At 43.9% G+C, this 60,948-nt stretch overlaps 2 protein-coding genes and 1 long non-coding RNA gene across 3 annotated transcripts in view; 2 read left to right on the top strand and 1 right to left on the bottom strand.

The window, feature by feature from the left end:
• The first annotated feature begins 2,472 nt into the window (after nucleotides 1-2,472).
• On the top strand, nucleotides 2,473-30,009 carry ACP7 (acid phosphatase 7, tartrate resistant (putative)). The gene is given in 17 exon segments (XM_030218036.1): nucleotides 2,473-2,512; nucleotides 9,883-10,079; nucleotides 10,302-10,505; nucleotides 10,707-10,745; nucleotides 10,748-10,843; nucleotides 10,846-10,887; nucleotides 13,341-13,366; nucleotides 18,750-18,847; nucleotides 19,057-19,119; nucleotides 19,346-19,403; nucleotides 19,405-19,461; nucleotides 20,079-20,192; nucleotides 20,854-20,911; nucleotides 21,788-21,855; nucleotides 23,186-23,257; nucleotides 23,676-23,813; nucleotides 28,998-30,009. Coding segments are annotated over 16 exon segments (1,296 nt in total). The 5' UTR covers nucleotides 2,473-2,512; nucleotides 9,883-9,982; the 3' UTR covers nucleotides 29,064-30,009.
• An 8,183-nt stretch (nucleotides 30,010-38,192) lies between these two features.
• Nucleotides 38,193-60,948, top strand: part of LOC115479816 (serine/threonine-protein kinase PAK 4-like) — a 309,742-nt gene continuing 286,986 nt past the window's right edge. The window contains exon 1 of the mRNA XM_030218033.1: nucleotides 38,193-38,233. The gene's annotated coding sequence lies outside the window, so the exon portion shown is untranslated. The remainder of the gene's footprint in view (nucleotides 38,234-60,948) is intronic.
• LOC115479819 overlaps nucleotides 54,820-60,948 on the bottom strand; it is a 20,273-nt gene continuing 14,144 nt past the window's right edge. The window contains exons 2-3 of the long non-coding RNA XR_003943760.1: nucleotides 56,907-56,913; nucleotides 54,820-54,829 (exon numbers count right to left, since the gene is read on the bottom strand). This is a non-coding gene — a long non-coding RNA (uncharacterized LOC115479819). The remainder of the gene's footprint in view (nucleotides 54,830-56,906; nucleotides 56,914-60,948) is intronic.

Below are 60,948 nucleotides of genomic sequence, written 5' to 3'. Positions count from 1 at the left end.
GTGCATCGGTCTTACGATACTGATCAGCTCGTGAGAGGTGCTCTGCAATCTTTGATTCGTAGACGGGGACTGCTTGGTTTTTGTGAGAAAAGCGGGACCCCGATGCCTGTTCGGTGATTGACTAACAACGCCCCGGTCTTGCAATACTGGCCAGCTTGTGAGAGGTTCGTTGCAATTACTTGATCCGAGGTATCTGCTTAGGTGTAGGTCAGAAAGTTTGAGGAAAACTTCACACACAAGACTTGAAAAGATCCAATCTACGTTGGACCATTTGAAATAAAAGAACTCACCCATACTGCTGCACGATTAAGTGGTCATACTTGGGTGCATTTATCTGATATAAGAGTGTCAACGATACTGGTACTGAATGATTGAAATGGCACATCTCTGGAGTATCGTTGTGGTACTTTTATGGTTCTGACACGGGTTACAACCAATGAAGTGATGGGAAGTTGGACAATAAAAACCCCACCGTACAACTAGACAACAAGATAAACCACCCGTGGAAAAGCATGTCTAAGAGAGAGTACCATTAGAGAACAGTGTTAATAATAAATAAAGAAAAACACTTATTGTACATTTACTATGTTCCGCTCAGGATTTGAAAGTTTTTCAGAAACCACAAACAATTTGTTTAATAACAAGAATAAGGAGACTATTGAAAGTAATGAGTTCCTGAAAAGGCGAAATGAGAGCTTAATAAATGACTGATGGACATTTACCTTCAGCTATAAATTTCTGAATAGGATAGCACACCCATTGTTAGTAGTGTTATTAGTTAGTATAGTATAGTACTAGTAATATGTTTTCTAACTTGTAGAAAATGGAAAAGGAAAGAAATAAAAATTAATATATGCACAACATGACAAACGTAATGTACAGTAGAGTACAACAAAGGGAAGTGTAGAAAGGAAAGGTAATATGCTTAAAACTTCTAACCACAAATGCAGTAGTAAAGGAAAACTAAGGAAGAATATAAAACACTTGAAAGAAAATGTTCTTTAGCTATGACGGCCTAGGGAAATAGAGTGAAGAGACATACCACATCTAAACCTAGCTCAAACACGCTAATAGAACTATAGTGTTGTGAACACTGTAAAACAGTGTTCAAGGGAGGTTTGTATAGAAAAAGAATGGAAAACTACAGAAGGCTTGTAAAGCGCGGGGTACAAATGTAATAAAAAATATATAAAAAAACAACAAAGCAGTGGAATCAAATGCATTTATTGGAACAATACCCAACATGGCCACGTTTCGCCCTCAAGAACATCAAAGAGGCAACCTCCTCCATGGAAATAATATATTTCTGATAGGAATGCAGATAAAATTGTGTGCACCCTTTATTTTGACCACGTGTCATGTGATATTATTAAAATATTATAGAACATTGGACACTTGTTCAGAATATACCGTGCTTTTCTGAGAAGCAACTGAAGATAGCATTAAGAGAAATAGAAATTGAAAGGATTTTTTAGCACCATCAGCATTACCAGGACCTGTAAGGAAGGATCCAGTATGGGGTCATTTCCCATGTTTGAATTGTTGTTTTGTACAGTAAATTTGAAAGCAAAATTGTTTGAAAATCCAAAGACAGGAGAAAAATTTGAACTAAACAATATTTGAAGTGTAAAACTTCTCAGGTTGTCTTTGCAATTATTTGCCCTTGTGGACTTGTATATATTGGTAAAACAGTACGTACATTCAGTGAACTTTTTCTACTGAAAAAGGTGCTGGTACTCAAATGCTAGGCCACCATTCAGGGGTGGGGGTAATCACTGAGGGACCCTCCCCACAATAGCCAGGCCCCCTGCAACCAGTCACAGAACCTATGACAAGGCAGAATTGGTGTGTAGAGCCTGAGCTCTTTCATTAAAACTTGGGTTCCATGGGTCAAGTTTTGCAGACAATGGAAAAGGTGCCGGTACTCAGTACCCCCAAGTACCCTCTCAAAAAAAGCCCTGCGTACATTCAACAAATGTATTGCTGAACATAAGAGTGCCATTAAAAACAAGATGTTTGAAAAACCACTGGTTGAACATATGCATGATGATTTTATGCACTCCTTTGAAGAATTGAGATTTCTTGTATTATTGAGAATCAAAACACATTGGAGAGAGGTGGAGATGTTAACAAATTGTTGTTAAAGGCAGAACAGAGGCTTATTTTTAAATTTAATACAGTGAAACCATATGGGTTAAACCAAGAGAATGACTACTCGGTTTTTCTATGAAAATGTCTTCTTGAAAGCATTGCTTTTGTACCCATCTGTTTAGATGAGCTTTTACAAAAATTTTTAGCCAATTTAGATCAGTAATTTTTTAGGAACATTTTGCAATTGAGCACGGTTTGTTTTGTGTTCTCAAATATAAAATATTTATCTGGCCCTTTAAGAGAATTGCAATGTGCTTAGAGATGACCCTTAACCTCATGTTGACGCTATATGAGTCATGGGTCTCACAGAAGCCAGTAACCTTAATGCATATCAGTTCAGTTGGAAGTAGGAGATAAGTGGGTAAGTGTTTGTTTTATTTTTGTTCATCTTGCACATCTTGGAATATGTGGGGAGTCTAGCTGTGATTTGATGAAGACGTATTAGATGTTGTTTTTAAGATAGAGTGTTTGCACTGCTTCCTGTCTTTAGGAGTTTCTGTTTTGTTCTAAGAATATCAGTGGAGAAATTAGAATGTGTAGAGACTATTAAAAGTACTAGATGTTGTTTTTCAGATTGAGTGTTTGCACTGCTTCCTGTTTCTAGCAGTAACGTGGACAGGTTATTTATTCCTAAGGAGTTTCTGTTTCGTTCTAAGAATATCAGTGGAGAAACTAGAATGTCTAGAGACTTTAAAAAGTTTTTTTTCTGAGATGTGAGGCTTGCCATTTTGCACGCTATGATTCACGTGATCACTGTTGATTCTAAGCTGTGTGTTGGGAAGATTTTCTACATTTAGCAGACTGTCCCCCTGCCCCTAGTCATAACGCGAACAGATAATTTATTTTAAATGAGTTTATGTGCTCAGTGTAAAAATCAGGATATTCTTGTTTTTTTTTCAGTAGATTAATGTGATGTTCACGTGTTATTAATCACATGTTCATTGCTGATGCTAAGTTTGGATCTCGTAGTGATTTTTTTAAAGATTTTTAATTATGCTTTGTAACTGTTATGGCATGATAGACTGATATATTATAAAAATAAAGAGGTTTGAATGGTATTGAAATCTGACAATATTATGAATTTTCTATACTAGTGGTTTTTGGGATTTTGTATTAAGTAGGTTTATCTGGTAGTCAGTCTAGTATATTTGTGCACACTTAGATATGCATCTTACCTGATGACACTTTTATTTTTGTTTTTGTATCTGTGTAGAACTAGATTTTTGGAATAACGGTTCTCATCCCACTATTAGTGTATATGATATATTTATATACACTTTTGATAGGTATGTTTTATGATTTTAATGATGATTATAAATATTTGTCTTACAGATGATATCATGTATGTCTATACTTTTTTTTTTAGAATTTTTAAATGAGTGTTTTATATATGTTGAATCAGTTTTTAAATAATTGTTTTTTTATTTGTTGAATCATGCTTATGACATTGTTATTATGTATGGCTATATATGTTTTTATACTTGTGTTTTGTTTTCATAGTTTGTACCCCTGACGCAGCCTGAGGGCGAAACGTGGCCACGTCGGGTATTGTTCCAATAAAGGGTATCTTTCTTGTACATTTATAAAACCCTCTCAAACACACTGTTTGGTATTTTATGGTTTGCTTCTTCGATACATTGGGAAGGGAGAGACGGGGTTGGAGGAGTCATGGTGGGCATCAGCACTGTGAGCCATGTACTGAAGAGTGACAGTATGTGCCACAAAATGCCTAGCCACTCTCCTGGGGCTACCCCGTGACCACTTAGAGGGTCTATCCCCAGCACAGCTCAGGTCCATCCGCACCTGTTGCTTGTGCTGTACAATAGCACCCTCCTCCCACCGACTGGGTCCCAGCTGCCTCTGGGTGAGTCTCCCACTCTCAAATTATCCCCAGTGATTTCTAGGTTACTGGGCCACACTCCCAGTGGTCCCATAGTTCCTGGAAAGCACTCACAGACCCACCAAGGATTCTTAGTCAGTCCAAATAAGCAGAGGCAATAAACTACAATTGGTTTATTGTCATGAAAAATATTGAACAGTGAGCCATAAAAAAACAGATGGAACAAAAACAGCACATAATAGCAGGTAACTGCATATGGATCAATTATAAAACTATCTAAACATTTGTTTACTATCTAAATAGTACCGGGGAAGTACAGGAAATGTAGCTGCTCAGAGGTTATGAATATAATTGCTAACAGGTTCTCAGTAAAGAGGTCTTTCTCTCTCTACTTCCCAAGCTGAAACTGGAGAAAAAGCCAGTACATCCAAGCTGTCACAATGTCTTTAGCTACTTGCCAGCGGGGGTGTGGGGTGATTTTTGTTGTTCTATATTATATTTTGTTCTGTTGCCCAATGCTTAAAATTAAATAAAATATATTTAAAAAAAAAGAAATTTAAGGTGTTTGTAGTATCTGAGCTTTGGAATTTTATAGAAACATATACATAGTAACATAGTAAAGTGACAGCAGATAAAGACCTGAACGGTCCATCCAGTCTACCCAACAGTCACATTCATTATCAAATTCAAGATAAATCAAACAATGAACCTATTATATACTTGATTGTGGTCTCTCTTTGGTGTTTCTGGGACATAGACCATAGAAGTCCGCCCGACTCTGTTTCTTATGTTCCAACTACTGGAGTTGCTGTCAAAGCCCATGCCAGGCTATCCAAATCTGTGTTGTCATTTGCAGGAACCCAGACTGTACAAGTCTGCCCAATACTGTCCCTCACATTCCAATTACTGGAGTTTCCGTCAAAGCTCTCTTCAGCCCATCCTAAATTGGATTTCTATATAGTAACATAGTAGATGACGGCAGAAAAAGACCTGCACGGTCCCATCCAGTCAGCCCAACAAGATAAACTCATATGTGCTAGTTTTTGTGTATACCTTACCTTGATTTGTACCTGTCTTTTTTTCAGGGCACAGGACCGTATAAGTCCGCCCAGTACTATCCCCGCCTCCCAACTACCAGCCCGCCTCCCACCACCCGCTCCGGCACAGACCGTATAAGTCTGCCCAGCACTAGCCCCGCCTCCCAAACCACCCGGCTCTGCCACCCATTCTAGGCTAAGCTCCTTAGGATCCCTTCCTTCTGAACAGGATTCCTTTATGTTTATCCCACGCATGTTTGAATTCTGTTATGTTTTCATCTCCACACCTCTTGCGGGAGGGCATTCCAAGCATCCACTACCCTCTCAGTGAAAAAATACTTTCTGATATTTTTCTTGAGTCTGCCCCCCTTCAATCTCATTTCATGCCCTCTTGTTCTACCGCCTTCCCATCTCCGGAAAAGGTTTGTTTGCGGATTAATACCTTTCAAATATTTGAACGTCTGTATCATGTCACCCCTATTTCTCCTTTCCTCCAGGGTATACATGTTCAGGTCAGCAAGTCTCTCCTCATACCATACAAGCCAGCACCCAGCCTTAGTTGATGCAGCCAGAGTTGCAAGCTAAGTGCCACTTGACATGCAAACAAATATGCAACCCTTTAAATTTTATTTATTTATTTATTGTACTTGTATCCCACATTTTCCCACCTATTTGCAGGCTCAATGTGGCTTACAGAGCACTGTCATGGCATAGCCATGTCAGGTTACATCATACAATTGGTGTTACAAGAAGTTAAAGAAGGCAAAAGGATTTGTTCAAGCATTAGTAGGAAAGTATATTCTGAGTAAAGTTGTAAAGGTGTTATATTCTAGTTGGATAGGTGTGTATTATAGCTAGTTAAGAGTTCTCATGGTAGGCTTTGTTAAAGAGGTAAGTCTTCAAGGCTTTGCGGAAGTTAGTTAATTTTGTTTTTTTTATATCATTCATTTTCTAATTAGAAATCCTCTGTGTTCATCCCAGGGCCGCCGAAAGACTGGGCCAGGCCCGGGACAGGGCTGCCCCCGGGCCCCCCCCCCCCGAGGTTGCCGGGTCCCCCTCCACCCGTCACCGGGCCCTCTGCACAGACCTTAAGCGCCTCACCTTCGAAGGCGCAGCGGCAGACCACTCCTTCCTTCCGTGTCCCGCCCTCGCGGGTTACATCAGGCGAGGGCGGGACACGGAAGGAAGGAGTGGTTTGCAGCTGCTTGCTGTGCGTTCGAAGGTGAGGCGCTTAAATTCAATGCCAGGGAGCAACGGAGGGCGGGCAGGCCGAACTGCGGCGGCGGCGGCGCTGGGCCCCCCCCCCCCCGGAGGCCTGGGCCCGGGGAATTTTGTGCCCCCTGTCCCCCCCCTCTCGGCGGCCCTGGTTCATCCCACACATTTGTGAATTCCACCAGTTTTATTCCTTCACCACTTCCCTCGGGAGGGCATTCCAGGCGTCCACCATCTCCATGAAAAAGCATTTTCTGACATTTACTCTTAAATCTATCACCCCACAGCCTCAATTCATGTAAGTGTGAATCTCTGGTTCTAGTACATTTTGACTGTAGATGGAATCAGCAACCAGAACTACAAACTGTTCTAGTGGACTCCATTTCTTACCCTCTACCTGTCACCCTCTTAGGTTCATAAGAACCAGCCTACGCTCTTGAGTTCTTAATAGGGCTGCAAGTTAATTGCCATTAACTCTGCGATTAATGCATTCATTATTAATCATGATCCAAAAAACTTAAAATCACGTTGCAGAATCTCCTCCAGACATCTCTTCTGGTCCCTTCCACTCCTAATCCTTTGCACAATCCAGCATTCTTTCCCCACCCGCCTCCTGCGCTAGTCTACCTTAAAGGTGATTTTCTGTTGGTCTTTGACATCAGCAGCAGCATTGCACTTATGCTGCCTGTGGTCTGGTCCAAAGCTTTCCCTCTAACCTGTCATGCCCATGCAGAAACCTGAAGTGATGTTAGAGGAGGCAGGACACACCAGAGAGAAAGCTTCAGAACAGGCTGCAGGCAGGCTGCCACTGCCAGGGATCAACAGAAGACCACCTTTTAAGGTAGACTGAGGGGGGGGGGGGGGAGAGATTGAGTGGAGGAAGATGCTGAACCCTGAGTGGGGGGAGGGGTGTGAGCCGTAGACCCCCCGTGAACAGAACTGGTGGCCAAGGTTGTGACCTCCAGCAGCCATGAGAAGAGTTTGGTGCTGCTCTCACCAAGTTTGTGTCACTGCTTATGGGAGGAGAGGAGTGGGAGTAGTGCAGGACAATGAGAGGGAAGGGAAGAGAGAGAGAGAATGGACCCCCAGTGTCACGTTTCCTGGCTGTTCTGAGCTGGGCACCGGTGGCCATCTTGGATTCAGGTTTATTCCAGGGTTTGGCGGCCATCTTGGAGAGGGCTGTTAGGCCAGGGCAGCCAACTTGGAGGTGGCAGCTGCAGGAAGGAAGCCCTTATTTGGTCGCAGGGTGTTCCTGATGGGGGCTGCCATCTTGTTTTCAGCTGTGCCTGGTTGAGCCTGATTCCTTCCTATTTAAGGCTTTGCCCTCAGTCTATCAGTGCTTCGGCTTCTACTCGGTTTGCTGACTAGTAGCAGTGCTTTGGATCTACTTCTGACGGATACCTGGTTCTGACCTTTGCCTGTTCCTGGACCCGCTTTTGACCGCTGCCTGGTACTGACCTCTGCCTGTTCCTGGACCTTCTAGTGACCGCTGCCTGGTGTGGACCTGTTGCCTAGCCCTGGTTTGCTGTGACCTGCTGCTTGGTCTAACCCTGTGGACTTTGTGCTGGACTTTGTTCTCTCTCTGTTGCTGGCTGCCCGAACTCAGGGGCTGAACTCCTGGGGAACGGCGGGAGGCACAGAGGGGACTCAGGGTTTTGGCCGACAGCCCGGTGAGGGTTTCCTTCATCGTGTTCAAGGGCTCACCTCTCCGTGGAGATACATTACACCCAGGAAAGAAAGAGAGAGAGTGGATCTGGGGGGAAGAGGAGAGGGAGGGAGGGAAGGAAGGAAGAGAAAGGATGTTTGATCTGGGGGTGGGAGGGAGATTCAGTCCTTTAGAGAAGGTGGATGGGATTTGATATACTACTACTACTACTACTGCTTAACATTTCTAGAGCGCTACTGGGGTTACGCAGTGCTGTACAGATTAACAAAAAAGGACAGTCCCTGCTCCAAGGAGCTTACAATCTAATGGGCGAAATGTCAAGTAGGGGCAGTCCAGATTTCCTGAATAGAGGTATGGTGGTTAGGTGCCGAAGGCGACATTGAAGAGGTGGGCTTCTAGCAAGGCTTTGAAGATGGGCAGGGAGGGGGCCTGGCGTATGGGCTCAGGGAGTTTGTTCCAGGCATGGGGTGAGGTGAGGCAGAAAGGGCGGAGCCTGGAGTTGGCGGTGGTGGAGAAGGGTACCGACAGGAGGGATTTGTCTTGAGAACGGAGGTTACGGGTAGGAACGTAAGGGGAGATGAGGGTAGAGAGGTAGGGAGGGGCTGTAGATCGAGTACATTTGTAGGTTAAAAGGAGAAGCTTAAACTGTATGCGGTAGCTTACTATGGTTACAATCAAGGAGGTTTACATATATACATGTACTTATTTTGTACCTGGGGCAATGGAGGGTTAAGTGGCTTGCCCAGAGTCACAAGGAGTTGCAGTGGGGAAATAAATATATTAAAATAAATTTTAAAAGAAATGAATATCTTTAAATGAGCGATTAATCATGATTACAAATTTTAAGCGAAATACAGTCCTAGTTCCTAAGCTTCCCATTCTAAGAATGAATAAACAAATGTAATTATTTAATTACATTGCTTAAGGCCTCTTTCTTGCTTCTGTTAGTCTGCCTCGTGTTCCAAAATGAATCATGTTGATTTAAAAAGTATTTATATGCAGATGAATAATGATGATGTGACCCTGTATATATGCATTTTGTAAATCTTAATGTAGGTCAGCTATGTCCTATTGAATTTTAATCACAGGGTGGAGGTCAAGAATCTTTTATAACTTGCTAAGCAGCAGTGAAACCTGAGCCCCCCCCCCCCCCCCCCCCCCCCCATCTCTGCCCACAAACACATTTTTGGATGATTTTTCAGGACAAAAAGACTGGGGAGCAGCCCATCATTATTTCCATGTAAAACACAAACTTGGACCACATCCATGGCCCTTGGAGTTTCTGTATTTAATGTACTATCTGGTTTCATTATCTCCAAAACTTGCTGGGCTGGTTTTGTGATAGCTGTAGTGTTATAGCTGTGGTAGTGGACTGTAAAAATTAATAATATTACAAACAAAAACTAGTAAATAAGGGTTATACCTTTTTATTAGACTAACAATATGTAGCCCTGGTCTCACCACGACGTCATCACGTTGTGACGCGGGCGGGGCAGACACTCATGGGGAAACCGGATATCTAGACCGCTTCAAACTTCCGGCTGAGGCTTCATTAGAACGTTGGAGGTGCCTTTTATATAGAGAGATTAGTACATTAGTACATTGCTACTCCTAAGGGCATAATGTGCAAAAGAAGTTGTTAAATTCTGTTTTCAGTAGTTCTCTCAAAATAGCACAGTATAATCACTGTCTGAGTAATACTGCTTTTCTGTATTGTAGTTTGTGAAGTAATGAATTTAATGTGGCAAAGCTGGGGACTTTCATGCTTTGTGATTTGCGTGGGACAAGCATGTGGGATTCCTTAGGAGAAGGAGGAGTTATGGAGGATGGCCAGACTGGATGGGCCATTTGGCCTTTATCAGCTGTCATAGTTCTATGTTTCTAGAGGCATTTAGGTTTCCAGAGTGTTCTTTTCACGGACTCTTGGGTTATAGAAAATGTCCTTTTCTTGCCACTCTCTTCTCTGCTTCTTTCAGTAGCAGTACTGCAGAGGTGCTGAGGAAGGTGGGCTACTCCACACTCTGCTCCTGAGGAAGACGCTGTGATTCAGGATCTGCTTTCTGAACCAAGTACACCATGGTTTGGCTCTTCTGCCTCTTGCTGATGCTTCCTGAGCTGCGCTGTTCTCCTGTTGTTTGGACCCAACCTGAGCAGGTCCACTTGTCTTACACAGGTAAGATCTTGAAAGGGTAACACTTTACTAATAAAGTCTAGAGACTCTGGACCAGTACCTTGATACTGAGCTCCCTGTTTCATGCTAGGGGTTGACTTTGGTATTTCAGTCCCATCTTGGTGCCTGGTACATGGTTGATGCTTTGTCTGTATCAGGGGTTCTGCATTGTCCAGGGCCAGCTCTCTTATTTTTATGAGCCTTATCTTGTAACTTTTTTGATAGGGGATCCCACATCCATGAAGGTGACTTGGACGACCTTCAGCCCTGCCCCCTCTACGGTGGAGTTCCAGAAGGTTCCAGAAGTACAGAATTTCACAGAATGTGCCACAGGACAAGCCACCAAATTTGTGGATGGAGGGTTGCAGCAGAGAACACTGTATATCCATCGGGTAAAGTTGACAGGATTGGTTCCAGGTCAAAGCTATGGTGAGGATTTTACACTGTTTCTGTCCAGTTGTGTCTCTGCTTTCCTCTTGAACTGTCTCTAACCGTACCTCTGCTGGCCATGCTTCTGTGTAGCAGTGTTTCAGTATCGTCTCTGCTCTCCTCTTGAGCTCTCTGTAACTGTGCCTCTACCGGGTATTTGTCTGTGTCGTAGTGTCTCAATAATGTCTGTGCTATATTTAGTTTATCGCTGCGGCAGTAACTTGGGCTGGAGTCCTAAGTTCCATTTGTGTCACTGAGGAATGGCAGTGATTGGAGCCCGCGCTTCAGCGTGTTCGGGGACATGGGCAACGAGAATCCGCAGTCGCTGGGTAGCCTGCAGAAGAGACGCAGCAAGGCATGTACGACGCCATCCTTCATGTCGGTAGGTGTTGGCGTCATAGTTGAGGAGAGAGCCATACTTGCATTCTTCTCTCCTTTTCTCCCTCCCTTCCTGGTAAAAAGAGCACTTAACTCCTTTTGAAAACTGTCCTTTAGGTGCCTAGATTCTTAGGTTAGACCAGGAGTAGGCGACTCCGGTCCTCGAGAGCCGCAGGCAGGTCAGGTTTTCAGGATATCCACAACGAATATGCAGGAGATAGATTTGCAAGCACTGCCTCCATGATTTCAATGGGCAGCATGAATTTCTGCTGAATTTCTCAAAATCTCCGGCCTGGAGCTGGGTAAGTTGGCATCTCTGGCCGGGCAGCAGACTACTTTTCAGTTGGCGTAGCCCAATAAACAAACCTCTGTCCCCATCCACCAAGTTCCCTAGCTGTGAACGCTATTGAATTAAAAAGCTGATCAGAGCCTGGCCTACACCATTTCACTACCTAGGAATGAAAATGTGGGCCTCTCAGCAAATTGAGAGGCAGTACATTTTAGATCACTTTTGGATGTTTTGTCCAACTTTCAGATATGTTTTCAGTTTCCTTCAGAAATTTGATTAATGCATGTGCATTTAATTCAGAAATAGATGCATGTCAAGTCAATTTAGTGTGCATTTTTACATGCATAACATTTTCCAAATTAAAACCCCAAACCCAGTGCACGTCCCTAAAAGCCAGAAAAGGAACATCCTACAAATAAAGAGGTCCTTTTACCAATGAGCAATTAACGCATGTAAATAGGGTACTGTGCAACTATTTTAAGGGGTTTCGCAGTTACTTGCCTGTTTCCACACATTAAACCATATGTTATTGGATTTTTTAGAATTTTTTTGTGAGGGGGTATGGCATGAGTGGAAGCATTAGCCGCTAGCATCTTAATTTACCATGCGCTAACTGGCTAACTCAGTTAATGCGGGAACTATTTTTTCACTCAATGAATAGTTAAGCTCTGGAACTCGTTGCCGGAGGATGCGGTAACAGCGGTTAGCATACCTGGGTTTAAAAACAGGTTTGGACAAGTTCCTGGAGGAAAAGTCAATAGTCTGCTATTGAGATAGACACAGTTTTCCTTGGGATTGGTAGGATGAAATATTGTACTCCTTGGGATTCAGGAATCTTACCACTATTGGGGTTCTGCCAGGTACTTGTGACTCTAGATTGTACACTTGTCTTTAGATTGGTCTCTTGTCTTAGATTGTAAGCTCTTTGAGCAGGGACTGTCCTTCTATGTTTAAATTGTACAGCGCTGCGTAACCCTAGTAGCGCTTTAGAAATGTTAGTTAGTAGTAGTAGTAGTATGTAAATCTATCTCCTGCATATTCATTGTGGATATCCTGAAACCTGACCTGCCTGTGGCTCTCGAGGACCAGAGTTGCCTACCCCTGGGTTTAGACAACTGTTTCACAACATAATTATAGATAGCCCTTGCAAAGTAGGCATTCCCAAGTCCTGTTTTGGTCGGAGAAGAGTGGAGGAGTGGCCTAGTGGTTAGTGTGGTGGACTTGATCCTGGGGACTGGGTTCAATTCCCACTGCAGCTCCTTGTGACTGTGGGCAAGTCACTTAAACCCTCCATTGCCCCAGGTACAAAAATAAGTACTTGTATATACTATGTAAAACACTTTGAATGTAGGTACAGAAAGGCAGTATATCAATTTCCCTTCCCTATTTGAGATTCTACGTGGAATATTGAGATTCTGTTGCTGACTATTGGAGATTCTAGATGGAATGTTGCTACTATTGAGATTCTGTTGCTACTATTTGAGATTCTACATGGAATGTTGCTAGTGGAGGAGTAGCCTAGTGGTTAGTGCAGTGGACTTTGATCCTGGGGAACTGGGTTCAATTCCCACTGCAGCGCCTTGTGACTCTGGGCAAGTCACTTAACCCTCCATTGCCCCAGGTACAAAATAAGTACCTGTATATACTATGTAAACACTTTGAATGTAGTTACAGAAAGGCAGTATATCATTTCCCTTTCCTATTTGAGATTCTACATGGAATGTTTGCTACTATTTGAGATACTATGTAGAATGTTGCTTATTATTGAGATTCTACATAGAACGTTGCTATTGTAGCCTAGTGGTTAGTGCGGGTGGACGTGATCCTGGGGAACTGGGTTCGATTCCCACTGCAGCTCCTTGTGATTGTGGGCAAGTCGCTTAACCCTCCATGCCCCAGGTACAAATAAGTACCTAAAGCCGCATTGAACCTGCTATGAGTGGGAAAACGCGGGGTACAATGTAACAAAAAAACCTTTTTTGAATTTTGACTTCTATGTGGATTGTTTCTGCCCTGGCATTCAAGATGCACAAACAGCAGGTGCAGTTTTTCCTCCTTTAAAATGTGGCGAAAGGTATTTGAATACGGAAACCCATGTGAACTTTTCTGAGCAACCTTCTTGATATTTACCTTCTCCCCCCCAATGACCATGTGATCTCTTTTTCCAGGTGACTTTGCCTATGACATGGACGAGGTAAAAAACCACTTTTCTGTTGAATGTGATTATCATCTTTATTTTCTTCTGTGTTCGTCTTCCTGGCTCTGTGGAATGGCTGTACATCACACAGTCTCACACATGCCCAGTGTTTCTTATTCATGGACATATATGGGGGTGAATTCTATAAATCGTGCCTAAGAAATTGTTGCCGAAACTCACTTTGTTGCCGAAACCCACTTAAGCAATATTCTGTAAGCCGCGCCTAAAGAATGGCGTGGCTTATAGACTATTGCTTAAGTTCCGCTGGGGGTCATGCATAAATTTAGTCGCATCCATTTGCACCAACGAAAACGTGGTGGCGAATGCTCCCACCTAAATTTACACACGGAACCCCCTTATTCTATAATTGTGCGTGTAACCCAAAACCACGCCCTTTTCCAGGATGCGCATAAAATTTAGGTGAGGATCATGCTTCTAACTTCATGCGTGTACATCTTAATCGATTCCAATTAGCGTCACTAATTGCTTGTTAAGCCAATTATTGGCACTGATTGGCTCGTTATTCAATTAAATTGTGTGTGCAGCTTTTGGCGACTTTTATAGAATTAGGGGGTGGGGTAATTCAGTATAGGTTGCCTAAATTTAGGCTCTTAAATTCTATATTGGCAATTTTATTTATTTAAAAATGTGTAGCCTGCACATCTGCTTTTCTCTGTGGAGAACATTTTTCTCCCACACAATATATAGAAATGTGTTAAATAAAAGAACAGATGAATCTTTACGGAAACGATAACAACGATACGTGTAATTGCTGTTTATAAAGTACTAGTGTAGTCGGTACTTACGTGCCCACATTTTGGTTGTAGCTGCTTAAACCATGTCAGTTATGTTGCAGCTGCGCATATAACTGTCCAGTATTCTATAACCTTAGTGTGTAAGTGCTGGACACGCCCCTAACCTGACATCCCCCCCCACACACACATCCATACCCCTCCTCCTTGCAGTTATGTGCTAAAGGATTTTGGCTCCAAGGTTATGGAATTACAAATGTGCAGTTAAGTGTGAACTGAAACTAGTGCTAATTAGCATCAATTAACTCCAGTTATAGTTGGTTAGTGGCAGTTAGGCCTAATATATCAATTAAGTTATGCACATGCAATATTATGGAATGAGGAGGATAGTGGGAGTTTGTTTCAGGTAGTATTGTGTAATACTATCACTGTTCCCTCTAAGCTGAGCTCAAGTCCTCCAACTACATTGCTACCAGTAGGGGGTGGTGCTTCAATACTGTTTCCAATCTCTAGGGACAGGTAGACTCTCTGGAGTCCTGCAGAACTTGCCTGTCCCTGTCTATTGAAAATATGAAACAGCACCCTCCACTGGTGTGTCCCGTCGAAACGTGGCCCCCATGTCAGGTCATATACACAAGTGATGCTGAATAAAGTTTATTATAACTTACTTCTGGCTGCAAGACTGTTTGATCCACCCTACTCTTTGGGGTTTTTTTTCTTGGATTTTACATAAGGTTTTTTAAACTTTACCAGTTGTGTTTGTTTCTATGTGCACTTCTATAATGCCTGCCCTCTTTCCTTTCTTTTATGGAGTTCCTTTCTTCCTCTTTATTCATTTTAGGGGTCTTTTATTAAGCCGCGGTAGTGTTTTAGCTTGTGGCGGTAATGCCGAGATGCCATTATATTCTTACGGTGTCTCGGCAACATACCCCCTTTATGAACTGCTTTGACCTTACCACCCTCATCTCTCCCTACACTCCTTCCCAGGAACTCCGTTCACTAGGCAAATCTCTCCTAATTGTTCCCTTCTCCTTCATCGCTAACTCCAGACTCCGTTCCTTTTATCTCGCCGCACCCTTATGCCTGGAATAGACTTCCTGAGCCATTCCTGAGCTCCTTCCCTGGCTGCCTTCAAAATCGGGCTAAAGGCCTACCTGTTTGATGCTGCTTTCGATTCCTAACTTGTCACCTACTCTTAACCCTTATCTTGTCTTCCTCTCTTCAATAGTCCCTCTTCCCTATGTGTCCTATCTGTCTGTCCTACCCTTTTCCCTTATTTGTCCTGTCTGTTTGTCCTGATTTAGATTGTAAGCTCTTAGAGCAGGACTGTCTTTTCTTCATGTTCAATTGTAAGCGCTGCGTACGTCTGGTAGCGCTGTAGTAGTAGTAGCGATTTGTAGTAGTAGTAGGTGGTATATCAAGTAAAGAAATAACATATATAAACATAACTCGAGAATATTGGATCTTTTGTCAATTTAGGGCAATGTTTAATTTTTGCCAGTCTTAGGTAATAAGTCTTGTATTCATTGGGAAGAAGGGTTTTCTTTATTAGAACATCTGTTAGATGCGGAAGGGAACCTGATTACATATCCGGATTATAATAGTAGGGTTACAATTATGTGGGGTGATCAGTTTGCATTTTTTTCAGATAAAATATTATTTGCTATCTTTGGGTAGTGGTAGTTTACGATTCCATTTAGGTGAGAAGATCCATACCAGATAGAGTGCCTTTTTCGGGGCTCCACAAGGCATTATTCTTAGTTGGTAAGGGAAAGGAGGTGGGAAGGTGACTCACAATGCAGTCTTACGTGAATATTATTTTAGAACTCTGCATACAGCTGGTTTTACACCTCTGCAGATTTATAAAGTGGGGTGTTTAAGCACTAATGTATGTATCAAATGTCTGAAGAACTGATTATTTTCATATCTTTTGGAGTTGCTCGATAATTCAGTCCTTCTGGAGGGCAGTTTGTACCACTATGTCCCAGCTGATTGAGCAAGGGGTTTATTATTCCCCCAAACCCTTACTACTTGATCTCCCTGGCAATGTTCCCTCTAAGCGGAGCGCATGAGCGATGACCCGTACGTTCTAGGAGCGTTGCTCACAGATTTTACATGGTTGCTCACAAAAATGTGTTGGTTTTTTTTTTGTGTGTGCTATATACAGAAATGCATTGCTAATACCGGCACTCAAAAATTGTTGGGTTTTAAAATTTGCTGCTCAAACGAAAAACAATTTGCACACACCAGGCCACTCCTTAGAGGAAACATTTCTCCCTGGTTCTCTTCATACAGGGCTAGATTCTATAAATGGCACCTGAAAAAAACATGCGGAAAAAAATACCCCTAGGCAGATTCTATAAAGTACACCTAAGTTTTCCACATGGTTTATAGAATATGTTGAGCATCCGTCCGCGCGACTGTATATAGTCGTAGGCAGTTACGCCAAGTAAAACTTGATGTAAATCCCGACACTTAAATTAGGCGCAGACTTGTGTAGTCTATAACAACGTGCATAGATTTTAGAAATGCCCATTCCACACCCATTGCCATGCTCCCTTTTCAACTATGTGTCTTGAATTTATGTACATCACATTACAGAATACGTTTAGTCAGTTGTACGCGTAAATTCTAATTAATGCCAATTAGTGTCAACAATTGCTTAAGTGGCAATTATCAATGCTGATTGGCTTATTAACTAATTAAGTTGCACACGCAAATCCAGAATACAACTGGATTTGTACGAGTAACATAAGTAGCGCTATATAGAATCCAGGGGATAGTGGGGAAAGGGCCTAAGCTTTTGGTTAGTAAACTGGGACTTCTTGGGAGGAAGAGTATTTTTCAGGTTTGGACAACCACAGATCCTCCATCAATCTGGAAGTGGCAAGCACAAATACATCAGTGGGTGGAATGGGAGGCAAGGGATGTACGCTTTACCTACAAGCGGAAAAAATGGTTTGTTGATCTGGGACCCATATCTTTAATCACTGCCTCGGAGAGCTCGAAGTTTAATTCTAAACACCCCATGCAGGGAGTTTAAGAGGAACTTTGCAGCAGGAGATGTTGGATTCCCTTGCTCAAATGCGTATTCATCCATTTATTATACTTTCTATACCACCTTTGCTAACTGGCAAACCAAGGCGGTGCAGAATCTAAAAACAGTTTAAAGTGGTTCAAGAGTAATGAAAGAACTACAGTGGTTGAATGGAAAGAAAAAAGTTCAGGCACACATGAACATACTTTACAAGGGAGGGAGAAAAAAAGGGAAGAACTTAGGCAAGGGCAAGATGGTCAGCGGATGTGGAAAAGGGTACAATAAGGTTGATCTAGCAGCTCTAACATACTTCAATTGTCATTGAAAACCTGAGTGGAAAGCCATGACTTTAGAGAGATCTTAAATTGCTTCAAGGGGTTCGGCACAAAGTGACAGAGGCATCGAGTTCCAAAGGGAAGGTGCAACAAAAAAGAAGGCTCGGTGCCTAGTGGATTCTAGACTGGCCTGTTGAGGGCCTAGGTAGGACAACCAAAAAAGGTGATCATTAGGGACGGAAGTGTGCGGGATGGCGAATAAGGAATGGTGAGTGAAGATAGGTAGCTGGAGGAGCCCACCAGATGGCCTTGAAAGCAACTGACAATGTCTTATAAATGAGAGTCGTTGCTCAACTGGAAGCCAATGGTGTTTACGAAGTAGCGGTGAAACGTGATCATATCGATGGGCATGACAAAGGAAGCATATGGTGGTATTCTGAAGAGTTTGTAACTTTCTTAAACATGAACAAGGGCAGCCTAAATAAATGATGTTGCAGTAGTCCATTCTAGAGGTAAGTAGGGAAACAAGGGAGTGAATGGAGTCATGGTCAAAATATCGTCTAATAGAACGTAATTGTCTTAAGATAGTAAAACCAGTTTTGCATACAGCTGAGATTTGTTGAGAGAAAGAAAGTTGTTAATTTGGATGGGGGGGGGGGGGGGGGGGGGACTGGGGTTGGGATAGTAATAGGATTGGAAATTCTAATTTTGGAGGGAGTGGGGAAGTTGTAAGAGTCAAGACCTCTGCTCCTGGAGTTTAGCGACGACAGACTAGGTGCTGGAGAGGTCTTTGGGGGGGGGTGGGGGGGGGGGGGGGGGGGGGGGGAGCAGGGGGGATTTTAAGTTCTAGCCAGGGAGATTGTGCATTTTGTTTAGTTGTTGGCTGTGTAACAGTTTAATGTTTTGTACTTTGGAAAATCTTAATAACAATGTTTATTGATAAACACAATCAGTCATACAGATATCAGTGCACAGTTTGAAGACTTTAATGTATAACCAAGCCTACACATGGTTCCATGTGAATACACTCTACTCATTGCAAGACGGGTGTTAGATATTCTGGGACACAGGCAGAAAACTAGGAGGAGGCTGTAATGTCTGCCAGAAGACTGTGCTTTCTTCTGCTCTGGGCAGATCTAGGCTCCCTCCCCACCCCTCCCCGTGGCATGTGGTCTCAGGGCAACTGCCTTGGTTGCACATCTCTTTCACCCAGTGTTGTCTCTGGTTCACAGCATGCATTAACATCCTCTCACTGTTTCTAGCACTGATACCTCTCCCCTGCTCTCACTGGTGATTCTTTTTTTTGTGTGGTTCAGGACAATGCCCGAATTGGGGACGCTTTCATGCGTCAGATAGAATCTGTGGCTGCATATGTACCATACATGACCTGCCCAGGGAACCATGAAGAGAAATAGTGAGTAGAAATCTCCCCTGGCATATTAGGTGGCTATCTTCTTTCCAATAACTACACGTATCCACATTCAGGGGCTTTAAATCTAAGGGGGTGGGGGTGGGGTAGAGATCCTTGAGGAAAATGGCAGATAGTTTGGGGCTGCTTTACCACGCTGGCTGAATCTTGAGGTAGGGAGATATTTATTCTTCCTTATTGTTTTATTTTCTCAGCAATTTCTCCAATTATCGGAATAGATTCAGTATGCCGGGTAACACAGAGAGTCTCTGGTACAGGTAAGTGCTGTGCTGGGGGCGGGGAAGGGGTCAGGATTAGGAGGTAATACAAAAAGGGGGCAGACATTGCAAAGAGGCTCAATGGAGGTCTAGGAATAGGTACAGGGCATGAGCCAGGTGCACACTTTGGGTAAGGCTGGATCAGCTGGATAGACCTTCATGATTGCATCATTGATAAAGAGATGCATTTAAACCTGTATTAAATTCTTCCCTCTTCTCTCACAAGCTGGGATATTGGACCTGCTCACATTATCTCCTTTTCCACGGAGGTGTATTCTACACTCACACTATGGCCTCAAGCTCGTCAAGGAGCAATACCTGTGGCTGGAGAGGGATTTACAGGTGAGGATAGGAGGGGGACAGTCTGAAAGGTATCTGCTCCTACTGGTGAGCTGTGAAATTGAAGGCTCGGTACCCTCAAAGTTATGTCTTTCACATTTTCTTCTGAGTCTATATCGTCTTACTTCATTAGGTAAATAGTGCTTATCACAAATATCAGTAACTAAACATCAAAGCTCTAGATCACTGCCAAGCTTAGCCATTTACGTCTCACTCAACCCCTCCAACCCCCCACCCATACTCCCCCCCTTGCAAGCAGAATTCCACTGTAGATTAAATTACTACTCCAGGCTATCCGTACTCTCTAGTATTCTACTATTTATCAGGCATTAACAAGCAGACTAACGTCCCCTTGGACTAAGCATTTGCAGGTATGGGTTCCCAAATCTGCAGAAATCGCACTCTACGTTTAGGCGATCGTTTGAATCCCTAGCCTCCCAAGAGGCCAGGAGATGCACCGATTGCGCCAATGCCAGTAAGCTGGGCCCTTCCGATGATACCCAGTATTGCATATGCATTTTCGCGCTACCAAGCTCAGCTTTCTGCATAGCATTATAGCGGGGGCTCCCATGGGGCAAACGCTCTTCTTTTTTTTTTTAATGTTTTTTTTTTTTTTTAAGGAAGCCAGTAAGCCTGAAAATCGTGGGCAGCGCCCATGGCTGATCACAATGGGTCATCGGCCGATGTACTGTTCCAACAATGACCAGGATGACTGCACAGAGTATGAAAGCACTGTGAGTTTGGGAGAGTGAGAGAGGGGGCCACACACTGTGGGAAGAAATGTTCACATAAGTGAATCTTCATGGGGGATAAGGACTCATTTTGTGAGTCTTTTTTGGGGGGGGGGAGGGGAGGGGACATGGAGGTTTCTGGCAGCATATAAATAGTTTACCTAGCTGTCACCCACAATAGATTTACGATGGAGTGAGTTTTAGTGCTCAGGGCAGTGTCTTTCATTCATTCTGTTTCACCCCTACCCAATCTCTCTCATCCAACTGTTTTTTTTTCTTTTTCTCTGTACCCTCATCTCCTCCTTTCTGATTCCCCCCACACTCTCCTTTTCACTCCCTTCCCACTACCCATTCACCCTCCCACACACACACTCTGCCTTGCTCTCCTTTCTCCCCATGTAATTTTTCCTTTCTAGCCACAGCCAACACTACCTCCCATCACAAAAGATGAACCGGCAGCAGCCACCTCTTACAATGCAGTGCAGTGTGATTTATGCTATGAAATGCCGCCTGCACATTTACTGGGTGTTATGTAGGATGTATGACAACATGAAATCATGGCATAAGGTTTAGATATAAACTGCATCATGTGAAGTTTCTCTCTTTTTTGGGTCAGGGCTGTGTTTTCAATTGCTTAATCATTTTCTTCTTTCATTTTTCTCAGGTTCGCTTGGGGCTCCTTGGGCATCTCTTTGGTCTGGAGGATCTGTTCTATAAATACGGTAGCGAAATCAGATTTCTAGTTCCTCTTCCCACAGCTTTCAGCTTCTCTTTTTCTCCCCTGTGCTGTTACTGCGAGATCTAAGTTGCACTTCATAAAGTTTAAGCCCCTTCTAACTCCCTTTCCTTGGCCAATTTTTGGGTGAGCTGGAGCAAAGTAAAAACACCCGTGCAAGTTCAACCACTCCTTCTTTGTACATGAAATACTTTTCTGACCTTGAGAAGGTCATGACTGCAAACTGGCGCCAGATTTGCCTGACAAGAGTTGATCCATTCCAGGTTTTAACCCCACTGCATGCAGGGAGTTGTAGTTCTGATTTCCAAACTGGATTCCCTAATAAAAGTAAGACTACAAGTCCCTGCATGCAGTAGAATAAACCCAGGACTGGATCAACCCCGTTGGGTGCATCTGGAACCAGTTGGCAGTCGTAATGGTTTCTGATCTAGTCTAGCTGTTTCTAGACGAAAATCTCAACTCATCCAGCTTTATAAAGATCTATATATGAGGAATCTCAAGAAAGGGAAGGGAGGGAAAGGGAACCTAAAGCACAGCCTCTGTTTTGTGAGCTCTGTAGAGCAGTGGTTCTCAACCCAGTCTGTGGGACACACCTAGCCAGTTAGGTTTTCAGGATACTCACAATGACTATGCATGAGATAAATTTGCATATTCATTGTGGATATCCTGAAAATCTGACGGGCTAGGTGTGTCCTGAGAAGTGGGTTGAGAACTCCTGAAGTAGGGGAACCCATATTTGTGGATGGCGTCCTCATGTCTTGAGTTCTGAATGGGAGGAGGGGGTTGTATATGCCGTTGTTGAATTTGAAGGAGTCTTGTATGCATAGCTTGCTAACATTGGCAGTCTTTTTCTCTCCTAAAGGTGTTGATCTGGAGTTTTGGGCCCATGAACACTCCTATGAGAGGCTGTGGCCACTCTATGATTATAAGGTGATTTGAATTCCTAGGAAGGGGGAAGAGTGAGGCTTGACTCTGAACACAGTGAAGATGAGGGTGTGACATGATTTCCTGGTTAGGTTTAGGGGGCACCCCTGGCTGCATTGTTCTACCATCTGGTAACCAGATGCTGCCGTTCTGCTTTGTCAGCGTATGTTATATCTTTTGCTTTTTGACCACACCACCTTATCAAGCTGTGTCCTATGCGTCCTCTTTCCAAATAATGAGCGTTCATTAGGAAGTAGGGCTGTACCCGAATATTCAAACCCCTAGTGCCATGAATGCATTTATTCATATTCGGCCAAATACGAATAATTCATTCGTCTGTTCACGCTTTCCAAAAATACTGGGACTAGGGGGCATGCGATGAAGCTACAATGTAGTAAATTGAAAACGAATCGGAGAAAATGTTTCTTCACTCAACGTGTAATTAAACTCTGGAATTCATCGCCAGAGAATGTGGTAAAGGTGGTTAGCTTAGCGGAGTTTAAAAAAAGGTTTGGACAGCTTCCTAAAGGAAAAGTCCATAGACCGTTATTAAATGAACCTGAGGAAAATCCACTATTTCTGGGATAAGCAGTATAAAATGTTTTGTACTTTTGGGGGATCTTGCCAGGTATTTGTGATCTGGATTGGCCACTGTTGGAAACAGGATGCTGGGCTCGATGGACCTTTGGTCTTTCCCAGTATGGCAATACTTATGTACTTATTAGGAAGAGTGCGCACCTGTGACAATTTCCATCCTGGAACAAAAAATAAAAACAGACAAAATGATGAACATTCCCATAAATGACATCTGAAACAACACATCTCTACAAAGTAGAGTGGTATCAACCCTGATAGCATCAGATTCTGCACCACCTGGAAACAGCTTCATAGGTTACTACTACTACTTAACATTTCTAGAGCGCAACTAGGGTTACGCAGCGCTGTACAGTTTAACAAAGAAGGACAGTCCCTGCTCAAAGGAGCTTACAATCTAAAGGACGAAATGTCAAGTTGGGGCAGTCTAGATTTCTTGAATAGTGGTTAGGTGCCAAAGGCGACATTAAAGAGGTGGGCTTTGAGCAAGGTTCTTTGGCAATCACTCCAAAAGTGAATTACAGTAGGCTAAATGGACTATAATTAGTGGATGGGCCACTGTAGTTAAATGATCTTTGGACAGTAGGAAGCAGAATCCCTTATGCATTAGAGACCAGAGTCTCTAATTATGGAATATGGGCGCACATAATATTCAGTGTTTTCCAAAATAGACTTTCCAGCTTCCTGGAGCAGTACATCGGCTGGTGACCCACTGTAATTTAATGACTCTCTTTTTCCATAGGTATTCAATGGCAGTATTGAAGCTCCATACACCAACCCGCGAGCACCTGTCCACATCATCACAGGATCTGCGGTAAGATAATGGACATGTGGGTGGATTTTTCTTCCTGTGACTCTGTGGAATTGCAATATAACCCTATCCTACTAAGCAACTTATTTAATTTATTGCGTTATCACACTTGTATCCCGTGTTATCTGTGAAATCTAAGCAGGTTACAAAAGTAGGGCCATAAAATTTATTTAAAAAAAAAAAACATAGTTACAAGCTTTCTTTGCCTGTGACTTATTACAAGTGCTCACAAACTGCTCAGCATGTTTGACTGGGGAATATCCCCTTCTTGATATTTCTCCCATGGAATCTTAAAATATTCAGATATGTTTTGTTTTGGTTTTTTTGCAAGGTTGACCACACAGTGGGCTGTATTTAGAATGGAAAGTCACTCTCTTTCCCTGGCTGTCTGACAGAACTGATACTGGGTATTTTTCTGTAGGGATGTAGGGAGAGACTGGATCCGTTTGTGCCCAATCCCCGAAACTGGAGTGCTGTGAGGATTGAGGACTACGGTTATACCCGTATGCAGATCCTAAACAAAACACACATTTATCTTGAACAAGTATCAGATGACCAGGTAGTGTATGAAATGGTTTGGAAGTTCCCTTCTTGTTGTGAGGGTGATTTTTTTTTAAAGCATTTTCTGTGTGTAGAGTGGAAGAAGGCTGTTTATAAAAATTCACAGTATTACAAATAATTCTGGGGTAAACTAAAATGTTCTGGTTTCAAAGGTATGTTAACATAGGTACAAATGAAGCCGTTGTATACCACTCAAATATCCTTTTTTTGTTTTTATATAGGCTGTGAAACATGTGTCAATACAACAATCTTAGTGAAATACCTCTAGGTAGTAGCAAACAGCTAATGTGGAGTGGAGGAGTGGCCTAGTGGTTAGGGTGGTGGACTTTGGTCCTGGGGAACTGAGGAACTGAGTTTGATTCCCACTTCAGGCACAGGCAGCTCCTTGTGACTCTGGGCAAGTCACTTAACCCTCCATTGCCCCATGTAAGCCACATTGAGCCTGCCATGAGTGGGAAAGCGCAGGGTACAAATGTAACAAAAATAAAATAGATACTATTGGAGATTCTACATGGAATGTTACTACTATTGGAGATTCTACATGGAATGTTGCTACTATTGGAGATTCTACATGGAATGTTGCTTTTCCACTAGCAACATTCCATGTAGAAGCCTGCGCGGCCACATTGGTGATCTGCAAGGGCCGACTTCTACATGGAATGTTGCTAGCAACATTCCATGTAGAATCTCAAATAGTAGCAACAGTGGAGGAGTGGCCTAGTGGTTAGGATGGTGGACTTTGGTCCTGGGGAACTGAGGAACTGAGTTCGATTCCCACTTCAGGCACAGGCAGCTCCTTGTGACTCAGGGCAAGTCACTTAACCCTCCATTGCCCCATGTAAGCCGCATTGAGCCTGCCATGAGTGGGAAAGTGCGGGGTACAAATGTAACAAAAAAAAAAATGTTGTTATAAAGAGTGCTCAGTAAGAAACATGCTGCTACGGCTGGGCTATCAGACAGCAAACGTGAACAATCAGAACATCATTGCACTCATGCCCTACCCTCCACCAACCTGTAGAGATATTCAATAGATCATAACTCTCACATATATGTCCATAAGTACAAGCCAGTGTGGGGATAGTTTTTACTTAGCTTTAGTTATGAGTAAAGTCGGGCTGGAGTGAATTTTGTGTTCTGCAACCTTGCCTCAGCTTTCACTAGCATGTTCCATGCTCAAATTCGTGCTCGTGTTTAAGTGCTGTTAAAATTCTTCTCATCTCAAACTCAAACAGTCCATTGCCAGGATCTCTCATTGTTCGTTCGTTCTCAACACAATGTGTGACAGCCGCGGTTGAGCACAGCGGCGTACTCAGTTCCATTTGATTGAGCTCCGGATTATCATATGAGTTCTCCTGAGGACACTATCAGAGCGAAACAATGTTTTTTTTTATGTTATTTTGTTGTTTTTCCATTGAACATATTATATTCTCTTTGCTTGTGTTTTGAGTTATAAAAAAAAAACTTTTAAAATAAAGATTGATACAAAAAAATGCCCTAAATATCCAGAACACAATTGTGAACCAACATATTTTAAGACCTCTCTGTAATCCTGTGCAGAAGGAAGGGATCCTCAGGACCTTAGCCTAGAATGGGTGGCAGAGCTGGTGGTTGGGAGGCGGGGCTAGTGCTGGGCAGACTTATACGGTCTGTGCCGGGGCTGGTGGTTGGGCGGCGGGGCTAGTGCTGGGCAGACTTATACGGTCTGTGCCAGAGCTGGTGGTGGGAGGCGGGACTGGTAGTTGGGAGGCGAGGATAGTGCTGGGCAGACTTATACAGTCTGTGCCAGAGCTGGTGGTTGGGAGGCGGGGTTGGTGGTTGGGAGGCGGGGATAGGGCTGGCCAGACTTATACGGTCTGTGCCCTGAAGAGGACAGTACAAATAAAAAAGTAGCACATATGAATTTATCTTCTTGGGCAGACTGGATGGACCATGCAGGTCTTTTTCTGCCGTCATCTACTATGTTATGTTACTATGTTTTGTAACAAATCAACAGTGAAAAATAGCACTGATAATTCATGTAAATAATAGAGGCCATCGGAAAATTTTACCACCATAGCTACAGATAAAGTGTACTGCGTAAGGCAGTATTAATTATTCATGGGTCTCCATGTGAGTCCATAATGTCTTTTTTTTCTGTATGTATAAAATTTACAACTGTGTGTCCCAAAGCAAAAATAAAACCAAAACCAGCATAGCACATACTATAAAGGCAGGATTCATCTTCAACATTACATCCGTGTTGTGCTTCTCACAATTTGTTAGGGCAAAGAAATCCTGCCAACTTCACTGACTCAGTACCAGTGGCGTTCCTAGGGGCGCTGACACCCGGGGCGGTCGCCGATGCGCCCCCCCCCCCGTGCAGTGCGAACCCCCCACCGGGTGCACGCCGCTGGGGGGGGGGGGGGGGTGCCGCGCGCCGGTCAGCTTCGTTGTTTCCATGCTCCCTCTGCCCCGGAACGGGCGGAGGGAGCATGGAAACAACGAAGCTGACCGGCGCGCGGCGCCCCCCCCCCCCCCCCCCATAGTACGCCACTGCTCAGTACCGAGTTTTGTATGAAAGTTCAGGTTTCCAGAGCTCCTCATGACTGTTACAGAGCAAACCCTGGTAAGCTATGTGCTTCACTAGTGTTTTGCTCTGCAGCAGTCAGAGCTCTGGAAGCTTGGCCCTTGGTACAGCATCAATAAAACAAACTTGACACCAAGTTGGGCAAATTCAACGCAAGTTACTACTACTACTACTACTTGACATTTCTAATGCGCTACTAGGGTTACGCAGCGCTGTACAATTTAACATAGGACAGTCCCTGCTCAAAGGAGCTTACAATCTAAAGGACAAATGTACAGTCAGTCAAATAGGGGCAGTCTAGATTTCGTGAAAGGTATAAAGGTTAGGTGCCGAAAGCAACATTGAAGAGGTGGGCTTTGAGCAAGGATTTGAAGATGGGTAGGGAGGGGGCTTGGCATAAGGGCTCAGGAAGTTTATTCCAAGCATAGGTGAGGCGAGGCAGAATGAGCGGAGCCTGGAGTTGGCGGTGGTGGAGAAGGGTACTGAGAGGAGGGATTTGTCCTGTGAGCGGAGGTTACGGGCGGGAACGTAAGGGGAAATGAGGGTAGAGAGGTAATGAGGGGCTGCAGACTGAGTGCATTTGTAGGTAAGAAGGAGAAGCTTGAACTGTATGCGGTATCTGATTGTCAGACGAGTCAGATTATTATTTTTTTTAACTGACTCCCCTGTTTACAAAGCCGTTTGGCAATGCCGACACAGCCCATTCAAAGTAAAAGGAAATATTTCTTTACGGAGATGATGGTGGATGCGTGAAACGGCCTCCTGATGGAGGTGGTGGAGACAAAGATTACTACTAATAATAATCATTTCTATAGCGCTACCAGATGTACGCAGCACTGTACACAGCAGGTACTTTCTCTGTCCCTAGAGGGCTCAGAATCTAAGTTTTGCACCTGTAGCTGAATTCAAGAAAACATGGGACAAGCACAGAGGATCTCTAAGGGAGAGGAATAGATAGTGGAGGTTATTAGTTTGCATAGATGGGCAGACTGGATAGTCCATAGGGCCTTTATCTGATGTCATTTTCTCTAACAAACCCATTGTGAGGTAAGTACAACTCATGATGTATTTTTGAAGGTGAGTGGGCTTTTATAGTATTTCCTTTGAGCAGGGACTGTCCTTCTATGTTAAATTGTACAGCGCTGCGTAACCCTAGTAGCGCTTTAGAAATGTCAAGTAGTAGTAGTGTGCTAGCTTCGGTTTCATTTTTGCTTTGGGACTTGGTTGTAAAATTGACACATGGAAAAGGATAGTTAGGGTTACCATATTTGCTCTAAGGAAAAAGAGGTCACATACCCCCCTCCCCAATTTTTCAGCCTTCCTCCGCCCACATGACTCCATTCAGTACCCCTCCCCTCCCCTTCTGTACCTGTACCTTATTGTTGTGCCCTGGTGGTCTAGTGGCCTCTTCGGGGCAGGAAAGAGCCCTCTCGTTCCTGCCCAGCGCGGCTGTAGACCTCTCTTGCTCCTGGCGCTGATTCATAATGGCTGCCGGGAGTTCAAACAGTGATCTTGCAAGACTTCTGCGGAAGTCTCGCAAAGCTGCCGCTTGAACTCTCGGCAGCCATTTTGAAGCGGCGCTGGGAGCAAGACAGTCTTCAGCTACGCCGGGCAGAAAAGAGGTGGCTCTTTCCTACCCTGAAGAGGTCACTAGAGCACCAGGGCACCACACTAAGGTAAAGGAGGGAAGGGTAGGACGCCCGTTTGTCCACAAATCCAGACAAATGGGCAGGCTGGCAAAACCCGCCCAGATGCCCGCCCGTGCAGGGCCGGGGGGGGGGGGGGGCAGGGGGGACAAAATTCCCTGGGCCCAGGCTTCCAAGGGGGGCCCAGCGCCGCAATCCCACCTGCCTGCCCTTGGCTCCGTCGACCGTCCGCCACCGGGCCGGGCCCCCTCCATTCAAATCACTACGCCTCACCACCTCGCTCCATGTAAAAGCGCAGCAGCAGCAGCAGATTGCCTCCCTTCAGGCCTTCCCTCCCTGTGTCCCGCCCTTGTCTGATGTAACTTCCGCGAGGGCGGGACACAGGGTGGGAAGGCCCGAAGGGAGGCAATCTGTTGCTGCGCTTTCACATGGAGCGAGGTGAGGCGCTGTGATTTGAATTCAGGGGGCCCAGCCTGGTTGTGGATAGAGGGGGGTGGGTGGTGACGCCGACGACCTGGGAGGGGGGGGCGGCGGCTTTGCCCCAGGCCCGGCCCAGTCTTTTGGTGGCCCTGCGGCTGTGTCCTGAAAAAGAGGACGTCTGGATAAAATCGGACATATGGCAACCCTAGTTATACTCACTTGACTTTATGGATTCACATGGGGACTGATGAATGGTAAAGTGCACTGCATAAGACAGTATTTAATTATCTGTGGTGGTAAACTTTTTCTGATGATCCCTATTTAAATGAATTATCAGTACTGTTTTCACTGATTTATTACAGAGTGGTTTTGGATTGTGTTGACTATAAAAGAAGCATACAACAGGAGTCTTCTTGGACTTTCACACCGAGGTTAATTTTGTATTGGCAGGCACCTATTTGGTGAAGCCCAGGCTTCAGTTCTCAGTCCCAGGAAGTGCTGCGCATCAGGGCTTTATTGTGAAAATCGAAGTGTTCTATTTTTTTTCCAGGATGGAAGGATTGTGGATAGTATGTGGCTGATTAAAGAGAAGCATGGACCAGAAGCCTGGCACTGAGGCCCACCTCCTCTCGAAGCTCTTCTTTCTTGGTACATTTTTTCCTGGCTCAAGAACCTTCTGTGAAGAGTGGATTCTGCGCCCAGCCCTGGTATACCATTCCGTTATGAACCTTGCAGAGCCCTTCCTGGACAGTATTTTGGGATGATTTGTGCATAGGGTAGAGAACACACTGGGAGCACTTTAAATTGCTAGTGTACATTGCATTTAGTAACTAAGAACCAAGGTAGACGTTGGGGCCACTCAAGAACCCAGGTCTGCCTCCAAGTAGTGAGACTATATTACTCTCTTTTCCTACATTTTTGATACTTGGGATAACCTGAGTAAGCAACTGTTTAGAGACTGGAGCTCCAGGGGGCCTTGGGTGTTACTTTTAATTTCATTGTTTTCATAAGAATGTGTCTGACCTCCCCTCCTCTCTTACTCTTTGCCTCCCCTGGGGGAAGCTACAATAACATTATGATGACAGACTCATATTGAATAGTCCCTGCTTCTTGGAGCTTACAGACTGATCAGGACAGACATACAACAAAAAACAACTAGAAGCCTTTGTGCTAAAAGCAGAAAGACCATGAATGGTAGATGGTTATAGGAGGAAATATGTTCAGGATATTAATTGAAAATCCTGATCTATAATGTTAGGCTCTCTAAATATTTAGAGAATTCGCATCACATATAATTTAATATTTAGTCTTTATTTTAATATGTCCCAGGTCTAAAACAACTGTGAAATGGACTCCCAATCTGAAGCCCAGATAATGAATAGCAAGAATTAATATTTAAATATTAAATGAATAAAAGACATTTGTTGAGTAGGTTTTGGTTCATGTCTTGTTCAGCTGTAGCTCAAGCCAAGTTACATTTAGATACAGTGGAGATTTCCCTGTCCCTGGAGGATTAACAAGCTAAAAAAAAAACCCCTCCCTTTACAGAGCCACGCACTGGCAGCCGCTAGCGCAGCTTTGTAAAAGGGGATGGTAAATTTGTACCCGAGGCAAGAAAGGGTTACGTGACTTGCCCAAGATCACAAGAAGCAGCAGTGGAATTTGAACTGGGTTTCCCTGGTTCTCAGTCTGCTGCCTTAATCATTAGGTACTCCTCCACTCCTGTACCGTGAAAGCCATGATCAGCAGGAACAAAGCCAGAGGGACTTTTCATACAGTTAGGCTTAACTCAGTGCCAAACGTTCCCATAATAAAATCCCATATGGGAACATTGGGCACTAATGGGTTAATGTAGATTATCCATTAGAACCCAAGGAAAAGTCTGAAAGAAATTCTGTATAAGAAAAGCAGTAAATGGGATGGTTGATCCACACAAACAGTGCCTTTCCCTTTCTCAGAGCCAGCTTTTTTTATTAGTATGTAGGAGTTACATATCATAGACCATAATCAAACACATTGAGGCATATCTTCAAAGCATTTGGACTTACAGTTACATGAAACTTTGTAAGTCTAAATGCTTTGGAAATGAGCCCCTAAACCAAGTAGGAAAAAATATGGAGAATTTTAAAAGCAAGATTAACTACTACTAATCATTTCTATAGTGCTACTAGACATATGTAGTGCTTAAAATGAGTATGGCTAGCGCTACCTTTAACCACCTACCTTCCACTTCTGATTTTGTCTCCATTTCAAGGGGGCCAAGAAATTTTCACATTGGGAAGATTTGTTTTACTTTTATTTATTGATGAGAACGTGATACCTTAAACATGAAAAGTGAATTATTTTAAGTTTTCACCAGGGGGCAGCAGCAGTGTGTGCAGCCACGCCGAGTTAGTGAATGCTGCTCGGTGAGCCTATAGAAGTGGAACAGTAGACTTCGGGTTTTTGTCAAGTGAAACTGAAAACAAATGCTTTTCTTTGAAATCTTGAAACAAATTATTAAGAGTGACATATTTAAAGGAGACTGAGTCATGGGAAAGATACTCCTGGAAGAGTCTGTGCAAAAAACATTAATTTTCACAAACATTTTAAAATTCTGCACTTTAAATTAACAGTATAATCACTGAATAATAACTTTTTTGTATTGATTTGTAAATTACTCAAAAATGTATAAACTTATCTGTATAAAATTTTCCTTCACCATGTATTTTCTATTTAATAAAGTTTTTCTGCCCAGATCACTGTTGTCTGTAAACATTTCCTGCACTTATCTCCCACTCTAGGTCGCTCTGTCCTTACCTTTTGGCTTGAACCCAAGCATTGATGCCAATCATCTTTGGATTTAGCTCACACTTTTTCATTAGCAGTTTAAGGTGAATTACATTCAGTTATAGAAGGTATTTTCCTATCCTCAAAGAGCTTAGATCAGTGGTTCTCAACCCAGTCCTCTGGATACACCTACCAGTCAGGTTTTCAGGATTTCCAGAATGATTATGTATGAGAGAATTTTGCATACACTACCTCCATTGTATTCAGATCTATCTTATGTATATTCCTTCTGGACATCCTGAAAATTTGACTGACTGGATGCGCCCTGAGGACTGGGTTGAGAACCTCAACCCCTGTCATAGATAAAGTATTATGCTCTTACTGTCCCCACCTCTTACTGCTCCTTTTCCAGTTTTCTCAGTCTTCCTATTCCATAGCACAGGGATGCAAGAGTTCAGGCCTTGAGTGTCACAAACAGGTTAGGTTTTCAGGTTATCTCTAATGAATATGCATCACAACAAAAATGAGTATCCTAATTTCAATCTAGTTACAGTCAAATAATGAATGTTGCACTACTAGTAAAAAAACTATAGCATATACAAAAGGAAATCTCCCTGATCAAAGCAGTAACAATCTAGAAAATTTGGGAGATTTAAAATAATATGCATCTCACTGTCTCCGGCAGGGTTGAACGGAAGAATCGAGTGGTGCCATTTTTTCTGATTTAAATATCTATATCGGCTGTTTCCACTCTGACTGGGTTTTGAAGTGAGAGATTTTTTAGCCAATCATAGTATGAATGAGCACACACCTTTAGATCCCGCTTTCCTGATAGGCTATACTCTAGCACAGTGTCTGACGTAGCCGCCTATATAAAGCGGCCATTTTGAGTTTATTTTTTGCCTAAGAATTAAGCATTGCGGAGGTGAGCCCAAAAAAAGTCAGACCTTTTGATGCATATTATTTTAAATCGCCCAAATTTTCTAGATTGGCACTACTAGTAACCACTATCCACTCTTAAAATCTACCCAAAATACTTTATCAAACATTTCTTATACCACTTACAAAATATCTGTACCTTTATAAAACCCACTAATCTCACTGCTCAACCTTTATTCATACCACCTTCATTCATACCACACACACACTCAAACCACTCTCTGCAGAGCACCAGATCAGGATATTTCTATTCAAATATATATATACTAGTAAAAAAGGCCCGTTTCTGGAGCAAATGAAACGGGCGCTAGCAAGGTTTTCCTCCCCAACACTCCCCCTTCCTCCCTACCCACCCGTTCGTCGTTCTGAAGCCACTGACGCCATTGCTTCGCACCTCGTGAACGCACCTTCATCACCTTCTTGGTTCTGAAGCCACTGACGCCATTGCTCCGCCCTCGACGTCATCACGTTTGACGCGAGGGTGGGGCCCAGAGACATGGTGCTTTTGGTGGCTTCACCACCACGAACCCTTCATGAAGGAAGTGATGTCAGTGTCCTCAGAACGTTGAGGGTGAGTTTTATTATATAGGATACATATTTTTTTTCCGATATCTCTTCCGATTGACACTGTGTTAACATAAGAGTTTGGACATTTAAGCAGAAAAAAATAAATGTGGTGCAGTTTGTGGCCTACTTTGTTTAAGAAGCCAAAATAATGTTAGAATCTTCAACAAGGTAAAGAGTTGATTATATTTCGGTTTTAATAGGGGGGCAGAGGTATAGTGATGATATCAGACTTCTGTGCTGTTTTATTTTTATGTTCGATAAACCCCTGATGATGCACTTGGTGAAACGCTATAACTGCGTCAAAGGGTCTGAAGCCAGCTTGTGTGGAAGATGCTCTGCTACGTTACAAACAAAAAGCAAAAGATTTATATTGAAGGTGCAGGGTTATTGTACCAATGTCTATTCTGTTCCTGCATAATTGTTTCTTCCAGATTGTATTTTTTAAGAAATATTTATAAACAAGAAATCTATGGTTTCCTTTACGGGAAAACAGAAGTTATTTCATGGAACAAGAGGGTGGCATCATTACTCACTAATCTAAGCCGTTATCTGCACTTTTGTAAGTTCCTTAAACTTGTTTTTTTGGGTATTTTTAAATGCTTGCAGATGAAGTTTCTTTTTTAGTACTGATTATTCAAAGGAGGCTCATTTGTAACTGGCGCAATGGTGGGGTTTTATGTGTGTGTGTGTGTGGGGGGGTTGTAAATGAGGATTTTAGTTTAAAGGGTAAAGGGTCATGGATTCACCTTTCTGTTTATTATATGCAGGTACTTTCCTGTCTTTAGTAGGCTCGCAGTCTAAGGGATCCTTTTACTCAAGCTTAGCGTGCACTAATGGACATGTAGTATTTAGTGCTTGCAAAGCTCGAGTACAAAAAGGCCCCCAAGTTTTTTTTTTTTATATCTATGGGGTCCTTTTATTAACATGTTAAAACCTACTAGCACAGGGTATGCTCAGGCAGCCTACTGTAATTTTGGGATCAGAATGCACTACCCATGTGCTAGAAAATAAAATGTATTTTTTAGTGCTGGGATATGTTCGGAAGTGGTTAAAAAGGAAAGTCATTTTTTTTTTCAGAATCACAACAATAAAATAAAGGTACAAGGCACAAAAAGTTTTTATTTTTAAACAAATTCAAAGGCAGTAAGGGGCCCTTTCACTAAAGCTTAATGTCTGTCTAAGTGCTACGAAACGTGTTATCTACCTACGGCCTTAGAATTTAGCCTGCACTTTAGTAAAAGGGAACCTAAATGTGAGAAGTACAGTGCATGCACTTCATGGTATGGCACCAAGGAATGTCTGTGATAAGTTGCCAAGTAACACCTCTGGACGATTGTTTCCCTGTCAGGGTGGGTGAGAGGCATTTTCTTTTGCCCTTTGCCATAATGCCAGATCTTTTTCTTTAGAGTGTGCTCGTTCATAAGCTAACTCTTATTTCTTGATTTGGCAGTGGAATAAATTGCCTCCAGTTATTAGATCTATTGACGATGTATTGAGTTTTCAGAAGCAGTGGCGTAGCCAGACCTGACATTTTGGGTGGGCCCAGAGCTAATATGGGTGGGCACTATGGGCCTGATATTCAAAATTATGTAACCAGCCAGGAACAGCTCCTGGCCAGTTAAATAGCAATTTAGCACATAACCATGGATATTCAGCAGGAGATCATCTGTCGTCTCCTGCTGAATATCCACGTTTAGCAGCTAGCCACTAACTGGCTATATCATGCAACATAGCTGGCTAGGCTCGGGTATTCAGTGCCAAACCAAGTATGTTTAGCGGTTAAATTAGGCCGCATAAATAGCAGGCCTATCTTTAATCGCTAAACACTTAATGGGTTAGCACTGAATATTGACTTAACTAGCTAAGTTGCCACAGTCAAACATGAAACTGGATATTCTATGCCAGACGCCAGAAATGGCTGGAATTGAATATCTGGGTTTAACACTAAATATCAGGGGGTCTGTATATAGGTATGTTTCTTGGGATAGTACTAAATAATGCCTTAGAGTACACTTGATGACGGATTTCTAAATAAATAATCTGCCCAACAACTGTCCTGCATCAACATAAACCACATACATACTTAATGGAAACACTGTTTTTTAAAATATAATTACATTATCCCATAACTTAAACTTGACCAGTTTACTATAATGAAAATACCCTGCAAAATAATTATAGCAATGGCACATATTCTTCAAACTTTGATTTATAGCAAATGTTCATGTTGATGGCACACTGAAATTTGCAGTCTGTGGCAGAACTAAAAAAAGCCCAAATATAATTTTCTTTTTCTTTTTTTAAAGGGAAGCAAGGGAAATATAAACTGCTCTCAACAGAATTTACTTTCATTTCAATATCAATTCATTTACACACGTTAATAAATTTACATTTTTCACAAATGTTAACCTTCAACGCATCAAAAACTGCATGAAGCAAAGCCCAGATTTCTCACTGATGAAATAAGCAAAATCACACTGTCAACATCAAGATTTTTTTCCCCACCTATTGTGGAATCTAGCATACAAAACGTTTCCTCTTACAGCTTACCATAGGAAAAATATATTCAAATTCCGGGAGTACCTCAATAATAACAACACAAAGTTCCTTCAGTGCCAATACTGAAGTAACACTAAATCCTGCGAAGAAGCTTCTCAGAGCCTATGCTGCAAACCTAAACAACAACAATTCTGAACTCACAAATACCAATGACAGTATCTTTAAAAAGGAAGCAGTGAATATACACAACAGCGCCAGACAAGTCAGACTGATATAGATCCGACACTAACCACATGCCAGCAGAATCTATCAGGCACATGCAGAACACAGATCAACCCTGATCCATTACAGAATAAAGGACCAAAATTTTGAAATTATCCCTACCCCCCCCCCCCCCATTCATCCCTGTAGCCTAACATCAGCCCTACCCTTCCCTACCCCCATCCATCCCCATAGCCCAGCATCAGCCCTATCCTACCCTTCCTATCCCCCCCAATCAATTCCAGTAGCCCAAAATCAGCCTTACCCTTCCCTACTCCCCCATCCTTCCCTATAGCTCAGCATCAGCACTACCCTTCCCTTTCTTACTCACCCATCCATATAACCCAGCATCAGCCCTAACATTTCCTACCCCTCCCTGTAACTAGTGCCAGCCCTACCCTATCCCGTACCCCATTGTCTGGCATCAGCCCTGCTCTTCCCCACCTCCTCCCCCACCCAGAAGCACACTAGCATTAAACCCTTTTTTTCAACATCCTGGGTACTGCAGAGCCCATCTCCACCCAAAAACCCACAATGAATTAAATACAAAACTTTATTTTTTAACCTGGGCAATGCAGACAGAGCCCACCCTCACTCAAAAGTCCACCAGCTTTACAAAACAACTTTTACCTGGGTTTGAGCTTCCCTACAGAGTACAGAGGTCTACCAATACCACCCCCGATGAGGCCCAAGATCACGGTCACCTGGTGCAAAGTGCAGCCTGGAGACCAGCCCGCAGTCCTGGAGTTCAATGCTGTGCTTAGCTATGACAGCATGGAGGGAGACCTGTTGATGCGGGACACGGGGTCACTGGGCAGGCACCGGCATCATCATACTGCACTGCAGAATTGACCGCGAGGCACGAGCTAGGAGATGGCGGATCCTGAGGTGCGCGCCGCGGCCACGTCATCCGCCGAAGTAGGTCCAGGTTGGCCCGCCCCGATTCCCAACGCCGACGGACTCCCAGCCAATAAAGATAGACTCAGAGGCGCTGCGGGAGAGCTGCTGCTTGTTTGCTGGACTGACTCCCGGAGGCTGCCTTCCACGTCTGCAAACTTTGCATGTGATGTGACTGCAGCTGTGATTGGCGGTCACAGAAACTGGGTGGGCCTTAGCTAAGTTTGGGTGGGCCCAGGCCCACCCAGGCCCACCCGTAGCTACGCCCCTGTTCAGAAGGCTGGAAAAAAAAAAAAGTCTCATCTGTTTTTGGAAGATTGTTAGAATTGAGTGGAGTGGCCTAGTGGTTAGGGTGGTGGACTTTGGTCCTGAGGAACTGAGTTTGATTCTCACTTCTTGCAGCTCTTTGTGACTCTGGGCAAGTCACTTAACCCTCCATTGCCCCATGTAAGCAGCATTGAGCCTGCCATGAGTGGGGTACTTGTAACAAAAAATAAAAATACAGTTACGTTAAGTAATACAATAATGTATTGTAAGCCACATTGAGCCTGCAAAGATGTTGGAAAATGTGGGATACAAATGCAATAAATAAATGTATTAGACTCGTGTAACCGTTGTGGGTCTATTGAGTATAAGTAAGCATGCACAATGCAGGTGTCTAGAAGATACTTAGCAGGCTTGTGATGCCCTTTACTGAACGCACTGAAGCCTCATTGCAAATGGCGGCCCTGGACAGTGTTGCCAGGTGAAAACCTCCCAATTGGGCGGTTTTCTGCAACCCACCGCGGGAAATTTTTGCCCACGGTGGGTTGCGGTTTTTTGGGCTTCTTTTGGGTCTTTTGGGCGGTTTTTAAAGCGTTTTTTTTTTGGCCGCAGGGGGCGGGGCAGTGTTGCCAGGTGGAAAATTTTTTTCCCACCCAATCCAGCATAAAACCCGCCCAAACTCAAACCCCGCCCCTGACACCCCCACCCCCGCCGTCATCAACCCCGCCCCCACCATCACCGGCCCCGCCTCCCCCATCATTGGCCCCGCCTCCCATGTCACTAACCCCGCCCAAATCGTCACTAACCCCGCCCCCCGCGGCCGAAAAAGCCGCCCAAAAAACAGCCCAAAAAACCGCAACCCGCCGCGGGCAAAAATTTCCCGCGGCAGGTTGCGGAAAACCGCCCAATTGGGCGGGAAAACCGCCCATCTGGCAACCCTGGGGCGGGGTTAGTGACGTTTTGGGCGGGGCTGATGATGGCAGGGCGGGGGTGTCAGGGGCGGGGTTTGACTTTGGCCGGGTTTTGGGCTGGATTTGGGCTCGTTTGGGTGGGAAAAAATTTTTCCACCTGGCAACCCTGGCCCTGGACCAGAGCTCTCTGCTTAGAAATTTCCAAAGACCAGTCCTGCGCCACTTCCTACCAGAAAACCCCAAGTCGGGGCCATCAATGAGCTCTTAAGTCGCCCCCGATATAACAACATCAAATGCGCTGAGAGGCAAAGCAGAAGCCAACAGCCATAGACAACACCCTACCCCCACCTCCCGTATGCCTATCGCTCCTCACCCCTCCCTTTCAACCTTCTTTATGGAAGCCATTAGTGAGGTCCTGCCCTGGAGCGTGCCTTCCCCGGAGTCCCGCCTCCCTGTGACGTAACGACTTTCGGACACCCTGACCCAACCTCCTTGCTCCCTCCCTCCACCTTTCCTACCGGAAACAGGAAATAGTCTTAGAGAGGGGCGGGACCCGGCTGAAGGAAAGGCGTTGCGTCAGAGGGGGGCGGGGTGGAGACGGGGGAAATTGCAGTGCCGGTCGCGGGACGACCTGTCTGAAGTGTTGCAGCTCCCTGTGGCTTTATAGACAAGTTTGAAGGTAGGATGTGGGGACGGGTAGCTTGAGGACGAGGGAGAGATCAGATACCGGGCCACTGCAGGGGAGGGGGAGGGGGTTCCCGAATGCATGTGACTTGGTATCTCGGAAAAATACCCCAGGGAACCAAGAAGGTCTCTCAGTACCTCTTGTGAGGTGACAGGTGCTGCCATTTTCTAAGATGGCAGCAGACTTCCCAACTTTAAAGGTACACAGGGGGGTCTGGGGAGGTCCAGGGAGGGTGAGGGGTCCTCTTCAGCCTTGCAGTGTTTGAGGAGGGTGCAGGTTCCCTGAACCACCAAGGAATTTCTTGGGAAGGGGGCAGCAGGGGCCAAGGGTCACTGGGAAACCAGGGAAATCTTTGGAGTGGGTATGGGGTCAGAGACCACCAGAGATTTTTTTTGTGGTTCGGGGGTGTCAGGAGCATTAGAGGAGTGGGGGGGGGGGGGGGGATGAATGAGAGGGTGCTAGTCCACCAGTAATTTTTGAGTCATTTAAGGTGGTGCTGCACTTCAGCTGACCCCTTTGCTCCCATGCTGAAGATGCAGCATTAAGAGTAAAAACTGCACTGAATTTTAGCACAGGTTTGTTTGTTTATTTTTAAACATTGGGAGCAATTACTTCGCTTGTGGTTTGCATGTTCATTGTGCTGTGCTTTAGTGGGGAGCAAGACTAGTATAGAAAAGTACTGACTAGATTGTTGTGCTAAAGCAAAGTATAGTTTACTGAATTGTCCATTCTGTTTCTGCTTTTCTTTGTTTTGCTGTTTTATGTCGGGAACAGCAACTATATAACCTTGCTACCTAAGCTTATGCAATGAAGTATCTAAATGCAGTAAAAGTCCAAAAATCTAGACTGCTCAGGGTTGGGGTCAGTCTGGATTTTTGGATTATCAGGCAGACACAGACAGTTTGAGTTTGACATGTTAACTTTGAATCAAAAGTGACATAGAAGATCTTACCAATTTGGCTAAAAGAAAGTGAGTGACTCTCAATGATGGGTGGTGCTAAAGAAGGAGAATTGGGGGGGGGGGGGGGGTTAAGAAAGTGATAAAATATTTTTCTTTCCAAAAGAAAATAAGTCACTAATTTAGAGGATTCAATATTGATCACAGAATTCAAGTCTTTTAAAATGATGTAATTCTTGCCTCCTTTTCACAGAATCAAAATAACCTTTTCACTTGGTCTAGTTAAAAGATTGGCTGGCCTTTAAAATCTCTCGCTCTTTTTTTTGATCTGGTACTTCCTCCTGCACTTTTGGGCTTCCGATCTAATGTAGGGCTATGCCTCCCTCCCAGGATGATCATGCGTCTTTTTCCCCACACCTGGCTCTGCTCACTTGCTCTCACCTGTTCCCTAAGTCTTCATGCTGTAGTGCCAGGCTGCCTCCGACATTCACCATGCCTTTCCCCTTTGACCTGTCTCACCCCCTCTGGCAATAGGAAGTTGCCTCAGAAGGGGCAGACGGGTCAGGGGAAAGGCACAATGAATTCCGAAGGCAGCCTGTAAGTAAGGCTGCCTCTGGCGCTACAGCATGAAGACTTTGGGAACAGGTGAGAGCAAGCGGGCAGAGCCAGGTGTGGGGAAACAGACACCTGACTGTGCAGGGAGGTATAAACTTGGGAGGAAGTCCTCGTAGAGCAAGCAGGCAGGGCCAGGAAAGAAAGAGATACGCCACCGTGTTGGGAAGAGGATGGGAGGGAGTCCGCATTCTCGGGTGGTCTGAAACTCTCAATTTTTGGAGGTCTGGATTCTCGGGTGGTCCGGATTTCTGGCATCTGGATTTTTTTTACTGTAGCTGCCTTGGTGCTAGAGAACTTTTCCTTTACTAAACTGTGATAAAAAGTGGCCTTGATGGCGCCCTTACTTGGGTTTTTCCCACGAGCCAAGGCCATTTTTACTGCATATGTAAAATGGCCATTCCATTTCATGTATTAATGGCCATATGCTAATGTTACCCTTCCAGAGTTGCCACCAGCTGCAAGACTTAACTGATGGGAGGTGGGGCTAACAGGTGCAAAAGTTATAGTAAAGTGGGAATACCTGCACAGACGTGTGTGGCTGGAAGATCATCTGTCCACGGGGAACTACCGTTACAGGTAAGCAATTTTAATTTCTCCATGGACAGAGTGATCTTGCAGCCACACAAATGTTTTAGTGCAGTTTGTCTCATAGTAACATAGAAATGACGACAGATAAAGACCTATACGGTCCATCCAGTCTGCCCAACAAGATAAACTCATTTTATATGGTATGTGATACTATACCCGAGTTTTCTCAGGGCACAGACTGTAGAAGTCTGCCCAGTACTATACTGTTCTTGTACAAAGTTCTAAAGCTAACATCGAAGCCCCTTAAAATTTACACTCCAGCCCATCCCTATCTATTCAGTTACGATCAGGGCATAGACTGTAGAAGTCTGCCCAGCTCCTGTTTTGTTTCCCAATTACCGGCGTCACTACCCAATCTCTGCTAAGATTCCGTGGAATCATTCCTTCTATACAGGATTCCTTTGTGTTTATCCCATGAATGTTTGAATTCCATTACCGTTTTCATCTCCCCTACCTCCCGCGGGAGGGCATTCCACATATCCATCACCCTCTCCGTGAAAAAATGCTTCCTGACATTAGTCCTGAGTCTGCCCCCCTTAACCTCAATTGATGTCCTCTAGTTCTACCACCTTCCCGTCTCCGGAAAAGGTTCATTTGTGGATTAATACCTTTCAAATATTTGAACATTTGTATCATGCCACCCCGTCACCCCTTCTCAACTCAGTCCTTGGGGCATCCCCCAGCCAGTCAGGTTTTCAGGATATCCACAATGAATATGCATACTGAGGATGCAGTGCATGAAAATCTCTAATGCGTATTCATTGTGGATATCCTGAAATCCTGACTGGCTGAACGTGCTCAAAGGACTGGGTTAAAAGCACTGTTTTAGTGTGCCATCATAGTAGACCAGGGGTGTCCAACCTTAGTCCCTGAGGGCCACAACCCAATCGGGTTTTCAGGATTTTCACAATTTATTTATTTCCTGCATTTGTATTCCACATTTTCCCACCTATTTGCAGGCTCAATGTGGCTTACATTATGCCGCAATGGTGATCACCATTAACGGAGTAATAATACAGAGAGGTGCTACAATGACGATAAATGGAAATATCATAAGAATTAGTTGCAACATTAAGTAACGAATGAGTAGGAGAAATAGATGAGTAATTCATAACAGGTGTATAAGAATGGAACACAATAAAACGTTCAATAGCATTGATTTGAATTAAGTAATCAGATTGATGAAAACATGTTAGTTTGTTCTAATGCATTTTAGATATTAAGTCTTTTGTGATGGATTTTTGTTATAAGTCTCTTTGAATAGATTTGTTTTCAGTAGCTTCCAGAAGGTATGAATATGCATGAGATCTATTTGCATGCACCTCCATTGTATACAAATAGATCTTATGCATATTCATGGGGGAAATCATGAAAACCCAGCTGGTTGAGGGCCGAGGTTGGACACTGCTGTAGTAGACTCTTATTTTTTTTAATGCAGTTTTGATGTTGATAATTAGCATTAAACAAACCATCAGAAGGCGACTGTCTGATACTTATAAATGGCATGTCTTTTGAACCCTTGATCTCAGCAGGAAGGTTCTGGCCTTTGATAAGTAGTCAAAAAATATATTAAGTTAGTGAAGGGCTTCTCATCCCAATCCTCGAAATCCCAAGCCAGTCTGGTTTTCAAAATATCCTCAATGAATATGCATCAACCTACAACACAGGGTTACCACATAAGTACAATGATTATCAAAATGTATAACACATGAATCATTGAAATATTAGTAGTAACATATCTGAAATTTCTTTATTATCATATTAAACACCTTAATAAAAACACTTAATAGGACGACCGATCATACCAAATGTCAGGAAGTATTTTTTCACGGAGAGGGTGGTGGATGCTTGGAATGCCCTCCCGCGGGAGGTGGTGGAGATGAAAACGGTAACGGAATTCAAACATGCGTGGGATAAACATAAAGGAATCCTGTGCAGAAGGAAGGGATCCTCAGGAGCTTAGCCTAGAATGGGTGGCAGAGCCGGTGGTTGGGAGGCGGGGCTAGTGCTGGGCAGACTTATACGGTCTGTGCCAGAGCTGGTGGTGGGAGGCAGGGATAGTGCTGGGCAGACTTATATGGTCTGTGCCAGAGCTGGTGGTTGGGAGGCGGGGATAGGGCTGGCCAGACTTATACGGTCTGTGCACTGAAGAGGACAGTACAAATAAAAAAGTAGCACATATGAATTTATCTTCTTGGGTAGACTGGATGGACTGTGCAGGTCTTTTTCTGCCGTCATCTACTATGTTTATGACCCTATCCCCCCTGTTTTTTTTAAAGTTAACCATTCTGATAAATTGTCATTGTTTGAAAAACTAATCTTAAGATTGTAAGACAGTCCAACAAAAAATGAAAAAAATCGGTTTATGACGCAGTTCACAAACCCTACATCCCGGTCATCACAAATGCTCGTAAATCCAAAGTTGAATACAACTTTCAAAATGTTTTCATTTGTTTAAACTGTTATCACTTTATCTTTGTTTTATTGCACACGCTGGAAACTTCCAACACGGGGTTTTGTGATCCATGCTCCAAATGCTCTCAGTCTGATTAGCAGATTAGTCTCTTAGGGGCTCATTTTCAAAAGACAAAAACGTCTAAAAAGTGGCATAGAGCAGCGTTTGGACGTTTTTCTCACAAAAACATCCAAATCAGTATTTTTGAAACCTATTTTACAGACATGTATCTATGCTGTTCTTTTGCAGTGCATCCAAATCTCAAGGGGGCGTGTTGGGAGCATGTTAAGGACGGGATTTTGGCGTTTCTAAGACTTTGATGTTTTTCAGCCATAATGGAACAAACTAACTGTCCAGGACTAAAGCTAAGATGTTTTGAGCTAGACCTGTTTTTTTTTTTAATGAATAAGGCACTAAATGGTGCCCTAAATGACCAGATGACCACTGGAGGGAATCAGGAGTGACCCCTTCCCACCCCCCAAAAATGTGAATTAAAAAAAATTACTTACCAGCCTCTATGACAACCTAAGAAGTTAAAATCAGGTCTATTAGAGCAGCATGCTAGTCTTTGGGGTAGTGTAGTGGTTGGTGCAGTGCTCTATGGAGTGGGGGACCAAGGTCCCTATCTCCCTTTACCTGTCACACTTGTAGTGAAAACTGTGACCCCTCCCAAAGTCAGCAAAATCCTACTGTACCCACATATAGGTGCCCCCTTCACCCGCAAGGGCTATTGTAGTGGTGTACAATGGGTTTTAGATGGGTTTTGGAGTCTCGGGGGACAAGGTGAAATGTGTACCTAGAAGCATTTTTATGAAGTGCACAGCAGTGCCCTCTAGGGTGCCCCATTGCTTTCCTAGGATGTATGGGGGACCAGTTTACTAAAAATGCTGACTCTTCCTACATCCCAATGGCAAGAATCTGTACGCTTTGCACTTATTCATTTTTTTTTTCAAAAGTGGACCGAAAAACAAAACATCCAAAGTGCAAAACCTTGTTTGACATAGTATTTTTGAAAAAAAAAGAGACGTTTTTCTTTTTCAAAAATGACCTGCTTTCCTATTCGGAATTTGGACATTTTGTGCGAAACATCCAAAATCGGACTTCGACGTCATATCGAAAATGCCCCTCTTAGTTTCTACACGACTGCATGTTTCACCGAAATTTATCAGCATGGTTAACTTCGAAAAATAGGGGGGATAGGACCGTGCTATTATGCAGTTTTATTAAGGTGTGTAAAGAAATTTCAGATATGTTGTTAATAATAATATTTCAATGATTCATGTAATACACAATGAATATGCGCGAGATACATTTGCATGCACCACCTCCATTGTATTCAAATATATCTCATGCATATTCATTGTGGATATCTTGAAAACCAGAGTGGCTTTGGATTCCCCCAGAACTGGGTTGAGAAACCATGACCCAATAAAAGAGGTTTCATCTTACTGTTTTTTGCGTGTGGGGGATTTATTTCTGTGTCCTGGAATTCAGATGCGTAGTAAGTTTGTGTACACAAGGAGGAGGGGTTCAGGGGATGTGTATGTAGATATTCTTTTGATGTGCATTAAGGCTCCCCATGCATCACATTTGTTGATTCTATCCATCTGGTTGCTGTCTTGAAACCTACAGGTTTTTCAAAGGCAGTGTTTCACATTTGTTTGTCCTTTCTGGAATTGTATTTTTAACATATTGTCTGTATTTGTTATAGTAAAATAGGCAATGTTTATTTTTTGGTTCACAATTTAGATGTTTATATGTTTTTATTTGTATTTGTGTACACGCCTGAAGAAGACACTTTTAGTGCCGAAACATGGTACCGTGTAGAGTCATCTTTTATTAAAATCAACAGTTTACACTCGGCGTCTTTGGTCTGTATTGAACAGCCTGACTCCGTTCCCACTCTCTGACTCTGTGTGATTCCCCATGGGATATTGGTGTTCATTCCACTACTGTGGTTGTCCAGCGGTATTCTTTTGATCTGCATTTGTTGATTCTATCCATCTGGTTGCTGTCATCCTTCACTGTTCTATCTGGGTAGATAAATGCAGTTTTGTCAGTTTGTCCTGGGGAGTCATTTTTGTTTTTTTTCCCCATAATGTCAGTTGGATTTGAATTTAATTATTCCTTTTTCTGAACTCAATCTTAAGGAAAGTACATTCAAGTAGAGTAGATATTTACCTGCTCTTGAGGCTTCTAATCTGATTAGTTTTTCTAATGTGTGCTAATGTTTCACATGTTAATGCAATTTTACACAAGTCCGACAAATATCAATAGGATCTATTTACTAATCAAATTAATCACATTAACGTTCAGTAAAATGTGTTTAACACACATTTCTAAATCTAGCCTAAAGTTTGTACCTGGGCCAATGCCTAATATCACCAGGGGTGTCAGTGGAAGAATCGGTATTTGACCCCTGCCTGGCTTCCCTGGTTGTAGCCTACTTTTCTAACCATGTGGCTATGCTGATTTCTGAGTTCTAGATGCTGCTGTCATCTTGTTGATGTCCCATTGTGATATTCCTAATGATAATTCGATTATCTCGCATAACTTGTACAATGTAACCCATAACCAATTTGTAACAACTGTATTCTCATTATTCATATCTTATTGTAAGCCACACTGAGCCCGCAAAGAGGTGGGAAAATGTGGGATACAAATGCAAACAATAAATAAATAAATAAAATCTTTCAGTTTTGTAGTCATCGTTTGGATGTTTGAGAGTCTTCAAAAAATATATATGCATCTTTAATACACAGCAGTAATTCAATAGGCGATGAAAATGTGCTTTTATTTTTAGTGTTCTGAATATTTTAGATTATCTGCAGATATGACTTCTTTTTTTTTTTTTTTTTAGCCAAGTGGAGGAGTGGCCTAGTGGTTAGGGTGGTGGACTTTGGTCCTGGGGGAACTGAGGAACTGAGTTCGATTCCCACTTCAGGCACAGGCAGCTCCTTGTGACTCAGGGCAAGTCACTTAACCCTCCATTGCCCCATGTAAGCCGCATTGAGCCTGCCATGAGTAGGAAAGCGCGGGGTACAAATGTAACAAAAATAAAATAGATACTATTGGAGATTCTACATGGAATGTTGCTATTCCACTAGCAACATTCCATGTAGAAGGCTGCGCAGGCTTCTGTTTCTGTGAGTCTGACGTCCTGCACGTATGTGCAGGACGTCAGACTCACAGAAGCAGAAGCCTGCGTAGCCACATTGGTGATCTGCAAGGGCTGACTTCTACATGGAATGTTTCTAGTGGGACTCTGGGCAAGTCACTTAACCCTCCATTGCCCCATGTAAGCCGCATTGAGCCTGCCATGAGTGGGAAAGCGCGGGGTACAAATGTAACAAAAAAAAAAAAAAATAATGATATGGGGTTTGTGTTTTGCAGCTGTTCCATGTGGTGCAAATTCTTATTAGATACTTTATAGTGTTTTAGTTTGTCAGAAAGGACCTTTTTTTTCTTTGGCTTGACAGTCCAGGACAGATGATAGTGGGATCTTGTGTGGATAAATAAATAAAGTGTTAACACATGGCTAGTTGCACTGCAGAGTCTCATGACAAATTAAAAAGCTTGATTTATCTCTGCTGTCATATAAAGCATTTTATTTTACAGGCCGCAGCTTCCTGGAGGTTTAGTTTTCTTGTTACGTGTTGTGCAGAGACAGGAATGGAAGGAGGAAGGCAGTAGGTTATGTTTATGTTTACATCCTATGCAAGAGCATAGTGTTTAAACAATGAAACCTGATTGACGGGACCACTAACCTTTTGCACTGAAGAGAGAGGTTATTTATTTTCATCTCGCTCTCTCTCTCTCTCTCTGAAATGGCCACTCAGGTGGTGTTTCACTTTATGATGCTTCTGCAGCTTTTCTCTGGTTCATTCAGCGCCTGGTTTCTGCAGTTCGTACCTGACCTTTGGTCATCGTATCCGTCCTCCAAGCAAGAGCGGATCAGTAAGAAAACTTTCGGCTCCATTTTAGAAAGGACGTAGAAGTTGGAATTGAAACGTCCAGATCAGAACATCTAAGTTTCACTAGTATTTTAGAACAGACTCTGCTGACGTAGAAGCTGCTCTAAAATATAGGAAAAATGGACTGTGTGCCTTCGATATAAACATCCATTTGAGAAAAGTAAAAAAAAAAAAAAAAGGTAGAAAACTTCAACAGGTTGAGAACCAGCATATAAACATATTTGTGCTGGGAAGAGAGGGGCTGTTGATGCCCCTGTATGGATCGTTGGTGGGGGCCCCACCTGGAGTATTGTGTTCGGGTTTGTGGGAAGAGTTGAAGCGGTGCAGAGAGGGGCTATGAGAGTGGTGTGGGATTTGCGTTGCAGGACGTGTGGGGAGGGACTTGCTGACCTGAACATGTATACTCTGCTTTTGACTCGTAACCACTCGCCTCCACCTACCCTCCTCTCTTCCTTCCCGTTCACATTAATTGATTTGATTTGCTTACTTTATTTATTTTTTTGTCTATTAGATTGTAAGCTCTTTGAGCAGGGACTGTCTTTTTCTATGTTTGTGCAGCGCTGCGTACGCCTTGTAGCTCTATAGAAATGCTAAATAGTAGTAGATATACACATTTCTTTGCCATTAGAACATAAATGCTAACACAGACTGGTATCCCTTGCCAGTTTTTTTGGGAGGGGGGGAGGGAACTACTAGGGGATTAAGGGGGCAACCTCCCCTAATCCCTCCAGAGCAGTGCTGCTCAATTGGAGCAGTTTGCCAAAACTTAAATGTGCTTAGTAGTAGCTGTAATTCCTTGTCACTTGCAGCAGATCAAGAACTGGTGGGTTAAGTCCGCCTACCAGCAGGTGGAGATAGAGATAAACATACTAAAGGCAGTGATGCCATACGGCCAGCCCCTTCCTCAGTTAGTATGTCTCTATCTCCAGCAGGTGGTGGACGGCTTTTTCTCCAGCTCCTGGATCCAAGGCTTCTGAGGGTGCTCCTGGGCCGGTGGCCAGTTTGAGCCGGGGGTGGCGGACTGGTGGTGTCCCCTTTGGCAGCATAAATTGCTGGGTCTCTGCTACACCTCAAGTTCCCTCTGAACAGGCTTTTGCTGTTCCTTTCCTTCCCTGTCTGTTCCTGCCTCCTCACTAAAAAAAAAAAAAAAAATGTATTTTTTTAAAAAAGAGAAACAGAGAAGCACAGGAGAGTGTGTTTTTTGCTTAGAGCAGTTTTGTGTTTCTGCTGTCCAAGTCCTCTTTTCTGTTGCCTGCTTGTCTGAGCCTGCCTCACATGTAGTCGGAGAGTTTTCTTCTTTGGCTCAGCTGTCAGTTCCCGCGCTTTCCCGGTCCGGGGTAAGTCCTGCAGGGTTCCTGTTCTTGAGCGGGTGATGGCAGCGGAGGCGGTTAAACGCTGTTCCCGATGTGGGAAACGGCATTCGGTGTTGGGCCTTTGCAGTGCTTTCCCGCCCAGATTCTGGCTATTCTCGCTCCATTTTGCGAGCGGTGGCGGAGCCGGCTCCGGTAGCAGTTTTGGGTAAAACTTCTGCTACACAGGTAGGGGAGTCAGGGGGGACGGCAGGCACGGTGGCTGGTGGTGTGGGGGCCTTGGCGGCGACCTCCATTGCGGGGGGAGGGATTTTTGCTGGAGTTTGTTTTGTTACTCCATCAGACGTTTTTGTTGAAAAGGGCCTTGCCCCCCTCCCCCCTCACGCGGCGGTGACAGCTTCGGCCATTGATCCTCTCAGGGGGTCTGGGAATAACCAAGAGTTTTTGGGTTTTTCCCCAGAGGATTTCTCCTCCCTTAAGAAGCCTAGGCTCTCTTTGGGGTCTGAGGAGGGGTCCTGCATACAGTCGCCTGCACCTCCCTCGGTGGTGGCTCTCTCGGAAAAGATGGGGATTGAGGACGCGGAGGACGGTGTCCTCGCTGACCAACCAGAGGATTCCTCCGCTGTGAGGATTTTCCATAAGGACGAGTTGTCCTCCTTTATCTCTCAGGTGCTAGAAGCTCTGAATATAGAGGACCCGGAGGTTGCAGCTTCTCAGGTGGTCAACCCCAAGATGGCTAGTACCGGACGGCCTTCTAAGGCCTTTCCGGTGCATGAAGCTATTGCAGAGTTGATTTTGGCCCAGTGGGCGGATCCGGATGGGGGATTGAAAGTGGCCAGGGCTATGGCCCGGCTGTATCCAGTTTCAGCGGATAGTTTGGAGAAGTTTGCTCTACCTAGGGTAGATGCTCTGGTGACGGTGGTCACTAAGAAGACTACTCTTCCAGTGGAAGGTGGTGTGGCACTCAAGGATATGCAGGACAGAAGGCTAGAGGCCTCTTTAAAATGTGCCTTTAACGCAGCAGATGAATCCAGGATCCCTCCCTGGTTCAGCCGACAGGTTTTTCATTTTCCGCGCAGTGTGGCTATTTTTTCCTTCCGGTTTCTCTTTTGCAGAGTTCAGACAGATATGGGAATACGGAAGGGATTCCGATTTCTTGATCAAGTTGCAGTTATTTCGAAGTTCTGAGTTGGTTCTCTGTTTTTGATCGTGAGGATGGTTTCTTGTTGTTGGTTTCATATTTTTGTCCTTGGTAAATGCTTACGAATGACATACTAACTGAGGAAGGGGCTGGCCGTCTGGCATTTAGTTGTTTATCTCTATCGCCATCTTCTGGTAGGCAGACTTAACCCACGAGTTCCTGGATTCATCTGCTGCGTTAAAGGAAAGAAAATTATCAGGTAAGACATAATTTTACCATCTGCATTAGACATCCGCTAATATATTAATAATAGTGGGTGGAAAAAGCCTCAAAGAGCTCCAGGTAAAGTGTTGTTTTCAATTCTGTATTAATTTATTTACTTTTATATGTTTTTAAATATTCATTATTTGTATTGTTTTTCTTTTACTTTGTAAGTTCTCTTTTATGTCAAATTGTACATGTCTCAATCATTTATTGTTTTTAGCCTCATGCATTTTAACTTGATGTATTTTATTAATATGTTTGTATGAATACTTGTTGCAGGCTTGGCCTTATGTATTTTAGTAATATGTCCGTATATTTACACTCCTGAGGCAGGCATTTTTGCCAAAATATGGTGCCAAATCGATTAGTGAGCTTTTTATTAATAAATTCTATATTTGACATTCATCGAACCCCCCCCCCCCCCCCCCATGCTGTCTACACTACTCCCCTGTCTAGCCTTAAATTTTAATAAACATAAATGTGTGGGTCCCAATTCAGTAGTGGGCGCTAAGTGAGGAATGGCCTAGTGGTTAGAGCACCGTCTTGCAATCCAGAGGTGGTCGGTTCAAATCCCGCTGCTGCTCCTTGTGATCTTGGGCAAGTCACTTTACCCTCCATTGCCTCAGGTACAAACGTAGATTGTGAGCCTTCCTGGGACAGAGAAATATCCAGAGTACCTGAATGTAACTCACATTGAGATTCTACATGGAATGTTGCTACTATAGGAGATTCTACATGGAATGTTAATGTTGCTATTCCACTAGCAACATTCCATATAGAAGCCTGCCCTTGCAGATCAGCAATGCGGCCACGCAGGCTTCTGTTTCTGTGAGTCTGACGTCCTGCACGTACGTGCAGGACGTCAGACTCACAGAAACAGAAGCCTGCGCGGCCGCATTGCTGATCTGCAAGGGCAGGCTTCTATATGGAATGTTACTAGTAGAGGAGTAGCCTAGTGGTTAGTGCAGTGGAACATGGAATGTTGCTACTACCTGAGATTCTACACAGAATGTTGCTAGTGGAGGAGTGGCCTAGTGGTTAGAGCACCGTCTTGCAATCCAGAGGTGGTCGGTTCAAATCCCGCTGCTGCTCCTTGTGATCTTGGGCAAGTCACTTTACCCTCCATTGCCTCAGGTACAAACGTAGATTGTGAGCCTTCCTGGGACAGAGAAATATCCAGAGTACCTGAATGTAACTCACATTGAGATTCTACATGGAATGTTGCTACTATAGGAGATTCTACATGGAATGTTAATGTTGCTATTCCACTAGCAACATTCCATATAGAAGCCTGCCCTTGCAGATCAGCAATGCGGCCGCGCAGGCTTCTGTTTCTGTGAGTCTGACGTCCTGCACGTACGTGCAGGACGTCAGACTCACAGAAACAGAAGCCTGCGCGGCCGCATTGCTGATCTGCAAGGGCAGGCTTCTATATGGAATGTTACTAGTAGAGGAGTAGCCTAGTGGTTAGTGCAGTGGAACATGGAATGTTGCTACTACCTGAGATTCTACACAGAATGTTGCTAGTGGAGGAGTGGCCTAGTGGTTAGAGCACCGGTCTTGCAATCCAGAGGTGGTCGGTTCAAATCCCGCTGCTGCTCCTTGTGATCTTGGGCGAGTCACTTTACCCTCTATTGCCTCAGGTATAAACTTAGATTGTGAGCCCTCGTGAGACAGAGAAATATCCAGTGTACCTGAATGTAACTCACCTTGAGCTACTACTGAAAAAGGTGTGAGCAAAATCTAAATAAATAAGTAATGGCAATATCGTGTGTAGTTGCTGTTATAGAATACTACGGTAGCTTAAGTCTACGTTTTGCCACCTAACACTTGGCTTGAGTACTTGCACCAAGTCAAGGTCTGGTGCAAATATTCAAGCTGTTACCGAATAAAGATTTATCAAGATCTTGTATCCAACCTGACAAAGCACACAAAGATCTTGACAATTTTGACAGTGAAACCATTTCTTTCAGATTTTTGTTGTTTTTCGAAGGGAAAGGACCTCAGAAACCAACGCTGCAGATTCAATTGAAATTTTGTTGTCTGTCAGCGTTATTGTAGTTCAAGACTGACTCATCAGTCCAGAAAACCCTCCATGATTTTCTACTTTTTTAAAACTTTTTTTTCCAAATGTTTAACCTCACAAATGTTTATTTTTATAATAAAAACAGCTTGCACTTATCTTAAAAGATCTAACGGGTCCCGTTTCACCCCCATGTAAGGCTTCCTCAGGTATCTAAATAATCATAAGATCGTACAGCTTTCTCCGTATTTATGCTATAAATTCCACATCACTCATTGCCAAGTTCGCGCCCAAATACTGGCAGTTACGTGCATAACTAGCATTATTCTGTAACTTAGGGCCCTGTTTAATAAAGTACGTTAGTGTTTTTAGCGCATGCTAACCGTGTAGACGCCCATAGGAATATTATGGCTTAGTAAACAGGGCCCTTAGTGCTACTTGCTTGACACACCCTGATCCTCCCATGCCCCCCATGTCCATGCCCTCCCGCCTTGGAGTTCCATTCCATAGAAATTAGGTGCCAAGTTTATAGAATAGGGGTGTAAGTCATTTTTGTGCCTGACTACAAATTAGTGTCAATTAGTGCTTGTTGATTGCCAATTATAAGTACTTAATGCAAATTTAGTGCCAGCCAACTAATTTAGTTATGTGCACAAATGACCCTTTCACTCCCAGTTGCATGCCCTTTGTAGAATATGGGGGTTCAAGTGCCGTTTTATGCAGGGCTGCCGAGAGACTGGGCCGGGCCCGGGGCAAGGCTGCCCCTGGGGCTCTGCCCCTGCCGCCCTTGCCACCCCCCCAAGGTCGCCGCCGCCTCTCCACCCCCCCCCCGAAGTTGCCGCTGCTGCACCCCCCCTCCGTCCGCCACCGGGCCGGGCCCCTTGCATTGAAATCGCAGTCTCACCTCCGTGAAAGCAGTGCTGCAAGCAGCAGAATGCCTCCCTTCAGCCCTCCTTGTGTCCCGCCCTCGTGGAAGTTATATCAGATGAGGGCGGGACACAGGGAGGGAGGGAAGGAGGGCCGAAGGGAGGTGTTCTGCTGCAGGGAGCAGACGGTCGACGACAGAGGGCGGGTAGGACTGCAGCGCCAGGCCCCCCTTTGAGGCCCTGGCCTGGGGAATTTTGTCCCCCCTGCCCCCCCCCCCCTCTCGGCGGCTATGGTTTTATGCACGTCTCGAACGTGGACATCCCTTCTAAAATGCCTTGGGAATTCTTTATAAAAATACCTACTCTGCTCAGCAGATCCTTTAAGGCCTTTTCCTTGCTAACAGGATCTGGTCTGAACTCCTCTGAAAGCCAGATGTCTAAACCCGTAGAAATGAGTGTATATAAATATGCACATGTCTGGGTTAGTGGTCAGAGAGAATTTTCTGGTAAGCGGTTAGGGTCAAAATCAAGCGAGGAGCCCAATAGCACGAGGAGCGATTTATTGCTTTTTCTTGTAATTTGTTACCACCCATCCTTCACGTGTGCTGTGTGCAGTAAATGCAGACAAGAGCGTGAAGCAGCTGATGAATTCCAGAGTAGAAATAGCTTCCAGCACACTCAGATTTTCATGGTTTATGAACTTTATGGCACTAGGGATTCCTACCTCCTCTAGTAAGTTCTACATTTGGAACTCTTCTGCTCGCACGGGTTCTGGTGCAAATACCTCCAGATACCTCCACAGCTTAGGCTGTCGTACATGCTTCCTTGCTGCCTACTGCACTGGAATTCCCTGTTCTTGGTAGTAACGTAGTAAATGATGGCTGATAAAGACCTTCATGGTCCATCCAACCTACCTAACAAGTCGGCCAGTGCCACACCCACCATTCTTAGCAGGTTCCACTACTTCATGATTAAACGCTGGCATTACAAACAGGGCAGTCAGTGGTTATATTGGGAACGTTTTCTGCTTTTGGGATTACTTATTTTGAATTGCATCATTGGAACTGCTGAGATTCATGTCCTGTTGGTTTATGAACTGCATTTCTGAAGCTGTGGAGATTCCTGAACTGCATTATTAAAAACTACTTTTTCTAAACTGTTTGTTTTTGGGATTGCATTCTTGAAACCGCTGGGATAATATCCCTGGCGGATATCTCGGGAGCTGTGCTGGAATAGTACTGTTGACGTACCTCAGGTCGGAGGGTACACCTGGATGATTACAGGGAGTTGTACCTAAGTGGAATATCATATATAGGCCAGAGTTTTCCTGAGAGGAGCGGAGGGATCCTTCACAGGAGACAGACCATAGAAGCCTGCCCAGCACTGGCCTTACTTCCCAGCTACTGGAGTTGCTGTCAAAGCCCACTCCAGCCCATCCAGATCTGTTCTGCCATGTTCTGGGCACCAACCATAGCCTGCAATGACTTTACTTCCCAACTGCTGGAGTTGCCACCTAAGCACTGCTCGGATTTGTTTTGATTCCATCCCCTTTCTATATAGGGATCCTCTGTGTTTGTCCCACAGAAAAATGTTGTTTCCATCATCTCCACCACCCTCTCTCCAGGTCCAAGCAGATCTAGAACGAGCCCTTATAGCCAGGCCTGTGGAGTTAGTACACCAAACCTTTGACTCCGACTCTACTCCTGTATTTTTCTGACTCCTACTGATATTAGGCTTTAATGTTTTTGTTCTGGATCTAACGTACTGGGAAATACAACTTATATTTACTAGTACTTTAGATCTAGGATAAATATATCAAACATATAAAGGGCGAGTGACCGACTCACTCGCAAATGCGCAGTAGAGACTTCCCTCTCTGTCCCGCCCCCGCGTCTATACGTGATGACGAGGGCGGGACAGAGAGGGAAACTGCGCCGCCGAGGTTGATACCGCTCCCCCCACCCCCCGCCCACCCGAAGTCGCCGCTACCGTTACCCCCCCCCCCCCCCCCGGCCCTCTCTCCGCTACTAAACTTACACATCCATTCGCCGGAACGCAGCACGCACATTAGCTGAGCTGCCGTCGGCCTTCCTTCCCTGCCTGTGTCCCGCCCTCGCTGACGTTATGTCACAGGAGGGCGGGACACAGGCAGAGAAGGAAGGGCCGACGGCAGCTCAGCTGATGTGCGTGCTGCGTTCCGGCGAATGGATGTGTAAGTTTAGTAGCGAAGAGAGATAGGGCCCAGGCCGGGTAGAGGGATGGTAGTGGTGGCGACTTCGCGGGGAGGGAGGGGGAAGGAAGGAAGGAAAACCCCAATACCAGCCCGTTTTTACGGGCTCAACTGCTAGTATATAGTATAAAATGATAAATTTTAGCATATGCTTTTATTCAGAAGCTGCAGTTAGTCAGTACATTTTTACCGATTCTGACTCCATAAACCTGCTTACAGCTCTCATCTCTTGATACAGGAACATCAGATACCATGCTGTGTCAGACAGAGGTCTATAGAGCCTAGCATCCTATCTCTGACAGAGGCCAGTCTGGATTACAAAAAGTAGATTAATTTCTCATAAGCCATGGCTTTCCCAAATCTGCCTGGCTAATCACTTGTTGTGAACGTTTCCAAAACTTTCTGAATCCCACTCTGTTTGTTGCCAGAGGACGTAGTCAAGGCAACTGATTCCACAGCTTAAATGTATGTTCCATTTCATCAAGCAGATCAATCCATAGACTGGTGGGTTGTGTCCATCTATCAGCAGGTGGAGATAGAGAGCAATCTTTTGCCTCCCTATAAGTGGTCATGTGCTGCCGGAAACTCCTCAGTATGTCGATGTCAAAGCTCCATCCGCAGGACTCAGCACTTAGAGAATTACACCCACAAAGGGACACACTGCCCAGCTCACCACCGCCGAAGCGGGGGAGGAGAATCCGTCCAGCTCATCCCCACGGAGCGGGGGAGGGACATCACACCCGCCGATGTGGGGGGATCTGGCTTATCCTGCTACCGCAACCGCGGGAGAAGCTGACTTATCCCAAACACCGCCGAAGCGGGAGGGATACAAAGCTACCCTACTGCCGTCCGAGGCGGGAGGGAGCGCCGGCATAATTTAGTTATCACTCCAGCCACCGTTGAAACGGGGGGAGAGGAATGCAGCAGCTCACTGTAACACAGAATCGTCTCAACTCGAGGAAAATCCAATTGGAAGATCTTGAACACGAAGTTCTCCTGAACGGGAACTGAAGAATAAACTGGGACCTGAAATATAACCAGAGCAAAAAACAATACAGATATCTGGGAGGGACTATGGATTGATCTGCTATGATTAATGGAAAGAAAATTATCAGGTATGATACATAATTTTACCTTCCTTGAAGCAAGGTTTGCATTCAGTTTGCTGGTGGTTAGTTCAGTGCAGTGTCCTCTTGTTTTAATGTTTGAAAAGTTAAGCTGCTGTCCCCTATTTAACTATGCAAAAAAAAACAAGCCCCCTCAAAAAACACACAAACAAATGGGCCTCCAGGAGGAAAGCTCAAGGATGGGAGAGGGTGGACATCCTATACAGGTCAAAGATGGGAAGATCAAAATTAATACGAGAACATTAACTTTGCACTGAGAATACAGTGGACACTTGGAAAGAAAGACTTGCAATAAAAGTTGTACTAACCAAAACAGTGGCAGAACCCAAGTATGCATAGGGGCAGACTCAAGGGGAAATTAATGGCAGGGGGTCAGAGAAGATTACAGATCAAGCAACACAACTTAGTGGTAAACTTAGGAGAACTAGCATCTATATTTTTTGTGATGAGAAATAGGTAATATGTTACCCTGTACCTCAGTCTTCCAGAGACTGTTCAGTGTTTCTAGGATAGGACACGGCTGGCGGAATTGCGTATTAATTTAGTTCCTGGTTTGTGTTCACTGGCTCTGGAAGTGACTCTTGAGTACGGCAATGCTATTGCCCCATAGCTTTGGAACTGGTGGGAGAGGTTTCACCACCGCCTCCAACTGTTGTCTCTAGCTTGGGATCTCCTGAAAGTTTGAAAGGTTGGTGAAGGTTTGTCCTGACTCATTGTTTTGGTCAGGCAGGAAATGACAAGCATTCTAATGAATAAATGCTGGAGACAGAAATACTTGGACATGTTCTTCAGATAGGTTTAGGTTTCTTTACTTGATATACAGCCTTTAGAAACAATGATCATCAAAGTGGTCTACTAAACTTTGGGGAAACAGAGAAACAAAAACCGAGAGGCAAAAATAAATAGAAACTATGTATAATATAGTCCTAAGGAAGAGAAAGGGTTAATATTTATCAAATCACATATGTCAATAGAATTGATACACGTTAAATGAATAGACACAAGCTCAGTTACACTGTGCAATCCAAGCTTTACCCCATTGGGTCTTACTGCTTATTAAAAGCTTGTGTAAATTACCAACCTTGGCATGAAAAACAGAGAAAGTCACGTGCTCATAAATTAGTTGGCCGAGGGGAGGTTGGCATCCTTGTGTGCTGCCTAAGGACTGAGATGTACAATGAGGCTGTACCCTGTGGAAACATAGTGAGCAGGACCCTCCTGACATCATCAGAGGGTCCTTGTCATCATAAACCGCTGCAGTGGCTGGAGTTCCTCGGAGGTTGGAATCCTTGAATGCTGCCTGAGGAGTGAGATGTGAAATGAGGCTGTGCCCATGTACAGGTGCTGTAGAGACATCATGAGCAGGCCCCTCATGATGTCATCGGAGGGTCCTCCCTGGGTCATCATAAACCGCTGCAGGGGCTGCAGCCCGAAGTGGCTCCTTTGGAGCCCGGTGAGGCCAGAATCCTGTCTGTTGCATGGTCCTCCTTCACTACGAGTACTTTTTTCTCTTCTATTATGTGGAGAAAGCGCAAAAGCAAGGAGAGTGCATCCACCTCCAAGACGTTGGCTGATCCAGTGGATAAATATGTATTAGTACAATCAGTGTCTCAAGATCTGGATGCTGTAACGTCGATGCCATTATCCTCTTCGGGAGCATCTCTGTATGGGGGGGGGGGGGGGGGGGCCTTTAACCCTGCCTATATGCCAGGATCGTTCTGGGGAGATGTCTTCCCAAGTGGTGATTAGCTCCCTGGTGACTGTTCAGAGAGAGAGTGGGAGCTCCTCTAGAAACGGCTTTTGCAGTTAAGATTCCAGAGCCTGTTTGGTGTCCAGTAATTCACTAGAACAGGAACTGGTGAATATTACCTTACGTACATAAGTATTGCCACACCGGGACAGACCAAAGGTCCATCAAGCCCAGCATCCTGTTTCCAACAGTGGCCAATCCAGGTCACAAATACCTGGCAAGATCCTGAAAAAGTTCAATACATTTTATGCTGCTTATCCCAGAAATAAGCAGTGGATTTTCCTCAAGTCAATTTAATAATGGTCTATGGACTTTAGGAAGCCAGCCAGACCTTTTTTTAACTCCGCTAAGCAAACCGCCTTTACCACATTGTGGCAACGAATTCCAGAGTTTAATTACACATTGAGTGATACTTGATACAGTTGAGTGGTACTTGATACAGTATATGGAAATCCATCTCTAGGGTTGAGTCTATGCTAAAGACCTCTGTCACTCAACTATGAATATTCAGAAGAGGCAACAATGAAATTTCAACAATTGGATTCTGGTTTGTCGGACTATTCAAGTCACCTGGGAAGCTTGGAGCCTAAAGTGGCTACACTGCAGGCAACGTGCTCCTCTGGGTATCAAGGACCGTTTTTTTTTTTTTTAACTGCAAAATAAATGTGAATATTTAGAAAATATGTATAAAGCCAGGAATCTAAGAATATTGAATTTTCTGGTAACTCATCAATTATCTCCTGAAATTTTGATTTACAAGTATATGAAGGATATATTCCTAAATGTAGCCGACTCTTATAATATCTCATTTGTACTGTATACCTCAGAGAAAGATAATTCAGAAAGCCGAAGGAGACGCAACGGATGCTTTGGACCTTGAAAGTGATTTTGATCGTACTAAATTTCTTGAAAACTCACAAGATGAGTTCAAGCACCGTGCAACCATTTCAGTTACTTTTGCTAGATAAGTTTTTGGTTTTGCATGCTTATTTCAAAAATATATTGTGGCCAGAAATTAAAGATTTTTCCTGATATGGCTAAAGCTAGACAGGCAAAACGTAAAACATTTCTTGATTTGAAGCCGTGTCTGCTTGCATTGGGAGCTACTTTCGCTTCCCTTGCAAGTGTTTGACAATGATTCAAAATAGTAATTATGTGTTTTGGGATCCTGGCCAATTAGAGAATTTTTGGCGAGAGAAAGAGTCAACTACTGGGACATAAATCGGTTTAGGCTTTGTATTTTAGGGAATAATTGATTAGCACTTAATGTTAGACTAATTATTAGTTTAGTATTTCTGTTTTTGTTCATTTCCTATTATAAGTGCCAACTCTTCCATTAATGTGAGCTTGAATTGTAAAATAAAGTTTTTGTTGAATGTTTCTTTTGTATTTTTATTACTAATATTTTCTTGTTTTTAGCGAAACTGGTAAAATATGAAATAAACAGTTGGTAGAGAATTCCGTAACTGATAAGTAAATGCAGTTTTGCAAGTGGCTTTAGAAAGGGTTCATTCTAGTGATGCAGTCATCAATAAGTGTGTCAGCCCACCTGGGAGAGCAGCACAGTACGTACAGGATCAGATAGCTGATAAATAAACAGGTTGATTTGTCAACAAAGATTTAAATATCTTCATTAGGATCTAGAATTGAATTCTATATTTTAATTGGGAGCAAGTCATATTCCCTCCAAAGAGGAATACGAAGTTCAACTCTTGGCGCAGAACACGCAGTTCTCATAGTAGCATTTTGAGGCAGGTTTTAACTCTTAATCCCTTATTCACCTTTTCAGTACCTGTGTTTTAATCGTTCCCATAATAAATTAAACTCCCTGATCCCTTATTTGTCCTGTTTGCCTCTCTGGAATAGGTTGTTAAGCTCTGTTGAATGGGGACTGCCTCTTCTGTACATAAGTAATGCCACACTGGGAAAAGACCAAAGGTCCATCGAGCCCAGCATCCTGTCCACGACAGCGGCCAATCCAGGCCAAGGGCACCTGGCGAGCTTCCCAAACGTACAAACATTCTATACATGTTATTCCTGGAATTGTGGATTTTTCCCAAGTCCATTTAGTAGTGGTTTATGGACTTGTTCTTTAGGAAACCGCCTAACCCCCTTTATAAACTCTGCTAAGCTAACCGCCTTCACCACGTTCTCCGGCAACGAATTCCAGAGTTTAATTACGTGTTGGGTGAAGAAAAATTTTCTCCGATTTGTTTTACAGTGCTGTGTACATCTAGTGCTCTAGAAATTAGTACAATTAAAACTTATATTCCATCACGGACCAAAATTTGGGCCAGCACAGGTTACAATATAAGATAACTAGCCACATCCAGAGATACACATTCTTGAAAAACATAACCAAACATATTGAGATTGATTATTTATTGCTTTTATAATCTGCCTACGACTCAAGCAGGGTACAAATAAACATGCACAAAACATAGAACAAACATACATTTTGGGGCTCATTTTCAAAGCACTTAGACATACAGGGGGCATTTTCAATATAATGTCTAAGTTGGACTTTGGACGTTTTGCGCTAAACATCCCAAATCTGAATAGAAAACAGGACCATTTTCCAAACCACAAAACATCCTTTTTTTTTAAATTCCTTTTGTAACAAGGTTTTGTGCTCTGTGCATTTATTTTTTTCAGGCCATTTTCGAAAAAAAAAAAAAAAATTTAAACGTATAAGTGAAAAATGTAGAAAATCAAGCCATTGGTATGTAGGAGGGGTCAGCATTTTTAGCAGACTGGTCCCTCAGATATCCCAGGAGAGCAGTGGGACATGGCTGTGGACTTCATATAAATGCTGTCAGGTACACATCTCACTGTTGCTCCCTTATCTTGTCTTCGGAGCCCTCCAAAACCCACTCCCCTCAACTGTACACCACTACCGTAGCCCTTATGGGTGAAGGGGGCACCTATATGTGGGTACAAGGGTTTCTGATGAGTTGTGGAGGGCTCACAGTTTCCACTACAAGTGTAACAGGTGTGTATGTGGGGGGGGGGGGGGTATGGGCCTGGGTCCACCTGTCTACAGTGCACTGCACTCCCCCCACTATACTACTCCAGGGACCTGGATGCTGCTGTAATAGACCTGGCTATAACATCTGAGGCTGTCATAGAGGCTGGTGACTACTATTTTTATTCATATTTTTTTTGGGTGGGAGGGGTATCTGTGACCATTGGGGAAGTAAGGGGGGGGGGTCATCTAGTCATTTAGGGCACCTTTTTGTGCCTTATTCAAAATAAAAACAGGTCTAGACCAAAACATTGAAGTTTTCACCCTAGACTTTTTCGTTTTGTGCCGTTATGGCTGTAAACCATCCAAATGTTAGGCACACCCTAAGACCACCCTAATCCTGCCTTTGAAACGCCTCTGACATGCCCCTTTGTGATTTGGATGCCTTGCAGATGAAATGCATAGATAAACTTCTGCAAAATAGGTTTTGAACATGCTGATTT

This window comes from Microcaecilia unicolor, chromosome 11, assembly GCF_901765095.1.
Source record: "Microcaecilia unicolor chromosome 11, aMicUni1.1, whole genome shotgun sequence".
In the NCBI taxonomy this organism is placed as follows: Eukaryota; Metazoa; Chordata; class Amphibia; order Gymnophiona; family Siphonopidae; genus Microcaecilia; species Microcaecilia unicolor.
The sequence above is the reverse complement of the archived record's forward strand: the minus strand, read 5'-3'. Positions and strand labels throughout refer to the sequence as shown.